We start from the raw sequence: 72,089 nt of genomic DNA on the forward strand, positions 1-72,089 counted from the left end.
AAACTTATACACAAATGTTTTAGCATCATTGATCATAATAACCAAAAAGTGGAACAATCTGAATGTCCATCAGCTGGTAACTGAATAAACAAAGTGTGGTCTACCCATCCAGTGGAATATATGGAGCAAGAAGGAGAGAAATATTATACATGCTATTTTATACATGCTAAAATTTTCAAAAAAGGCAAATTTCTAGAGACATTTGAAAGTAGATCAATGTTTGCCTGGGTACAGGATCAGGGATTGACCACCAACAGGTACCAGGAAACTTTTTTGAGTGAAGGAAATATTCTGAAACTGGATTGTGGGGTGGTTACAAAGATCTATTATTTTACTCCAAATTGCTGAACTGAACTCTTAAAATTGGTGACATTTTTGGTAATAAATTATACCTTGATCAAGTTATTTTCTGAAACAGGCAAAAAAGAGACTGCTGAAAAGGAAAAATCAATACACATTTGAGATGAGATATTTACTTTAAAAGAGGTCAAACATGAATTTGAAAACAAAGAAAGTCAAAGTATTTGTTCATTAGATCAAAGGGTAGTATGACATTGAAGATCTGTAAAGGTCATGATGGCTATCCAAGAGAGTATGACTTAGTCTCCTTTTGTTGAATTTTTAACTGAATACATGATATGAATTCTTTTGGTTATGGCAGGGCTAAATTTTTCCTTATAATCTTTTCTCTATAGTTATGAATATCTGTACATTTTTTCTCATATACTGATTAGGCTACAATTATTTCCCCAAGGATTGCAATTATTCCCCATCACTGTAACAGATCTGTGAAAGAGATGACTGGTGGAAAAGGAGAACTTTCCTGGTAATCTGCAGCAAATTAAAACTGCATGCCAAGGAAAGACTGTTGGGAATCATTAAGATAACATTAGCTTTGGGATGTTCCATTCACACTGGAAGTCTGTGCTGTTTCCATGTAATACTTTGGGACTTCCTTGTGGGCTTCTCTAAGTTAACCATAAATGCCACCATTATCATTTTAGACTAAGGTCACTATATGGCTTTTAAAACCTAGGGGTTTTCTTCTAAGCTTCTCAGTCTTAAGTGATAACTTGGAGATGTTTCAAGCTTATCATTTGTTTATTTTAGCTATTAAGATTAGTTATTTCAAAATTTTATAGTTCCATCCAGTATTTGAAGTATGTTGGGGGTCTGTGTTGGTCGGATACTGTGTCTGCTGGTTCCCACTGTTGGTGCATTGTTAACTTGTTTATTTTGGTTAGCTCTGATTGTGTGCTACTTATTGCCCTTGAAAATTATTTGCGGTGATACCCAAATCCTTGAGTGATATTGCCTTCCTTTAGAAAGGATTTGCATTTACTTCTGCAAGGTGCCTTAACCCAATTCCAAAGCTTGAGGTTCTTTGAACAACACTCCCTCCCCAACTGCCCACCTTCACCAAAAAAGAAAAGAAAAACACAAACCACTCTCCTCCTCCTGGCCCAGGCTGCAAATCAGAGGGAGAACTCATCTTTTTTTTTCTCTTCTCCCCTTTGCCACTTTTTCTTCTGCTTAACTCAGCACCTAGGATACCTTCTGTTAGTACTCTGGGGTGGCTGGAGTGAGGCTTTGCTTTGATTAACCTTTCCTCTGAGAATGTAGCTCTCTGATGTTCTAGTTTGATATGGGGGGAGGTCTTCCCTATGACTTTATGCCTTGATTGAGCCCAGGAGGACTTAGGTCCTCCTTACTATACAAGCCTACAGAACCAAACCTCAAGTTTGTTAAAGGTCAACAAACGCCCTCAGAGACAAGGCACCTTTGATGTGCTTATATTCCCCTTGTCTCTCCAGGTTTTGACTTTCCCCTGGAATTTTGATTGGCAACTCCCCAGTTCTTGTTGCCTTTATGATGATAGTATATTTTCACTCAGCACTTTTAACTATATTCAGGGAAGCGCTCATCCAAATAATCTAGCTTACCATTTCTAGAAAAAATGTCCTGGATTTGTTTCATTCTGTTGCCTTTCAGAACTTTCTTATCCCTAAGTGTTGTTGCCAAATATTTTATTTTTATACTACATTCCAGTTTGCTAATGCTGCCATTATGCAAAACACCAGAAATGGATTGGCTTTTATAAAGGGGTTTTATTTGATTACAAATTTACACTCTGAAGTCCATGAAAATGTCCAAATTAAGGCATCAACCACAAGTATACCTTAACCAAAGGAAGGCCATCTGCTCTCCTGTTTGAGCACAGTGGGGAAGAATTCACCACCTTTGCTTGGTAGCAATCCTCTCTTGCCCAGCCCTTTCCTCCAGAAGGGCAGGGTGCCAGCGAAGTGCAAGTCTTCTCATAGAAGGACATTTACTTACAACCTGAACACAGGTCAGTGCAGCCTGTAAGGTCCCTTTCAGCCAGTTGAGCTGGCTTACTGTTAGAAGAAAAATGCATCAGGCTCAGAAACCATCAAGGTGAAATCTTGAGTTTTCAAGAGGTTTCAGATAGATCTACACCATCTCCTGCACCTTTTGTCCCAATCATGATCTCATAAGAAGCCTGGAGGGCGATGGGTCCTCTCTGGGGGCAGCTGCCTGTGATAACCCAACTCCCTTGCTTTGGGCGTGTCCCAGGAAGAAGGTGAGGGGCCACGTCCCAGGAGCAGCTCCTGGTTGAGTAACTTCCACCAACAGAGGCACAGATGCTCAGCCCGCAGGCACAGAAGGCCCCCAGGGAGTGGACACTCCCATCTGGCATCTCCCCTAGGGAATCATGTGCTAGGCGTGTGGCGGTCTCCTGCAGCCATCTTCCAGCATCAGGCCCCCCCAGCCCCATGACCGGGCTAGGCCCTGTGGCAGCCACACAGCCCATGCTTCGCTGCCTGGCCTCAGTCCCCACAGCTGCTCCTGCACAGGGTGCCCCACGTTGCAGAGCTGTGAGACCCGCAGGCTACACCCCTCGAGCCAGGCGCAGGCAACCCAGGGGCCCTCCAAACACCCACAAATCTCTTGCTGAAACCTGCTTTTTTAAGACTTTGAAGAACTTTCCAGTCTAATCAGAAAACCTCCCTCTTCTCTATCTCTGTGGCTTGAGTATCCCCCCTTTGTCCATCATTTGAAGTTAGCTGGACAGATGGCAATTTTGGAAGAAGGAGGTGGATATACTTCACTCTTGGGCTGGAAAAATGTCTGTGCAAAGAGCTTATGGCTTTGCTCACCTTTTCTAAAAACAGATTTCAGTGTTTTGGATAAATTGGTTTCCTCCAACCTCAGTTTTCTCTTCTGTAGAAATGGCGCCAAGTGTCTCAGAAGGTTCTCAAAGAATTAAAATGAATCAGGTATGCAAAACAAAAATGAAAACAAAAACAAAAACAAAAAAAACTTACCAGAATCTGCTTCAGATTTATATTAACTTAATTCCAGTGAGATGTAGAAATGTTGCTTCTATATAGCTTTATTGCACTTTTCCCCTTTTGATGGTATTATTGTTATACATATTGTGTCCATATGCTACAAATCTTAAAAGTTTATTAGTATAATTATCATTGTATATTTGGCTTTTTAAAAATCTGAGAGAAGAAAGAGAGCAAGTATCTGTTTAGAGCTAGCTTATGTTTAGAGCTTGTCATGTCAGCCTTATTTGCCATATTCAGTTCTCCTCATTTGCTGGAGATTCAAGTTCTCATATGCTGTCATCACCACAGGAACAAATGAGACCTTAACCTTGGCAACAGGTAACAGATGGCAGAGGGAGACCACCCTGACTACCCTTTTCACCACCAGGAAGATACCCTATCCCTCTGCAGGGGTCTGTGGCCAGAGAGATCCCTGTGTTTTTGGCTCATCTCCATCTAGAGAAGTTTCCAACACAGTGAGCTGAGAGGAAGATGGGAGGGAGCAAGATGTGCTTCAAATGCCATATACTCTCACTGTTCTTACTGAGTTTTAGTAGATTATATTGGCCGAATGTCTCTTAATTTGCTGTATGCCTTTAGGGCCATTTCCAGAGATTTCAAATGGTTGTTATTCTCTCTCTCTCTCTCTCTCTCTCTCTCTCTCTCTCTTTCACTGGTCTCATTGGGGAGCAGGTCTGCACAACACCTAATGTTGCCACTCTAGAAGTAGAACCCACCTTAAATGATTTTCACAAATAGTCATTACTGGAGTCCTATCGCCTGCTCCAGAATTCATGCAACAGCCATCACTGGCTGTTCCAGTGCTGGACAATTTCTCCACTAGTTGTGTGTCCTTGGGCAAGTTACTTACCTTTCTGAGAATGCAAGTAGTCCCTGGCTTCTCAGATTACCATGAGCAGGCAGGAAGATGATGAGGGCTGATTGCTTAGCAAAGGGGCCACCAGATGCGGAAACAGGCTTTGTGACCATTGCAATTAGGGAGACATACGAGTTTGAGATTTCACTGGCTTATCTTCAGCTTTGCTCTTGGTTTTGCTTCCACTTGGCTGTGTAAAGTTAAGCTGGCAAGTTTTCTAGACTCCACGTGGAGCATGAGGCAAGTAGTAGACAGGACAGGAGAGATTGGAGGACTATGTGTTCTCCCCAATCCCTCTAACCCACACTGGATATCTCTGTCCTTGGTTGCCTTCCCACCAGCTACTTCCCGCTGTGTATACCCTTCAGCTTATTAAAAGTTTTCAACTCAAAGGTATGACTCAGACCAACATCCACCTCTCTGATATCTCTGCAATGTGCACTACAGAATGATAGTGAACACTCAGATAGGGCATAGGTGAAGCACACATGGAGACGCAAACAGGAATCCCTAAATTCTCATGTTAACCTTTTATACTGACTGACCTTCCCCCACTGCATTCAGACCTTTGGTCCCATAGCCTACTAAAATGGAGTCTTTCTGTAGCCTTATAATCAATCACACACCAATTAGCTTATTAGCTTATTAGGGACTTCTCTACTCAGATAACTGGGAGGAAGGCCTGAGGGAGAATGGATTTTGAAGACAAAATATAAGTTCAAATCTAGGAGAAGTGGCTGAAGGAGTACAGCCCAAGTGCAGAGTCAAAGGTAGGAATGAAGATGTGGGCCTCAAGGAGACTACCCAGCTGCCCGGTAGCTAATGACACTCATTGCTTCAGCCCTGAAGTGGCCCAGAGGCTCAGGATGTTTTATCCTGCTGCCATGACAATCTTACTGTCATAAACAGATTTTACTGGTTCAGAGTTTACTGTATGGTCTGGCACATACCAGACATAGGCTTCATATAGGGCTCAGTATACCAGGGATGGGCCTTGCAAGAAATTATTTAAGATATCTACCAACATGGGTTTTGATTACTGAGATGCTACAAATAGTGTAGAGCATGGGGCCTGATAAATAAAAAGACTTCAATAAATGCAGTGATTATTACTTCATGCTTGAGTTTGCTCATAATCTTCAAAGACTGTCCCCAGCTCCAAAATGCCCTGCTAGCATAGAAAACAAACATGGGGGGCAGGACAGGGTGGCAGCATAGAGATGTGTGGAATTTAGGTAGTCCTCTAGAGCAACTAGTACGTAGCCAGGAACAACTAGCATATAGTCCAAAACAACTGTTGGGGGACATCTGTAACTGGACACACAATGTACACCAGCCTGGGAAGGTGGAATGGCTGAGATTACAGCATAGAACTGAAAGTAAATCTCCCCAAACTGTTGAGCTGGCACCCTTCCCCCAACAGCACAGCAGAAACACTTTCCTGTTGAACAAAGAAGTAGGCTACCTGGAGCAAGGGAAAGTAACTCAACCAAGCTCCATCTGCAGTTTTAATTGACAAATTTGGACTACTGAATATAAGCTACAAGCACAGATAAACCTGGAGCTAGCAGGAAAGGAAACTTTAGGTCTCTCCCGGCAGAAAAGAGGTGGGACTGACAGAAAAACATAATAAACAAATAAATAAAAACAGAGGCTTTTGGAGATGGCTGTGCTCAGAATACTGGAAAATGGCTGTATTTCAAGAAAAGGCAATATACCTAAGCTAAATGTCCATAAGAGGGGGATATAAGTGAGAGGTGTGGGATTCTTGGTGTTGGTGTGGTTGTCTGATTTTTTTATTGTATTTTATTTTAATTTTATTTTTTCTTTGGTTGCTTTTTAGTTGTCTTTTTTTTTTCCTTTTTTTTCCTTTTTTTTTTTTTTTTTTTTTTTTTTTTGACTCTTCCTATTTCTTAGTGGAAGAAATGGAAATGTCCTCATATAGATAGTGGTGGTGAATGCATAACTGTGTGATTATACAAGGAACCATTGATTGTTTACTTAGGGTGGAATGTACAGTGTGTGAATAAAACCATCTAAAAAATAAACAGAGGGATACAAGTGCTGGAGAAAATGTGGAGAAAGGGATGTATCTAATCACTGTTGGTGGGGAAGCAGAATGGTGCAGCCCATCTGGAGGTCAGTGTGGTGGTTCCATAGGAAGCTAAGCATGGGGTTGCCATATGGCCCTGCAAGTCTGTTATTGGGCATATACTTGGAAGAACTGAAAAGAGGGACATGAATGGAAATTTGCAAAGTGGGGTTTACAGTGTCAGTATTCACGATTTGCAGCAGATGCAGGTGGCCTAAGGGTAAATCGACTGATGAATGGAATGGCGAACTGTGGTGTATACATACAATGGAATATTGAGCTGCTACAAGAAGGAGTGAAGTTGAGAGGTGAATGGACATTGAAGAGAGTATGTTGAATGAAATAAACCAGAAATGAAAAGAAAAACATAATGCCTCACTAATTTGGACTAAGCATAACATGCAATCTCTGAGAATTGAGTCTGAGAGTGTATGTAGGTTATCAGGGGAAGGCTTATTGTAAAGGCTCCTAGACAGTAAGCTCTTACAGTGGTTACATCTATTCCTGGGTTGTAATGGCTATTTCTAAATTCTGAGATGCTGAGCTCTTTGTATATAATCTGGTTGGTCCCTGAAACTTTGGGTATCTGTATGACATCTGAGACTCAGAGCCAGAGTCCAGCAGCTATGAATATCAGCCTTACCCAACACAGCAACTGTTAGAATCTAAAAAAGGAGGTCAGACTTCAATTAGAGATATGAACAGAATAGACTTAGTTAGGACTAAGGTAAATCAGACTAAAGGGTAAAGGATGATATTGACTTGTGCTTTTAAAACTTCAACTTCTGTGTGAGACCAAAGGAAGACATGTTTATTAGGTGCAAAATCTGTATTTTCTGGAGCTTGTATGATATTTTATTCAAACAACATAATTACATGGAACATTGTATAGGGAGGGAAATCTGGTTGGTTTGTACAGGTTAGTGTGGATCTCCAATACATCCCAGAGTAATTTGGACAGAGAATAAAAATGTATTTGTGCAGCCCCCTTGAGGGACTGGGGGAAAATGTGGCAATATTTAATTTCCCTGCCTGGGGGATTACTGATATTCTCACAAGCTTGGGGGCTACCAATTTAGAAGGCTGAGCCCTTGATCTTGGGGCTTGCCGTTATGAAGTTTGTTACTGCAAAGAAGAGACTAAGTCTACTTTAAATGGTGCCTAAGAGTCTCCCCCAGTGTACCTCTTTTGTTGCTCAGATGTGGCCTCTCTTGCTAAGCTAACTCTGTAGGTAAACTCACTGCCTTCCCACCTAGTGGGACATGACTCCCAGGGGTGTAAATTTCCCTGGCAATGTGGGACATGACTCATGAGGATGAGGTTGGACCTGGCATCATGGAATTGAGAAAGCCTTCTTGTATCAAAAGGGGGAAGAGAAATGAAACAAAATAAATTTTCAGTGGCTGAGAGATTTCAAATGGAGTCAAGAGGTCACTCTGGAGGTTATTCTTATGCTTTATATAGATATCCCTTTTTAGTTTTTAATGTATTGGAATAGCTAGAAGGAAATACCTGAAACTGCTGAACTGCAACCCAGTAGCCTTGATTCTTGACGATGATTATATAACTATATAGCTTACACTGTGTGACCATGTGATTGTGAAAAACTTGTGGCTCCCACTCCCTTTATATGGTTGTATGGACAGATGAAAAGAAAAATGAGGACAAAAAGTAAATGAATAAGAGGAAGGGATGGGAGGTATGAGATTTTTGGGGATGTTCATTTTTACTTTAACTTTATTCTTTTTTGTGCATGGTAATCAAAATGTTCAAAATTGTGGTGATGAATGCACAACTATATAATGGTACTGTGAACAATTGATTGTACACTATGGATGATTGTATGACACATGAATATATTTCAATAACACTGAATTAAAAAAAAGAAAACAAGCAGAGCCTTCTCATTTTATGTTGTGAATGGGTTGAAGCTATGCTGATATGGATTCCCATCAGTTCATTTAGGGATAAATGCAATAAAGAACCATATTTATTTTATCATGAATAGCAAACACACAACCTGCCCTTTTAATTCATTCATTCATTCATTCATTCATTTATGCTTGCTGATCCTGAGCTGGAAATCAGTATGAGTGCTCCCCAAAATCAGAGCAAGTTTTTTCTGTTCTTGCCCTATAGGTACAACCTCCCTCTTGAGGGTGTTTGACACATCCTTTCCCTCCTGCAATGTATCTTTTCCCAGATCCTGGGCCCTCCATCCAGGCTGGGCACTTCTCATTTCCACTTAAAATCTCTCTGGGGGAGTTAGGGTGGCAGAGTGAAGTGGCCCTAAGTATTCTCTGGTCTGTGGAGTATGACAGCTCAGAAAATGAATGTCACCATTGCAAAGTGTTGAAAAAGGTATGGTATAGGGAAAAAATACAATCAATGCAAACTAATGTCTACAGTTAACAGTAACAGTGTAATATTCTTCCATTAATTGTAACAAAGGCAATATTCCAAAGATAAATGTCAATAAGAGGGGGATATAATTGTGGGATATTGGATTCTTGTTGTTTGATGTGGTTGTCTCTCCTTTTTGTTTTATTTCTTATTATTCTTTTTTTATTTTTTTCCTCTTCTTTCTTGTGGAAGAAATTGAAATCTTCTCATATAGATTGTGGTGGTGAATGTATAATTATGTGATTATACCGAGAGCCATGGTTCACCTAGGATGGATTGTATGGTGTGTGAAAAAAACTGTTTAAAAAATAAACAAAAAGATATAAGTGATGGAGAAGATGTGGGGAGAGAGATATAGCTATTTACTGTTGGGGAGGAAGTAGAATGGTACAGCCCTTCTGGAGGACAGTGTGGTGGTTCCACAGGAGCCTGGGTGTAGGACTGCCATATGATCTTGCAACCCTGTTATATGGTGTATACTTGGAAGAACTGCAATCAGGGACACAAATAGACATTTGCACACTGATGTTCATGGTGGCATTATTCATGATTTGCAACAGACGGAGGTGGCCTAAGGGTACACCAATGGATGAACAGAGGGTCTATGTAATGTATACATACAATGGAATGTTGAGTGGTTGCAAGGATGGAAGTTGTGAGGCATGCAACTAGGTGAATTAATCTTGATGACATTATGTTGAGTGAAATAAGCAAAAAACAAAGGGACAAATATTATAAGTCTTCATGAATATAAACTAAGTATAATGAGCAAACACTGAGAATTCAATTTGAGAGTGTAGGTTACCTGGGGAGAGAACAGGGGCAGAGATTGAGCAATCAAAGATTAAGGAATACAGAATGTTCAATAAGGCTTATTGTAAAGGTTCCTAGATTGCAAGCTGTTACAGCAGGCACATTTATTCCAGGGTTTTAACCATTAAGCTAAATTCTGAGATGCTATGCTCTTTGTGTATATCCTGGTAGTTCCCTGGAAATCTGGGTATCTCTGTGACACTTGAGACTCAGAGCTAGAGTTCAGCACCTCTGTAAGTCAGTATTACTCCATATAGCAACTGTTAAAAGAAGCTGAGAAAGACATCAGATTCCACTTAAGGATATGAATGAAATGGATTTGATTAGGACTAACATCTAGACACTTGCCCTTATGAAACTTATCCCTCTAATGGTGAAGCTAAGCCTACTTATAACTATGCCTAAGAATTACCCCCAGAAAACCTCTTTCATTGCTCAGATGCGGACTGTATCTCTGTCAACTCTGCAAATTAACTACCCTCCCCTCTATGTGGGACATGACTCTCAGGGGTGTAAGTCTCCCTGGCAATGTGGGATATGACTCCCAGGGATGAGCCTGGACCTGGCATCATGGGATTGAGAATGCCTTCTGACCAAAAGGGGGAAAAGAAATGAAACAAAATAAAGTTTCAGTGGCTAAGACATTTCAAATAGAGTGGAGAGGTCATTTTGGAGGTTATTTTTATGCATTGTATAGGTATTCCTTTTTAGTTTCTGTTATATTAGAATAGCTAGAAGGAAATACTTGAAACTGTTGAATTGTAATGCAGTAGTCTTGATTCTTGATGATAATTGTATAACTATATAACTTTTATCGTGTGACTGTGTGATTGTGAAAACCTTGTGACTGACACTTCCAGATCCAGTGAATGGGCAGAGCAGTAATAAATAAAGACAAAAATATATAAATAATAGGGGAGGATGGATAATGGGTATGGGATTTCTGGGTGTTCTTTTTTATTTTTATTTTTTTGTTTTTATTTTTTTGGGGGAGAGTAATGAAAATGTTTTAAAATTATGGTAATGAATACACAAGTACATGATATCACTGTGAGCCACTGATTGTATACATTGGATGGATTATATGGTGTGTAAATATATTTCAATAAAATTACATTAAAAAATCTATGAAGCACAATGTGTTCTAAAATTAAATAGTCCAAGTGTGAAAGAGCAAAAGCAAAGAATGTAGATTAACTAAAAGAAAATAGATCCACTACAAAGAGAAATGCAAAAAAATAAGATTATTACAAAAGGATTATGATGAAATTCTCTTTAATCAATTGTAAAACTGCTGAACACTTTCCAGAAGATACATCCTCTTAGCCAACCTACCCAGGATTTGAAAAGTTGTATTTGAAATAAAATGTTGAGGTTTGCTAAGCTATTTTTTAAAAAACACATTTAAATGAGGCCATTTTCTGCCAAGAGAGGAAATGCTGCATAGGCATAAACATAGTGATTTCTTCTTACAGCCTTTTCACTAGGGTCATAGGAATCGCTCTCCAAAGATAGCACAACTGCATGCTCTCCACCATGACCACATTGATGATATCAGATCTTTGAGGTATGTATCCATCAGGAAGTTTCAGAGAATCCAAGGTGAAAAAGATACTATCACCTATCACCCTATTTCTTCCACAGAAACTAGTGATGAAGACCTGAAATATAAGAAATGAAAAATGTCTGTTTAGAAGCAAACACTGTAACAGGGTCTGCACATCCTCCCTTTGGCTCCCAACTGTAGATCACCCCAAATCAGTGATTCCCAGCCTGCCTGGCACATTTGAAACAACAGGGGTGCTTGGAAAATACCCATACCCAGGTGCTAGCCTAGACAAATTAGATCAGAACCTCCGGGAATGTGGCCTGGGTCTCAGATGAGAAAAACTGCTCTAAATATTGCCAAATGTACATTGACCTCGAGAGTTATGGTTGAGAGAATGGAAAGAGTTGAGTAAGAAAGGAATGTGGTGATAAGTTGACTATTATTTTCCCCCTACTTCCTTTGTCACATTCCAAGCTCATTCTCCCACCTCTACCTTTGTGCAAACTGAATTTCCAGTTCATTTTCCCCTCAGCCCCCACTTCCCAAATAATACCCAGCTTGTACTAGTAAGCTCAAGTCCCACTCCATTCTTTTCCAACAGTTCTCTGGTGCACAAACTTTGTCTTTTCTTGTTCTCAGAACATTCTAACACTTCCCAAATAAACTGCATAATTTAGAACATAATAACACGTAAGTTCAAACATTTTCTCTAATTATTTCCTTTCAGCAGTACAGCCTTTTCAATAAGAAATTTGGCCCCTCTTCAGCAAAGAATGTATTTTCCATTATTTTTCTAGATTTCCCAGAACACCCAATAGAATCCTGAGCAGCAAAAATTATCACTAATGGAAGAGTTAGCAGAAACAAATACAACGTCATCATGCAAACGAACGACCTCATGCACGTGCTTATGTCTCAGAGGCTTCATGGAGATTGCCTTTCTGCTGTAGGTGGATAGATGGATGGAAACCTCAGCTTCTATCCAGTCACTTGGGGAAGGTTCAAAACCTAAAGCCACCACGGAGAAAAAATCGAATTGTAGTTATCACTTATTTTTGGCGATGTTAAATTTCGCAAGTTATGTTGAAGCTGTAATACACTAATTTCTCTGAGATCTAAGGTACATTTTGAACATTTTGAAACAGGTACCCTCTAAGTGTTCCTGTAACATATTAGGCATTGATTCTCCTCTGCTGATTCCACAAAGTCAAATTGGGAAAAGGGTCGACTCGTGCATTCAGAGGCCAGTCTTTCTGGGAGCAGAGCACGGGGTTTATAAAACCTCTGGTCACATTCACAGCTCCTTTAGGAGAGGCAGTAAAGCACACAGATAGGAGTGCAAATCTGAACCTAGCTGCCTGTCTGCAAATCTTGATAGGTCCACATAGGTTGCAACCTTGGTCAAGACACTTCATGCTAATTGGCCTCAGGTTCGTCATCTAAAAATGAGGAGTGCAATATGGTACTCAGCACATAGAGCTGCGGGACAATTACCCTATATATGTAAAACTCACAAAATAGTGCTTAGCCCATAAAAAGCACCAAATAAACATTGACTGTTATTACTTGTAGCAGCACTAGGAAATACTGCTACAGTGAGAAGGAAGCAAACTTTCCAGGTTTTTAAGACAGATAGTAAATGATGATATAAATATATATATCTTATACTTTACATTTATGAACAAATAGTTACAGATTTTCACAATAAGGTAAAAGTAAGTCATAAGATACGAAGGGAAAATTTGGAATAACTGGAACTCTCAAACACTGCTGTTGGAAGTGTAAATTGGTACATCTTTTTAAGAAAACTGGCAATCTCTATTAAAGTTAAACATTCATTTACCTTCTGACTGAGCATTTCCTAGTTCCTTCACATTTCTCATTTTTATTATGAGTGTATTTTAGAATGACCTAAGACACAAGCCTTGGACCTCTTTCTCTCTCTCTCTCTCCACCCCCTCTTCTCATACACTTTTCTTTATATAATATTCACCGGCTTATAATTCCAACATGTATAGACCTCTAACTCTAACCAATCTCAAATTCATATATCCAATTGCCTACTAAATTTAACATGTTTAAAGATGAGCTCTTGCTATTCTTCTCATGGACCTGATTTCATGCCTCTCAGTTTTCCACATCTCAAAAATGGTCATCGCAATAAACATAAGGTTCTTAATAATTAAGAAACTGATTGAGTAGAACTGTACTGGGAACTGGAGTGTAGACATAATTTGTAACCATATCCAAACATGCTATGATATACAACCAACTGAAACCAAGTTGTTGGACTGAAAATTTACAAGCTATAGATCACATCTATTTATTAAAATTGACTGAACAACAAAATTTCTGGGACAAAGCTGATACTGAATACAAAAATATAATACTGAATCAGTATGGCCACATTGGTTTTCTCTCTTTGATGCCCCTATCAATCAAATTTTAGGTATGCCTGAGCCTTTAAGGAGCTGCTGTGTAAATCAACCTAACTGTCCTGATTTTTTTTGGAAATGAGTCCTTTAAATTTTGTTTACAATCAGTTAGGAATCTTCAATTGAAAAATTTAACATCATCCCCCAAATCTTCAGGGTTTGAAGTTTTGGGGAATTACAATTAATGAAAGGAAGCTTGTGAAGAGGAATACTTTGAAATTTATCCTTCTCAGAAGCAAACAAATTGAACCATTAGAGCTCAAATGGCATACAATAAATAATTTTGAAACTGGATGGTTGGACTTGGGAACATCTCAACTTGTGGTGAGGCTCTTTTAACATAGCTCTTATTTTTAATTGAATATATACATACTCTATAACAGAATGGAAGGAAATTGAGGTGATTTATGAATTTGCTGCTGTATCTCAATTTGATGAAACGTTCAAAAGTTTTCAAAATCCCCATTAATACACATGAATGTGTTTGTTTCCTTAAAATACTTCTATCTTTGAAAAATTCATGAACAATACTATTTCAAACATCCAACAATAAAACCAATATGTTAGTCAAATAAGTATTTCAAAAACTGATTTAATTTTAATTGTAACACCCCCTTTTAGTCTCAGAATTGTCCCAGGTTGGACAATAAAGCATACCCCAGATACAGCTGTATGCAGCCGGACAGAAGCTATGGCCCTTGTTCCCCTCCAGGCTCCTGCTTGTGCTTCCCATTGGTTACATCCAAGCAAAAGAATGACAGCCATCATAGGGCAGGGTCCTTTAATGAATTCAGGGTCACCAAAAAGGCATAATGAAACCGGGCAGCCACCTCCAGACTGGGTAAGAGGCTGGATTGTTGGCCAACTCAAGCCTGAGGGGAAAGTCTCAAAAGGGATAAGACTACATAGACTTCCTATTAATCCTGCAAGGGGGTACTCAAGCCAGTTTATTCTAAAAAATAAAGAAATAACCTTATCTAAGTTTCTAACTCAGGTCACACTGGTAACTAAGGAAATGCAGGATGTAACAGGACTCTACTAGTGCTTCAAGTGAAAAATAAAAAGGAAAGAAATAGCTACACTGTGCACTGGGTATAGCTCCCCACTCTTTAAGTGGAACGCCCAATTCCATTTTAGCATCCTCCACCAAAATGGTTAAAAATTTATTGTTTATTCACATGTAAGAAACAATCTGAGACCTATTACCGATGTTAACATTTCCCATGAGCCACACTGATGGAACTGACTTCAAATCTCCTTCCATCAATCATTCCTGACCATTTCTGCACCTTCAATCAATCCCTTGCCATTACAAACACAGTCAAGTCTCTCCCATCGTGAGAATTCTCTTAGCAAGGGCTACCACTGATTGCCTTCCTGTTGATGTGGTTATAGGAACTGAGAGATTCCTTTGGAGCCAAGCAATCACTGGGGCCTCTTCTCCCAGAATTGGGGATTGCTGACTAAATAGGTCTTAAAATCCCAGCTGGCCATCTGACAATGTCATTTTGGAGGACACCAGGGTTGGCAACTAAGTTCAAGTCCTGGCCTTTACATCCACAAAAAGTAAAACAGCAAGATTCCTGGTGGGGCTGAGCTAACTTCCTTTTGTCCCAAGTTAAATGGCAGCTGATTGGGCTACAACAGGCACCACGTTTCTGCTTCTATCCCTCCTTCAAAATTTAGCTCTGCAGGGGTAGCTGGGGGATGGGATCCAGCTCAGAGAGCGCTTCATTGACTCAGCCTTCCCCAATTCTCCTCATAGCCATCAACCATTCTCTCTGCTCTGCCCAGCAAGGCTGTTCTTACCATATTATATGACTATTTGAAAGGGCCAATGATAAAACCATCTGTTGGCTCTTTGCAGGCAGGGCTTGATCAAGTCTTACTCATCTTGGTCTCTCCAATATCTAGCACTCTATCGTGAACATAGCAGGTACCTCAATAACAGTTGCTGAATTCAACACAAATAGCATAGGCAAATGAACACACCATTGCTTTAGGGATAAAAAAAACAAAATGTTATATCTGTTAGTTACAAATAGCATTCAACAATGCACACACACACACACACTGAAAGGTACAATGCTAACTTCAAACCTCATTTTAAAAGTAATAGTACCCTGTATAATGGTAATATTTCTAGTTATATTAGAAATTCAATACCTGTATGAACAGAGAAATTACACAGATATTAATGGCTGTATTTGATAAAGGAACATGAAAAATTATAGCATATGTTTTTAAAAACATTACATATCTGACCTTATGCTTTACAGCATCTTCAACTCCAAAGGCCCAGCTCAAACATTCAAGAGCCCCATGGATTGGAAGTAAGTACAATGGAGAAGTAGTTCTAGTACTAAAACCCTCTCAACAAATTAAGCATGTTCCAAATTTGACTCTCAGAATGATTCCTGTAAGCATGTCTAAATCCAAGCTATAACATTTTAAAAAACAAGCAAAACCTAATTTTAAATAAAAAGTGTAGATCATACCATTACACACAACCTCTAGAGAGAAGTAACTTGTGTGATCAATGTAGCCAGCACCTTCCATTACAGAGGTAACACAACCAATTAAAACTCTGGAAGGGGTGTATGGCAGTCCATCACCATGGCAATTATCACAGAAGGAATACACCTGTACAACAAAGGAAAAGTTCAAACATAACAAAAGTTGAAAAATGGGAAACATATAATTAAATCATCATTGTTCAAGAAATGGTTTAAAAACTGTCATAAACACTGATAAATATATTCAGCTGACTAATATGTGAGACAGGAGATGGTAAAGGTAATAGCTTAGTTTTATATTTTCATGCATCTAAAATCACCATTTGCACACCCAACAAATTGAATGCATTATGCTCTGATAGTTTTAGATTCAAATATAAAAGATGCACTGTTCTTGCCCTCCAGGAATTCACAATCAAATGGGAGTAAAAGACAAAAATAACCACTTCAAAGCAAGTTGCAATAAATGATATAAAACAAGTTCAAAAACTGAATTCTGGGAAATCCTGGGAGTGGGAGGATTTCAGACTGGGCAAATAGAAGGCAGTTTTTTGGAGAAAGTGGGATTTGACCTGGTCTGTTAAAGAAGAGAAAAAATTCACCTGGCAAGTGGGGGTGGGGGAGTAGCTGGGAACAGGGCTGGGGAGACAGTAAAAGGAGCAGAAAAACATAAGAAGCCAAGTTTGGAAATATTGAGGAAAGCTGTAAGATTCAAGAGTGGGATACTGTGGGCACATTGCATGAGATAAAGATGGAAAAAGAACCTCAAAGTCTCAACAAAGGCTAAGTCAAACTAGGGCTTTAATCTATCTACAACAGGGAGGTATCCAAACCTTTTTGTTCACTGTAAGTGAAATGACCTTATTTTATATTTTGATTTTTTAATTACACAAGTAATTCATGTTCATCATATAAGAAGTAGAAAGTGCAGATGAGCCAAAAGCATCAATTACCCATAATCCATATTTTCACTACCTAACTAGAGAAAATCACTGACCACATTCTGGTATTTACTTTGCCCAAATGTTTTTACTATTTATAAATATATATACACTATTATGAAGGAAAATTTAACATTATAAATGTTATTCAAGTATCACCAAATGATCACAAAAATGTCAACAGATTGTTAAAATATTATTTTAATGGATAATATGGCAAATCATGGAATGGATGTGCTACAATTTATTGACCTGATTCCACATTGTCAGACATTTAGCTTGTATCCTGACCCACTGTCTATTTGCCTGATTTATTTCTGAAGGATAAACTCCTAGGAGTGGAATTTCTTGTACAAAAGTTCCTGATGTTTATTTTGTGAATAGCCGAGTTCATGAACACCCTAGTATTTTAATAGCTTACTTCATGAAATATTCTCATTTCTCTCAATGTCTTTCCAGCTTTCCACACCAATGTTGCTGTCATTTCACTTCACTGGGACTTCAGCCCCAGGCTCCCCTCTCTCCAGCACCACTTCTGTCATTATCCAGGTGGATGATCCACAAGACACTCTGACCTGTCTGTTTCCCGACTCCATCCCCTCTCACACTCACAGTGAAACTGAACCTTGCCCAAGTTCCATATGGAATCCTCCACTCTCCCACCTCTGATAATCCTTCCCAGTCTGGTCGACCAAAATGGTGGCATAAGATGCTCCAGTGTGCCCACCCCCCACCATGAATCTATGAGCTAGCAAAAACTGGCAGTGCCATTTCCCTCAAAACTCTGGAAAACAGTCAAAGGGTTGCAGTAACTGGTCAAGTGACAAATCAAAAAAACAAGCAGCTCGAAAACCTGTCTGCGAAGCTCCTGGAGCCCTTGCTAGCCCCTCCCCCATCTCTTCTCCAGTGAGGTTTGGAGCCAGCCTGCGCTTCCCCTTTGGGAACCTGGCCCTGATCCAGAGAGAACAGAGCAACCCCTGAGCACATACTGGGGTGCCTGTAAGTCAGTGCCAATCTCTGGTGGAAACTTGTCTCAGGCTCCCCCTGGGAGAATTTTCCCTTCAGGAGAGGTACCTTGCAGAAAGCTAAAGCAGTGAAAGGAACAATTAAGCTGAGGTGATCTGGGGCAAGGGACTACTTGCATTATGTCTTACAATAGAGCCCCCAGGAGGGGCAGAGGGAATATTCAAAGAAATAAGGGCAGAAAACTTCCCAAATTTAATGAAAGGCATGAATATGCATATTCAAGAAGCCCAAAGATTTCCAAACAGGGAAAACACCATCAACTCTTGACCTTCACCCTCTTTGTCATTCTCAGCTAGCAAAACCCAAACCCAGTAAGGCCCAACTATCCAGCTATTTTCCTCCTTTGCCCAAGCAACTGAACTCTCCAGCAAAGAAAACAAAACCAGTGGATTCAGCGGTCTAGGACAACTTACAATGATGGACACAATTCTCACATGAGCACACGACGCTATCTGATAACCTTACGCTATTCCCTAGTGAACATGCTTTTCCTCAATCTGAGATTATATATACCTCAATAGTATATAGCCATTTTATTTTTTTAATTACACAAATATTTTATGTTCATTGATGAAAGAGTAAACACAGATAAGAAGGCCTTGCCTCCTGCTTCTCTGAGAAAATAAAGGTCACTGGACAGGAGTCCTGTCCCAACCTCCTGGCACCTGTCGTGGCTTTCTCCACCCTCTTTCCTGACAGTGGAGGGATAGCCAAGCCCTTCCTCAGGCTGACCCCCAGCCGAGCACACAATACCATTTTCTCTTGACTCCAGGAGGTCTTGACTCCTATAGTTACTGCTTCTCTTCCTTCTACATCAATTCTCTCTCCAATGGCTCAGCATATTCTAGAAACTCCTAGCTTAAAAAAACACAAATACACTTCCCTTGGCTTCACTTGCTACCCCCTCAGCAAAAGAAAGTAAAGGAATCCTCTGGATTCACTTCCTCACTTCCCATTCCCTCCTCAACCCACTGTTATATAAATGAGCTAAAGAGGGCTCTGCATATTGGCCGTGTGTGTTGTATATTTATTCACATCAGCCTAGGCCTGTTAGCCCCCACCCACACTCCCCAAAGAAGGCTGCCAGTGAAAAACTCAAATTCTTACATATCCAATTGCTTTTAAAATAGTCCTATTAAGAGCTCTGCTCTGGAGTTTTCCCTTGCCCTGCTCCCCCTTTGGAGTGGTCCCCTTCCCCACAGTCTCTGAAAGGTCTCCTGCTGTGAGGGATTTCCCCTCTCACACAACCTGTCATAGCACAGCCCCAGTAAATAGTTTGTGTGGTACTCCCAACTAGTCGTCATGTCTTTTTCCTTGATTAGCTCTGAAATCCTCCAACACGAACTCTGCACCCACTACAATTAGGCTTTTATTCCAATGTGCCAATGACACTGCTCTTAAGTGCAACAGTAGCCTCCAGGTTGCCAAATCCAATGGCCAAGTTTTCATGCTTTCATCACTCAACCTCTTAGCATTTAAGACAATTGGTCACACCCTACTTCCAATATTTTGCCTGGCTTCTGTGTCACCACCCTCTCCTGGAGAGAACCCTTCTTAGCTTCCTTCACTAGATCCTTCTCTGGTCTGAGACTCTTCTTCATCTACACACCAGTCCCATGGGTCTAAATGCCATCTAAATGCTCATGACTCTGATTTCCACATGTACTGAGTTAGAATATGGCTGTCCTGTAGGCATCTCAAACTTAACATGTCCACAATTTAACATGTCCTGAACTTCTCATATACAAGAAAACTACTTTTTCCCCATCTTCTCCATCTCAGGAAATGGTAACTCAGTTCACCTAATGGCTTAACACCTAATGGCATAGCCTGCAATCCTCTCCCTTTCTTTTACACCCTCATCCAATCCATCAGCAAATCCTATCAATACCTTCCAAATATATCTTGTAGTCCAACCACTTGTCATCAACTTTATTCTTCTAGTTCAGGCCATTCCTATTTAACACCTACAATAGTGCAAACTTTCTCCTTTACCCACTTGCTTCCCACTTTGCTCACTACCATCCATTCTCTACACAGCAAACAATGGTTATTTTTACTGGTACATGAAATCTGTATTTTCTTTGTTTAAAATCTTCTAATAGACTTTCAACTAAACTTCAGGTAAAATCCAAACTCCTTATCCCAATCTACAATCTATGTGACCTCTTCCTCTCTGTCCTCAACTCCTGCCAGTATCCCTCTAACTCACCAAATTCAAGGATCTTGGACCATCTTTCTATCCCTCAAACATCCATCCTAAAACCTAAATCTAATGAAAAGTTACTTTCTGTGTTAGGGTTCTCTAGGGAAACAGAATCGATGAGAGGTGTCTCTGATTATCAAATTGTAAAAGTGACTCATGCAACTGTGGGTATGTACAAGTCCAAATTCTGCAGAGCCGTCAACAAACTGTCAACTCCAAGGAAGATGTCCGATGAACTCCTCTGGAAACGAACTGACAATTTCGATGAACTCCTCAGGAAACGAACCGGCAACTTCGACGAACTCCTCAGGAAATGAACTGGGATCTTTGAGGAACGTGCTCGATGAACTCCTCAGGAAACGAACCAGCAACTTCGATGAGCTCCCCAGGAAATGCTTCACCGGGCAGCCAAAGAAGTGAAGGTCCTCTAACCGTCCCGCTTATAAGCCTTCAACTGATCACCCGGACCAAATCCAGCCAATTGCATTCTCTCATTGTGGAAGGCACACCCCCTGATGAGTCATCAGTCAGCTGCAGTCAATTGACCGATGAGCCAACAAACTGGCTGATCACTTGGACCAAATCCAGCCAATTGCATTCTCTCATTGTGGAAGGCATGCTCCTTGATGAGTCATCAGTCAGCCGCAGTCAATTGACTGATGATCCAACAAACCAGTCCATTGGTTTATTAACTAGCCTCAAATATCCTCACAGCAATCGTCAGGCCAGTGCCTGCTTGACCAGACAGCTGGGTCACCTAGCCAAGTTGACACATGAACCCAACCGTCACACTTTCTCAGAGACTAAGAGTCTTGACTTGAAACAGTCAGACACAGTTGAACAAGACATCCAGGTGGACTGAGGAGAGTAGTTGGAGAGCTCCTCTGTGTAGGGAGCTACATTGGGGTAAAAACAGGCAAAGCCTGAAAACAAACTTCCATATTCTCTGACAAGTGATTTCTGCATATGAGAGGAAGGGTAGTCTGGGGTTCATGGAACATAGGTAGATCGGGAAATCAGACATCAGTGTGACAACACGTAACTGGAGGGAAGGCAATGGAGGCAGGGAACTAGTCAGCAAAAGAAAGGGGAAAGATAAAAGAAAAAGCAGTATTGAAGGCCAGAAGTTTTTTCTGAGCTAAGATTGGGGAATGTTTAAATGCTGATGGAGGTCCAGCGGCACCAGCAGCCAGGGTGGCTTGTACCAGCGTCTCCCTCCGGCCACGGCCAGCAGAGCACCGGGCTGGTCAGGAACCATAATGTCTCAGGCGGTGCAGACAAATGGCACTCAACCATTAAGCAAAACATGGGGACTCGGTTTATATGAATTAGAGTGAACACCACAGGAGGTAATAACGGATGGCTTGGAAATTGGGGTTTTACCTCGAAGTCTACACAGTGAATTAATGTGCCTAATTTGTTTGGATCTGTTGAAGAACACATGACAACAAAGGAATGTTTACATCCTTTTTGTGCAGACTGCATTTTCACAGCCCTCCGAAGTGGTAACAAAGAATGTCCTACGTGTCGGAAACAGCTAGCTTCCATTACTTGGTGTAGGACCTATATTTTCTGTAGCATACTAAAAAAGTTAACTTGTATGGTCAGATTGTTCCAACACCCTAATGATATGGAACTTTGAACAGGAAGTGAGATCTGGTAGGTTTGTACAGGTTAGTGTGAAATTTTGATACATCCCAAAGTAGTCTGGGCAGAGAATGAGGATATATTTGCAGGGAACCTGGGGAAATGGGGAAGACTGTGGAAATGTTGGACTTCCCCACCTGGGTTGTTACTGGTGTTCTCCCAAACGTTGAGGACTGGCAGTTTGGTAGGATGAGCCCTCAACCTTGGGAGATGCTGAGCCTAGTTATAATTGTGCCTAAGAGTCTCCCCCAGGGAGCCTCTTTGTTGCTCAGATGCAGCCCTCTCTCTCTAAGCCCATGCAGCAGGTGAACTCACTGCCCTCCCCTCTACATGGGACTTGACTCCCAGGGAGTAAAACCTCCATGGCAATGTGGGATATGACTCCTGGGATGAGTCTGGACATGGCATTGTGGGATTGAGAAAATCTTCTTGACTGAAAGAGGGAAGTGAAGTGAAACAAAACAAACTTTCGGTGGCTGCGAGATTTCAAATGGAGTCAGGAGGTCACTCTGCAGGGCATTCTTATGTACTATATAGATATCCATTTTTTGTTTTTAGCATGTTGGAATAGCTAGAGGAAAATCCTTGAAACTGTTGAACTGCAACCCAGTTGTCTTGATTCTTAAGGACAACTGCATAACTATGTATCTTACCTGGTGTGACTGTGTGATTGTGAGAACCTCAGTGGCTCACACTCCCTTTGTCCAGTGTGTGGACAGATAAGTAGCAAAATGCAGAAAAAAACTGGATGAAAAATGGAGTGGGATGGGGGTATGGAATGTTTTGGATGTTCTTTTTTACTTTTATTTTTATTTTTATTTTTTTTGGAGTAAGAAAAATTTTCAAAAGTTGATTCTGGAGATGAATGCACAACTATATGATGGTACTATGAATGACTGTACATGGTGGATGATGGTAGGTATGTAAATATATCTCAATAAAACTGTATTTTTTAAAAAAATGAGTTTCCAAAAGATCACTAAGACCAGACCCAAACTTTGATGCCCTCATCAGCAAAATTTATCCAAGTCATGATGAATATGAAGCTCATTAAGAGAGAGTATTAGCCAGGATCAACAAGCACAATATTCAGAAAGTTCTCAGTCACAGCATTGAGGAAGGACTGAAGATACAGGCCATGAACAGACTACAGTGAGGCAAGAAACAACAGATTGAAAATGGTGGTGGAGCAGAAGATAATGGTGACACTTCTCACTGTAGTAATGCATCCACACATAGCAAATGGGAAGCAGGACCCAGAAACAAATGGACCAAGACATCTGATGATTCTGGGCTTGAGCTTGATAATAACAATGTAACAGTGACAATTGATCCAGTGATGGATGGTGCTAGTGAAATTGAGTTAGTATTCAAGCCGCAACCCACACTTACGGAAAAAGATGACAGTGCACAGACAAGATACATAAAGACTTCAGGCAATGCCACTGTTGATCACTTATCCAAATATTTGGCTATGAAGTTAGCTTTAGAAGCACTTCAGAGCAAAGAGAATCAAACCAGATGAAACCTGATACAGCCAGTGAGAAGCAGTGTACTATTTACACAGCAACAGTCAATGGCCAGTTCACTTATTAAATGGCTCTTTTTCTTTGGAATTCATCAGTGAGAAATACTGGAAAGTGGACAAACCCATAGAACCTTATTACACATCCACAAAGGAGCACAAATAAGCATTTCCTAAAAACAATTCTGAGAATGAACATATTAATGCCCTATTTCTTTGATATTAAAGATGTACAGTCATTACTTTTATGGACAGAATTTTGGATATGCTGTTCAGTTTTCTTTCTGAGCCAGACTTGTTTACATTATTAGAGTCTTTTCCTTTCAATTTAAGATTTTCTTTTTGGAAGAGGCTGCACTTATTCTGTACTTTTTCTTTCCTCTAAAAAGTCTGAGTTATGTATATTCAGAGTGTGGTTCTATTTAGAACCTTCTTCTGACCTAGGAATTTTTCATAGTTCTTTATTCTTAAGTGAAAATTCAGTTTGCCATCCTTCTCCCTGTGCCCTTAAAAATAAGAATTTTAGGCCTGCAGAATGTTAAATAATATGTATTCTGACCTTTTTCCTCCAGAGTCTTGTACATTTATAGTTTTCTAAATAAACTATAGTATCTTCATGAACACCAAGGCTCAAATTTGCTGTGCTTAAAAACAATTCTTACAGGATTATTAATGTCATGGTATTTTCTTCCATAATATCTCATTTTAAAAAGAGGTTCTTTCTGAACTTATGTCCATTGTCATGCAATGTTACTTTTTTCCATTTTTTTCTTATCATAATTTTGAAATTTCTGGCCCTGTGGAAGAGCATCCACACATTCATTTACAGATTTCACTGAAGAAAAATTAAATTGGCTTTATGTAGTCTTCACGTGTGTATCCAAATAGGTTTTTTTTTTGTATTCTACTGTCACTTCAGTTCCTTAATTATGTGTGTTTGATGTTTTTGCCTCTTAAAATACCAGAGATATGGAGATTTGCACTTTAGCCTTGATGAAAAGTACAAGATGTATTCACAACTTCCTTATTTATTTCTTATTGGTAGCCAGATAACTTTCAAGAATAACATGGCACATAGAAGCAACAATGGGGAAAAAAAGTTCACTTCTGTCTGAAAAGTGTGTTCAGCATTTTGGGTTGCCATCCCAGTTTATAAATTTGATGCTCTGCTGGTCATACTCTAGAGAGAAGGAGGTTAACAGAATTTGACTCCTGCCTTGATATGGAGTGAAAGATAATCTGTAGAAGAATGCCAAGCAGTAGGGTAAAGACATTCAACTCTCCATAATTTAATTTTATATGGAGATGAAAGCCAGAGTGGGGCAGAGCGGGGACAGTTTCAGGTGTTTGGGAGCCAGAGGGCTTTATCCTGGCAGGTCAGATAAGATTGACTTGTGTATTATGTGTCATCTCTGTCCTGATTCTAATGGTATGTTTCCAAGTTTATATCACCACAGTATTTACAAAGATATGTTTGTATTGAAAATTAACCCCTAAAGGGTTTTTGATGGGAGGGACTAATCCTCCAGTATCATTGTAATTAAAGTCTATTTAGTCACTGTAAATATTTATCTGTCAATTTTGACAGATTGGGGACAGCTTGATGTTTTAAATCTTCAGCCCAGAATGAAAATTTCAAAGGCTTATTCAATTTTTTTAACATTTTAGTGAAAATGTTTAAAATCTGTTTTTAGGTTTTTTTGTAATCTGTACATGGTCTTTCAAAACCACCAAAAAGTAAGGGAAATTTTGTATTCAATTCCTTTTTTTTTTTGGTATGTTAAGATGTACAGCTTGTTAATGCATGTCCACTGAATATAGCCCTGGTTTTGTGCTATAACTGCTTAGATTTTATTGGTGGCATTAGATTAGTGGTTGCATTAAATAACTAAATTTCCATTGTGATCATTAATTGAAACTTTGTCTTTAAGCAAAAAGTTATTTGTGAATACAAGTTTTGTGCTTAGAGAATGTATGTGTGTTTATCTGTCAGTATGGAAGGATGTAAAGCCTTTGCATCATTAGTGAATTCATTGGATGTGTAATCCTTTGCAAAATATAATTATAGGTATTTGATAGGGCATTGAAAAAAAATGCTGATGGATACTGGTCCTTAAAGAGGGAGATCCTAAAAAATACCGGAGCAGAAACACTCAGTAGTATGAGAAAAGGTTCTGCAAAAGCAAAGGGAATGAGATCTGAATCACAGATGTTAAGAACTGGCCTTGGTGCAGGGACACTTTTTCAATTCTAATAGGTTGGGAGGAGGAGGGGATAGATGAAGACGTTGGTAGGTTTGCAGGTTATGTTGCTAAACAAATGACAAGAAAAGACCTAAAAAGCTACTAGCTTTCAAAGGAAAGGAAAAGCTACCTCAGCTTGAGAGGTGCCTTCTTATAAACTTCACGGACTATATAATCCTGATGTTAAATTGGGCAGAAACATAAAGAATGAAGGAATGCACCCAATTCTTTGTATAAACTCAATATAATATTGATTATATAAACTGATAAAACTAGCATAAAGAGACAAATACAGATCAATTTCATTTATGGAGATGCAAATATCTTTCAACAAAAAGTAAGCAAGTAAATTCAGTAGTACATTAGAAGAATTATACATCATAACCAAGGGGCACCATTCCCATAAAGTAAGTATGGCTCAATATTAGGAAAATAATTCATATTTTTCTCTGTATTAATAGCTCAAAGGAAAAAAACTATATGAAGACAAAGGAACCCACTCCAATAAAGATGGTGCAGGTAGAGAATTCAGGGCTCTGTCCCACCACAGAATCTTTGAACAAACAGCAAAAATAGGCAGAAACAACTTTCCCAAAGCTCCAGAAAACAGTTAAAGAACTGCAGATGCTATCTAAATAATAGAAATAAAGTAAATCTCAAGCATATAAGAAAAGAAAACAGAAGAATTCAGTAAGTTTATCATCCACCAAGTTATGTAACAAAAGTCAATACTTTCCTATACAGGAAGAAAAATGTGGTTTGAAAATACAATATAAAATACAGTAATAATTGAAAATGTATTGAAAATACATTGAAATATTTTAAATTAGAAATTTATTTTAAAAACTTAAATAATGTAAAGAAAATATAAATTGATAATGAAACAAAATATTTAAAATTTTGGAAAAAAAACAGCAGGAAACCTGCAGAATCTATTCAGTGAAAACTATAAAAGAGTTCAGAAGCATATAAAAGGAGAGACATGCTTTGTTGGTGAAAAGGCCATTATCAATGTTTCAGTTCTTCCTGAATTAAATCTATAAACTCAGTGTCATCCTAAATAAAAATCTCAACAAGTTTTATTCTTGTTGTTTTTGTTATTGGGAGTGGGTGGGCTACAAAGTGATTTTTAAACTTATGCAGAAAAACTAACAGGTGGGAATGTCCAGGAAAATTCCAAAAAAAATTAATAAAAGTTTTAAGAGAGAAACTAGGCTACCAAACATCAAAATGCTTTGGTAATTCAAATCATTTTATCATACCATGAGACTAAGATAAAATCAAATGAACACAACAGGATGTCTCAATGGTTTCAAATGCCTGTGGGAATGTTGTATATGATAGAAGTGGCATTTCAACTCCATAGGGAAATTAATTATTTAGTTACTTAAATTTAAATATTAGTTAGTAAAATAAAGGTATGGGGACTACAGGGTAAACATTAGCAAACAAGATCTGGATCCTTCTTTTACTTTCTATGACTAAATCAATTCCAGGCAAGAATGGATGTTTAGATATCAATAAATAAACTTTCAGAGGAAAACCTATGTGAATACTTGTGTGAATTATGAAGTGAAATAAGCCTCTGTGAGCATTTTCCAAAAACAAAAGATAGACAAGATGGACACATTTACAGTACTAGAATTTCAACTTCATAAAACAAAGTTAATGGAAAGTCTTAGAGGAAATGGTTGCAAAACCTTCATGTGACAATTTTCCTAACAAAGTTTTGATTTCCCTAACATAAAAACTTTCTAATGTCCCTAATATATAAATAGCTCTAAGGAAAGAAAAGTTGCTCTACTCTCACTAATACTTAAAGAAACACAAATAAATTTGAGGCTGCTGCTTTTCACACCCCAAATGGGCCAATATTTCAAAGACGATAATATTTCCATCCTTGACAATACTGACAGTGTCACACTGTGCTGCTGACCATGTAAATTAGTACAATAGAGCTGAAGGATAATTTGATGAAACCCATTAAAATGGTAAATGTCTGAACTGAAGCTATGGTTGCATGACTACAAATTTATTTTTAAATTTCACTGAATTGTACTCTTAAAAAGGGAAAAATTTAGAGCATGGAAATAATACCCCTATAAAGTTGTGTAAAAATTGCACATCCTTTGACCTAGCAATTCTACTTCTATGAATGCATACTACAGAAAATGGCTTCTTACCTGACAAACAGAACTTGTAGGATGGCATAGAGTCCAATAATTATCATCATTAATCACATTTTTAAATAATCACATTTTTAAATACTAGAAGGATATACAATTTATAATTTTATAAATAGAAGCCTCTACACCAAAATCCCTTCACAGTCATGTGATGGGGACTTCAAATCACACAAATTAGCACATCCACTATACCAGGTCAACTCAGGCAGGTTGAATAATTAGAAGCAAGTTTGGAAGCCCACCAGGAAGAGTTTGTCCCCAAATTCATGCAAATCTTACTTTGACTGCTTTCAATTCATGGGATGTTTTGTCATCATCCACAAGTGCAGTCACTTTCTGTCCAACTTTCAGAAGCACATTGCCAGACACAGCATCATTACTGAAGTAGATCCACTCATTAATGAAGCCAGAAGCACCACAGAACCTTGTCACAGCACTGTGCACAGTTTTCAACCTGGTGTCACCTATGAGATGCGTAAACAAAAAGTTACATTATTGAGTCTCAAAAGCAAACACAAACTACAAATGAGCCCCATCAGAGGAAAATATGGTACACAATAATCCAAATCTAGAAATATAATGGAAATGATTTGATGTACAGATGACAGTGCCAGTAGAGCATAGTGGTTAAGTGTGCAGGATACGGGAGGCAGAAGACTCGGGTTCGAATCCTGTATCCATGTTTCTCTGTGTAGTGCAGTGGCCACAGGGAGTGGAGTGCCTTGGTTAAGAGTACTGATCCTGGAGCCAGGATGCCTGGTTTTGACTCACAGCTCTTCCACTTACCAAATGTGTAACCACACCCACCATGTTTCTTCACCTTCTGACCCCACTGTCATCTGTAAAACCAGGACAATAACAATGTCTGCCCAATAAGGTTGTTATGAGTATTAACTAAGACACACATGTAACTGCATAGCATTGCAAGTGCCTCACACAGGTCCGGGATTAAATGTTAGTTGTTCTTGCATCTGCACCTTGAGAGCCTTTAAGCATCCATCATTCTCACACAACTTCATCAAGGTCATCAACAGAAGTTTTAGTGGAGAGGTTTTGCACAAAACAGAGAAGAGCTCTGAGGACATAAGCAGCAGCATCCTTTTAAAATTCCATATAGTTAATCATGCCAGAATCATTTATTAGATAAATCAGTCTTATCAGTTTGCTTCTACAGAATTGAAATGCTACTTTGATTGCATATCTATTTAATATGTATGTTTGTTTATAATACATTATGTGTATATGTACATAATATACATATATAATTATCCTCAATGTATTTATCCATTTCTTCATAAACATTATCTGTTTTTATGAACAGGTACTTCATGGACTTAATGGCAAATTTTAATTTCTGGTTAGTTACATCCCTCCAAACACACACACACACACAAATACACCATTGCAAAAACACTATTCTTTTCCATAATATCCTTGGCAATTATTGGAACATTAAAAATATTTAATCCTTTCCTCCCTTCCTCTCCACTCACTGGAATTTTTGTTGGAATGCATTCAATTTATCTATTTGTATTTTTATAAAATTCAATATTCTAATCCAGAACAATGGACTATCCCTACATATATATATTCAGATTTTGTATTTCACATTTAGCAAGATTTATAATTTTCTGTATATAAGTTCTAAATATTTCTTATTAATTTCTTATTAAATGTATTTCTATGCATTAATCATTTTCAGCACTTAGTTCATTTTTTTCTTTTCTTTTATAGAGTATTATCACTTCAGAGAAAAGGCCTACTGATTTGTAAGTTTAACTTGTATTGATGTTGTTTAATGTGACAAAATTTACTTAATTATAGTTTTTATTATTAGCCTTCAAATGGCCTACAAACACAAATAAGTTTGTCTCATGTGCCGGGTTGGCTATATTATGTCCCCCAGAAAAGCCATGTTCTTTAATGCAATCTTGTGGGGTCACTGACAGTCCATGGCATGAGGTGGCAAAGGAGATATGCAAAATAGCACCATTTGATTCTCCTAATCATACTCCAGTATGAAGCAAGGCTCTGGGTGACAATGTTTTCAACACCTTCACAGAGTTTTGCAGAATTAAGAGGTATAATGAGGTTGGCTGGCTGCTCTTAGATACTTTGGATAAAGTTGCAAGAGAAAGGGATGAGCTAAAGGCTTCAAATTCAAAACTTATATGCTGTATGATAGATGTAAAAGTTTCTATGTGTGCCCTGAAAGAAAATCTTATTTCCTGTGCCTGCAGACTGGAAGTTTCTGAAAACCAGATGCAGGCTCTCATTGTGTGAGTAGCAGATTTACACATACTCTGGATATGGGTTTGCCTTCCCTGAATGACATGCTTCTACCAAAACTACCATCTGTGGACCTACAGAATGTCTTATCAACCATCATGGTATTCCACACAGCATTGCTTCAGACCAAGGAACCCACTTCACAGCAAATGAAGTGAGGGATGGGCACATGCTCATGGAATTCTGTGGCCTTACCATGTTCCCCATCATCCAGAGGCAGCTGGGTTGATAGAACAGTGGAATGGCCTGTTGAAGACTCAATTATGGTGCCAACTAGGTGGCAATACCTTGCAGGGTTGGGGTAGTGTTCTCCAGGAGGCTGTGTATGCACTGAATCAGCATCCACTCTATGGTGCTCTTTCTCCCATAGCCAGGATTCATGGGTCCAGGAATCAAGGGGTGGAAACAGGAGTGGCACCACTCACTATCACTCCTAGTGATCCACTAGGCAAATTTTTGCTTCCTGTCCCTGCAAGCTTAAACTCTGCTGGTCTACAGGTCTTGGTTCCAAAAGGAGAAGTGCTTCCACCAGGAAACACAACAATAATCCCATTGAACTGGAAGTTAAGACTGCCACCTGGCCACTTTGGTCTTCTTATGCCTCTGAATCAACAGGCAAGGAAGGGGATTACTGTACTGGCTGGGGTGATTGATCCTGACTATCAAGGGGCAATAGCACTGCAACTACATGATGGAAGTAAAGAAGAGTTTTCCTGGAATACAGGAGATCCCCTAGGGCGTCTCTTAGTACTACCATGCCCCGTGATTCAAGTCAATGGAAAACTGCAACAACCCAATCCAGGCAGGACTACCAAGGGCCAAGAAACTTCAGGAATGAAGGTTTGGGTCACCCCACCAGGCAAAGAACCATGGCCAGCTGAAGTGCTTGCTGAGGGTAAAGGGAAGATGGAATGGGTAGTGGAAGAAGGTAGTGATAAATATGAACTACGGCCACGTGACCAGTTACAGAAATGAGGACTATGATGACATGAATATTTCCTCCTTGTTTTGCTATGATTATGTTTGTATTTGTCTGTAAAGCAAATATCTTTGCTTTCTTCTCTGTCTTATCATATGGCATAAGCTGTAATGTTCATTTTGCTGTATTTAAGCTAAAGGAAATCAATTTTAAGAGCTAATGTCACCCAAGGACTTGCACCCTATTCTGGAGGGATTTAGTGTGTTTCCAGTTGTATGCTGCACAGTGGAGTATTGTTAGGCAAAATATATGTCTGTTATTGTTATCTATGTAGAGATAAAGTATGGTTTTAGGTGATGTGTCTAACTGCCAAGTTGACAAGAGGTGGACTGTGATGGTTAGGTTCATGTGTCAACTTGGCCAGGTGATAGCACCCAGCTGTCTGGTCAAACAAACACTGGCCTAACAATTGCTGTGAAGATGTTTGAGGCTGGTTAATAAACCAACAGGCTGGTTTATTAAATCATCAGTCAATTGACTGCAGCTGTGACTGATGACTCACCAAAGGGCATGCCTTCCACAATGAGGGAATGCAATTGGCTGGATTTAATCCAATTAATCAGTTGAAGACTTATAAGTGAAACAGATAGAGGACCTTCATTTCTTCTTTGGCTTCCCAGTGAAGCATTTCCTGAGGAGTTCATCAAAGTTGCTGGTTCATTTCCTGAGGCGTTCATTGAACACGTTCGTCGAAGATCCCAGTTCATTTCCTGAGGAGTTTGTCGAAGTTGCTGGTTCGTTTCCTGAGGAGTTCATTGGACATCTTCCTTGGAGTTGACAGTTTGCTGAACAGCTCTACAGAATTTGGACTCATGCATACCCACAGTTGCATGAGTCACTTTTACAATTTGATAGTCAGAGACACCCCTCATTGATTCTGTTTCCCTAGAGAACCCTAACTTATACAGGGTGTAAATTTTTGATTGATTGTTTCTATGGAGACATGACCCACCCAACTATGGGTGAGAACTTTTGATCAGATTATTTCCATGGAGGTGTGGCCCCACCCATTCAGGGTAGGTCTTGATTAGTACACTGGACTCTTTAAGAGAGCTCAGGAAGAGAGACAGGAGCTGGCCTGACAGAGATGCTTAGAGATGTTTGGAGATGTGGACAGAAGGATGTTTGGAGATGCTAAGCTAAGAGATGAAGCCCAGAGTTTGCCCTGGAGAAACTAAGAGAGGACCCCCAGATGCTTAGAGAGAAACACCCCGGGAAAACCAAGCAGAGAACTGAGAGAGAGGAGCTAGATAGAAGCCCAGAGACATTTTGGAGAAAGCCATTTTGAAACACAACCCAGGAGCAAAGGACCAGCAGACACCAGCCATGTGACCTCCCAGCTAACAGAGGTGTTCCAGACACCAGTGGCCTTTCTTCAGTGAAGGTATCCTCTTGTTGGGGCCTTAGTTTGGACACTTTTATGGCCCTAGGACTGTAAATTTGTAACCAAATAACCCTCCTTTATAAAACCAATCCATTTCTGGTATTTTGCATAATGGCAGCTTTAGCAAATTGGAATATCTCATGTTCTAATATCCAAATAAATTTTATCACCCTCTTTCATGTTTTATTATCCACATTAAACAAAATGATGTTAATAAGAGTGATGAAAAGTAAGATTGCAGTTCTGTATCTATCTAATAAAATGTTTCCAGCATCTCACCATTATTTTGATGGTTGTTTTCTGGAGTAAATAATTTTCTCTATAGTTAAGCAGTTTTTTCCTATATTAATTTTTCATCTGAAAGGGCTGTTTTCTTTTATGAAATGCCTATGTGGTATTCATTGATGCCATATAAAGTTACATGGTTTTTCTCTTTCAATTTTTAATATAATTAATTATATTGATATAGTTCCTGATGTTGAGTCTTCTTCCATTTCTGGAATAAATTTTATGTGATCATTTTGGGTTTGAGCTGGATAATATCTGCTAATATTTTATTTAGAATTTTGCATCTGGGTTCATAAATGAAATTGTTTTACTAACATCTTTTTTAATTTCATCATTCATTTTTATTACTTATACTCATTTATAAGTTTAATTTGGACAATTGACATATTTTCTACTGTTGAGAATGCTTTAAATTGTTCCTTCTCCAACTTTCCAGTCCTTGCTTGAGATTTGAAATTCCTTGAAAAAGAGAACAACCATATTTTACATACCTCTCTGTCATCATATAGTCATACGGTAAATGCAAAGGTGGGTGCTTAAAAAGTTTGGAATCAAAATAGAATATTAGGAGGTTATTTTTTTCAGGGTGTATTTCTGTTTCTCTAAGACCCTCATTATATAGACTGTAAGCTTTGTATCAATGTTAAATTTTCTGACTTTGATAATTGCACTAAGGTGGTTACATGAATGAATATCCTTGGTCTCTGGCAGTGTACATGCTGTACTAAGTATTCAAAGAGCATGACGTATACACCCTCCACTCCAGTGTTCATAAATGGACTGACAGATAGAGAGAAAGATGGATAGATCAGGAGGTGGATTGACAGGATGATGCATAGATAGAATGATATGAGAAATGTGGCAAAATATTACAATTGGATCTGGATATCTGGAGGGACAGGGATACATTGGAGTTCTCTGTATAGGGTTTGCTTTACTTTTCTAACTGTCCTGCAAGTTTGAAACTTTCAAAATAGAAAGTTAAAAAAAAAGAAGAAATGGTGACTTTTAAGCTGTACTCTGTATGTTTTTAAATTGAAGAGACAGCTTGTTGTTTAGTTAAAACTAGTTTGGTAAATAAGAACATTTGTGTTTTATGCCTGACTGAATAAACTGAGTGTGGACTAAAAAAACAAAAAAGAAAGAAAAAGGAAAGAAAAAAAAAAAGCATTTAAAATTCTGAGCATTGGCTCCAAGCAACATAATTCCAATCCCACAAAAACGTCATAAACCCAAGAAAATGATTTCCCCTGTTGAAAAGACAACCTAGCAACCAAATCTCCTGAAAGAACAGAACATGATCCCCAAACATTTATGGGCACTTCCTTTTTTTTTACTGGTAAATCTAAGCAGGTGTACAAAACATAAATTGGAATTTAGTTTGTGATTAAAACATCCTTGATTAAGAACACATCTTTACTTTGATTATGAAAGTTGATCACATTCAGAGTCTACACTGAGTTTAATAGGATTCATTTTCTTAATGATACTTCACATTAATATAAGATATATGTGGAAAATAACTATATTTTATAAAACAAAAGAGAGGAGAGTGCTATTGTTTTTTACATTCTTGCAAAACTCTTTAATGTCTGGCTTCAGAGAAGATGGCTGGGTACAAATGTCTGATTCTGCAATCTGTTGCCATATGTTGTTTTGGTGGGAACCTATGAAGAAATTCTACCCTTGCACAGTAATGTAGTTGGAAACTGGAGGAGTGTGGCAATTGTGATTCAGATAATTGTGGATACTCTTCTTTGAGAGTGCACCCAAACAATACAAATAACTGTTGGTTAAAGATGGCTTGGAATTTGGAATCTGTAATCAGTACTAATGAACAGAGTATGCCTATCTTGTAATTTGAATGGATATTTTAGCCATGCATGATTTTGTAGTACAATACATTAGTCATTTAGAAAATGTGCTGCTTCAGTGACTTATGCAGGTCTTCCAAATATCCACACATTTCATTATATAGTATCAAAATATATCCTTTGTTAATTTTGCCACTAACCTCATCAAAAAAATCTTTAAATATTGGGACACTTTTGAGTTCATGGTGGCAAATACACATTTCTCAAATTTCCAGTATTTGCTTAAACACTCAAGCATTATCATTAGCAACAATTACTGTCAGTTGTTATCATTGGAGTGACCAGCTCATTTTGGCCACTTCCAAGAAAATGCCTGCCAATTCCACAAGTCTGAAGGAAAATAGTTTATCTGACAGTCATTCTTTCAAGTGAAAATGGTATTCTATGACAAAGGAGGGCAGTTCAGCACACAAACTAAAAAATTGCACAAGGGCTGTCCTCATGACAAGTGCAGCACTCTGATAGCAGGAGAACCACTTTGTGTTCACGTCCCTCATTGTCATACTGAATAGTGAGAAGACATATGTGCCAGGGCTTAGATTTAGTAAAATTAACAATGCCTCCTGCTTCATCAAGGATATCCTTGAGTGAAAAAGACAATACTAACATATTTTCATACCATCAAAACAGTTTTGTCTTAACACCCAAGAGGGACTTGGAGATGTCCAGGGTCTGTGACTCACACTTTAAGCACCCCCAATTTAAGGTCTTGGGAATACCTGGGTCCAACCAATATTTTTGACTATTTTTTTTCCCTTGTAAATTATCACATCATTAGTCTTGCATTTGGCAGATTTTTAACGGTCAACTTCTGATGTTTGGAAAGTTGTATTGACTTTGGTTGGTATTCTACAATGAATAAGTTATTTGAATTTGCAGAATGTGCTGTAATCCCTTAATGCCAGAAAGGCTCTTGGGAAAGTAGCACAGTAAGTGCAAACTCTTTGCAATGTATAATCATCTTCCAATATGCAAAATAAACAACTTTAAGCTCTTATGAATTATATGGTCATAATTTATAGCAAAATGACTGATCTGTAGGAAGTGCTAGGTAGAAAATTGCTTGCCTGGGGAAATTGAATGAAGTTGGGCACAGGAAAGAAACGAATGAAGAGAGGAAGAAAGCAGTGTTCATGCCAGTTCCTCATGGGATGTCTTCAGGAAGCCTAGAACCTCAGGAATGTATCTGTAGTATGGAGTACTAAAGAAGAATTCTAAAGGAAAGGGATCTAGCCCATGGAGAACAGATTCAGAAAAGAGAAAGAGCAAAAGTTTGACTAACTCCTTCTATAATCACCCTTTTACAAACTGATAGGTCAGCATAATGTACTGGAAGTCTTGGATAATCCAGAGATTTTTGCAAGTAGCAAAGATGCTGGTTACTAGTTGCCCAGTGTGGCATGAATGGGTGGCTAACTCCCATACTTTCAGTTTCCCACTCTCTTGACTTGAGTTTGCAGGCCCCAAGGAACCATTCTAGCCTTGAGCTTCAATGTCTGTGTTAAAGCTCAGTCTACCTGATGAACAGATGAGCTCCACTGTATACTCCTTAGAGAGCAAACCTACTCCAAGGGGGCCCTTGGTGCCAGCCCATGACACATGGTGAGATTCTCTTTACCTCTAGAATCAGCCTGGAGAACACACAGGTTTCTTTGGAGCCAGGATGGGTCCTTTCTTCTGTACATTCAGGAAGCAAACCCCTTTGAGAAATTGATGATGTGCACAGCTCCTGTAACCCAAGACATGTACATATGCACAGGCATAATTCTGTGCACTATCAGAGAACTAACAGATGCTCTGAAGTCCATCCATGGATGTCAGGTTAAGAAGGCCTGTATAACACAGTTAAGGGTGTAAGACTGCTGTATATTTCAAAGTTGGGGGCCCCTAGAATGTTTTCCTAGCCTTCTGCAATTGACTGTTTTAGGATAATGTAGCCCTGACTGTGTGTATTAGGATATTATTATAAAGTCTTCACATGACAATGCACATTGGTTCTTTCCCCAAAATTTTAACTTTGGGGTATTTTGATTTAGTTAATGTGGACTGTACTTTACATGAATAAAGTGGCAGCCAGAGCAGTGCTGAAGTAGCCCTGCACCTCATTTCACCTGTGAATCTTCAGCTTATAATTATGCAGATGAGACCTTCCCTTTTGCTAGAACTCATAATTTACACCCTAAGGGCCATCAGTTGACAACTGTTTATTGAAGAGCTGCCACATAACCAGGCCTCTGCCAGGCACTCTGAATCCACAGCATGTGTCACTATCAAGGAACATGCAATCAGAATGAAAAGTCAAGGCTCCTAATAGAAGGGATCAGTGAAAAGTAAAAGAGTAGATGTATTCAAGTGCTGAGTTGTGAGATATCAATAAGATATGCTTTGGAGATCAGTTAAAGGAGATTTTTGAGGAAGGAGCATTACTCCCTCTAAGAAAATAATTCTAAGCTAAGCGGCTTGGGGTAGAGTGAGATAACTGGCTAATTTCTAGGTCTGTTTCTTTCAGGACAGTCTGTACTATTGCTTCAAGTCTGAAGGCACACAACATCTGAAGTCTGCAGGATGTCAGCTTGATAGATCAAGGAGGGTTGGCACTTCTTTCCAAGCAAGTAGAATTTTATGGAAGGTGGCAGGAAATTCAAGAGGAGAAATGCAATAAAATACATCCTGTAAATAGAATGGCAATGAGTTTGTCTTTGAGCTAAGGAATTATCTTCCAGATAGTTCTTTCTCTCTGACATCTTTTCTATAGCCTTCCCAGAATAAGCAAGAGGTAAGGCATATTTACATACCTATTGATGTGCTATTGTCTACTAATCATATCAAGTAATAAACAGCAGGAGAAAGGGGCTATTCTGATCTTAGTGTTGCTATTCAATTCATTCAAAAAAAGGTTGTTTGGTGGCTTCTATGCAATACTCGGGCAATGAGATATGTCTGATGTATGGATTTGTAAATGGGGAAGGTTGATGGGAGGAGACAGACAAAAGAATATATATGATATGATTCCTACCCACACAGAGTCCACAATTAGTCAAGAGCAAGCTGCAGAGATGAATATCCATAAAATAATGCAATAATGCTACAGTGGAGGTATCTCTGAAATGCTGAAGGAATGCAGAAAGGCTTTGTTGACATGCCAAGTGCCTTACTGACACTCCATAAATGAGAACTGAATGAAAAAGGAGTGAAAATTAAGAACACGGATCTTTTCTGCACTGCACAAATTACCACATCAAGTAGAAATCAATCTGGAAGACAGTATTGACAGTTGATGGTGATCTAACGCTAAACTCACACTTAGAGAAGTTCAGCTGCTAATTAATGTGAGGCAAGTTCCAGGAAAACAGAAAGGTGCTTTTTCTTATTTTATGCTTTGTGTAATTTGGGGGGGGTAGGATATGTCAGTAAATAATTAAAAAGTAAGCTAAAAATTTTATTTGTAAAAAAAAAAAGTATACTATATGTAAAGCTTTCATCTGAGAACCACAAAGACTGAGACTAATAAATTTATGAAATAAGTAAAATAGTAACTTCATTTAAAGGCAAAGTAAGCTATAGTAGAGTAAAGTGACAGAAAGAAATTTTTAAATTCACTGTGGTGGTTTGGAACTGTCTGTACCCCAGAAAATCAAGTCCTTAAAGCTAATCCATTCCTATAGGGTGAACCTATTGTAAGTAGGACATTTTGATGAGGTTACTCAGTTAAGGCATCAACCTCTTACTGGAGTTGTTTATAAATGGGATGAATATGGGGAAAGAGAGAGAGAGCAACAGACAGAGACAGAGAAACAGAGAGAGAGAGAGAACACCACAGAAGCAAGAAGCTGAAAGCAATGAAACCTGAAAGAGAAGAAAGACGCCTGCCATATGCCTTGCCATGTGGCAGAGGAGCTTGGGATCACTGGAAACCGGTCTTCAGGGAGAAGGCATCACCCAAATATGCCTTGATTTGGACATTTTTCTCAGCCTTGAAACTGTAATAAATTTCCACCATTAAAAGCCAACCCATTTTATGATATCTGCTTTTGGAAGCTTTAGCAAACTAAAACACTCACTACTGTAATATATATGATAAAAACATTCCATTCCATAGCAATAACCATTATGTCAGACTTGGTTTTTCTTCTGAGTTATTCCATGTATATGGGTTCCATTTTGTTGATTCTATTTCTATGTTTTTTTGGTGGAAATAAATTCAATATTTTTAGTACTTTTGTTAGTTATTATCCCACTGGAGAAAAATGACCAATATTTGTGTAACTGTATTGAACAGCTGAGTTCTATTTCTCATCTTGTATATGTTAATGATGATTTTAATGGAATGGTCTCAAATAAATGGAACATCAAAATGTTCCTACTACAGAAGCATGTGCATTTGCTAGTGGCTCTAAGAATTTCATTCTTGGAGCAACCAAAGTGCTGACTTAGTAGGAAATCGCCCTGTTTTCACTCCACTGTGTAGCCCACAGAAGATGCATGCAGGGAAGTTGACATACCTTGCACACCCTGTAAACAAAAGGAGGCAGAAGTTGGTGAATAAGTGCCCTAAACTCCCATACCTTTTTATCAAAAATGTTTACCAAATCATCTTGATGGGTTTCTATAAGATTTTGAGCAGTGCCTCTTCTTTCTGATCAACCTTTAGAGTTAAATAGCAAGATGCTCCAAAAGGTGGATCTAGTCATAAGGTCCTACTAATATTTCTTTTGTAAGGAGATACAAGATGAGTCTGTTTTGGAGCTGACTTTTCTGTAAACAGTATTTCAAAGACAATCAATAGCTGAAGATTTGGGGCAATTTTGCATCCAGAGACTGGTTAAAAAGGAAGGTACACTCAACTGTGATTTTATCTGAAGAAGTGGTTGAAACAGAATTGGAAGTTGCCATCAAATGTAGAAGATTGCTTTTGTGCAATTTCTCTATTTTATGTTCAAAAGCCTTTACTTTCAGAAATATTGCCCACCTTTTCCTTTCCTAGGGATCAAATTCACTACTCATTCTTTAGTCTCTTTGCTTAAATTGCCTTAGAATTAAAGTGTACCATGTCTTGTTTCTTCAAAGCACCCACATCCTGTTCCAGCAAAATTCCTGGAGAGACCAAGGGTTGTTGCTTGGATAGCAGCACCAAAGGGCTGTCATTTATCTCTCAGTGAAACTTTGGCAGCACAGCAACATCACACACGTCTAATCCAAGTTTCCTAATTCATTGCCTTTTCTGACAAATAGGGAAGAAACCCACGTTACAAGGGAGCAGGCCTTTAGAGGATCATATGATGCAGCAGGATAAAAACCCAGACAAAATAGCCCCACACAAGGACCTCCTGGAGTTAACTACTTTGCTTCCTGAGTTAGCTCCACTTAGTTGTGGCAAAGTGCAGAGAAAACTTGCTATTCAGCTGTACATACTTTTTCAGAATCTCATCCTTTCTTCAAAACCATTTGACAAAGTGCCTCCCAATTGCTAAAATTTCTTCTGTGAAGGTATTACAGTTCACCCCCAGAGTTTGTTTCTTTACAAAGTCAACTCTGAAAATGTTGACCATTTGCTTCATGCATCTCCCCCATAAATGCAGAATCCTGAGTTCCACACATCATGCTCTCTGCCTTGTTGACAAGCATTTTGTCTGCAGTTGTTCAGATACACCAAAGCAAAATGACAAAAACACTTAGTTTTTTGGAAAAGTGGTGCTTAATTATTAAGAATGAGGAACAAGAATAGTCATTCATTCCATCCTTGATAAGAAGTTTACAGTGAATATTCACTATTTTACCAAAATAAAACATTTATAGAGCAAAATGGAAATTAACCGGTGTGTTGGTTTGGATGTTATGTATCCCAGTAAAGCCTATGGTGTTTTAATCCACTCTTGTGGGTGCAGACCTATGGTGGGTGGGACCTTTGGATTAGGTTGTTTCCATGGAGATGTGACCCAGCTCATTCAAGTGGGTCTTAATCCTTTACTAGAGTCCTTTAGAGAAGCTAAAATATGTAATCCAGAGTTTGCCTCTAGAAGAAACTAAGAGAAGCTAAGACAGAAGCCCAGAGACTTTTTGAAAGCTATGGAAACCAGAAGCTAACCCTGGGAGAGGCCCAGCAGACTCCAGCCATTTGCCTTCCCACGTGACAGAGGAACCCCAGATGCCATCAGCCTTTCTTCAGAGGAAGTATTGTCCTGTTGATGCTTTAAATGGGACATTTTTATGGCCTTCAAACTGTAAGTCTGTGAACTCTTGAACCCCCACTGTAAAAGCCAATTGATTTCTGGTACTTTGAATTCTGGCAGATTTAGCAAACCAAAACAACCGGTATACAAAAGAAAAAGAAAAGGCAATAAAGACAATGTGCTTAGAAACTATCTCAAGTTTGTGTAAATAAATGGAGACCCTTACTCTCAAATGAGAACAAACAGAAGCCACTATCACTTGTTTAAGTCTGAGAATCTTAGGCAGACAGAGGAGTGGGAAGGCTTTATGGTGAAAATGACTTCTGGTGTGCACTCACAGGAGGGTGCTGGGGTGGAGAAGCTAGAAGTGGCCCAACTAGAAGTCAGGAATCTTTTGCAATTGGTTTGGGGAGGGCATTTGGCTTTTTCTGGCTGGTCCTGAATTGGAAGATGGGACAAAAAAATCATGAACTTGGCAGCCATTGACCAGATACTGAGAATTCTGGGACAAGTACTTAGAGATTGTGGTTTGGCTTCCTGAACAGGCAGCTGCAGGGTTGATGAGCCAAAATTCCATTGTCACATGTGGTCATTGTGCCCTTGTGTGTTTAGTCTCTTGAGTGTAACCATTCTAATACTGGAGGGAGTAAGTCAAAGCACAAACAAAAAATGGCAAAACTAATATAAATTATGTGAAAATGCAAAATTTATATAAAAGCATGAAATACACAATGCTCAATTGATGACAATTACCTCATAAACCAGAAAAACTTAAGAAAATATTGATCACATTACATAAATTTTCAGCTTCATAAAATTATATAAAAAGTACTGCTTTTGTTTAACAGGCTTTTCATCTAGTTATTGTTCTAATCAAGTTAGTCAAAAGAGTTATGAATTATTTCTTTACCAATCAGCAGAGGAAATTAAATTTTTTAGTCCAAAATGATGAAATAGGTGAAAAATCAGCACAGTTCCAAAAATATTTTGAGTCAACTTTGTTTATATATATATATGTATATATATAAAATTTGTTTAAATGGTAAAATTATTGCACAGAATTGTAATCTGCCCTATATAGACAAATATTGCAATTCTGTTTCAGTTTTAGCAAGATAATATTTTAGAACTAATTTTTTCTATTGATAAATATTTTCCAACTCCTTTCTATGATTTTAATAAAGTTTTCCTCCACTTCAGGTTAGCAATTTTCCTATTGAATATATTGAAACAACACAGTGATAAGATAAACAGATAAAAGTGTTCAACAATATTTGTGGAATGAAAAGGAAAATTTAGCAAAACAAACAAGCAAAACTAGGTTTTTTGTTTTTGTTTCTCTCTTTGTAAGTTTTTTCCCCCATCATAACCAAAGTTGTAATTGAAATTTTTCTACCACAGGTATTAAAAATAGAAATAAAAATTTAGGCCTTGTTCCTGTTTGCTAAAGCTGCCATTATGCCAAATACCAGAAATGGATTGGCTTTTTTTTTTTTTTTAAATCATTTTATTGAGATATATTCACATACCACGCAGTCATACAAAACAAATCGTACTTTCGATTGTTTACAGTACCATTACATAGTTGTACATTCATCACCAAAATCAATCCCTGACACCTTCATCAGCACACACACAAAAATAACACGAATAATAATTAGAGTGAAAAAGAGCAATTGAAGTAAAAAAGAACACTGGGTACCTTTGTCTGTTTGTTTCCTTCCCCTATTTTTCTACTCATCCATCCATAAACTAGACAAAGTGGAGTGTGGTCCTTATGGCTTTCCCAATCCCCTTGTCACCCCTCATAAGCTACATTTTTATACATCTGTCTTCGAGATTCATGGGTTCTGGGTTGTAGTTTGATAGTTTCAGGTATCCACCACCAGCTACCCCAATTGTTTAGAACCTAAAAAGGGTTGTCTAAAGTGTGCATAAGAATGCCCACCAGAGTGACCTCTCGGCTCCTTTTGGAATCTCTCTGCCACTGAAGCTTATTTCATTTCCTTTCACATCCCCCTTTTGGTCAAGAAGATGTTCTCCGTCCCACGATGCCGGGTCTACATTCCTCCCTGGGAGTCATATTCCACGTTGGGATTGGCTTTTATAAAGGGGGTTTATTTGGTTACAAAGTTACAGTCTGAAGGCCATGAAAATGTCCTAATTAAGGCATCAACAGACAATATCTTCACCAAAGGATGGCCAATGGCATCCAGAAAACCTCTCTTAGTTCAGAAGGCATGTGGCTGGCATCTGCTTGCTTCCAGGTTGTGTTTCAAAATGGCCTTCTCCAAAATGTCAGCATCAGCTTTCAATGGCCATCTTAAAAATGTCTCTTTCAGCTGCAGCTTGTTTGTTGACTCTTTTATATGGCTCCAGTGATCCAATTAACACCCACCCTGAATGGGTGGGGTAACACCTCCATGGAAATTATCCAATCAAAGGTCTTGCCCACAGATGATTGAGTCACATCTCCATGGAAACACTCATCAAAATGTTCTTACCTAATCAACACTAAAACTTCTGTCCCCACAAGATTGCATCAAAGAACATGGCACATTGGGGTACATAATACATCAAAATTGGCACAGGTCTTGTGGATGTATTAAGGTTTCTAGTAGCCAATTTTTTGGCATGTGAACCCACTTCATTTTTGAGGCTAATATGTAAAAAACAAAAATCTACCCATTGAGATTAATATAAAAGCTTGATATTCCAATGGCCTGGTCCAAATATACAAAATTGTATCTGTTTATAATTGTGCATTATATATGGGAAAATATTAATAAAACAGCATGACATTCCAAATATTTAGATTTAATAATGTCCCTTTGACTTTGGCAGTATTTTCAAGATCAGTTGACCCATGAAGAAGGCTGAGTTATGTTGGGACTCAGTGTTTCATTTACCATCAGAGCCTGAGTCAGGACTGGAAGCAAAAAATTAGCTTTTAGAGGAAGCAAGTAGTATTCAAAGGAGCCATTTATCTTAGGGTTGGGGTGCAAGTCGCCTGAACCAACTGCTGTGAGGTCCATCCCACAAATAATGACTACAAACAAATTAACCAGATGAAAAGATCAGGCAGACTTAGCCCTCCATACCGATCTCTTATTTCGTGGTAGAAAATTTCATATGTCACACAGCACATAAAATTAAGGGACCTTGTCTAAATCATTATTAAGTAAACAAATGCAACCATTTTCTGCATATCATATTATACAGAATGTTCAAGGTCAAAGAGGACATAAGCATCCAGGAAAATATATCAAACTGTCATGCCTATAATGTCACCTTTGAAAAACCATAATACATTTCTTGGAAGATGAGACTTACTTATTTCCATGACAGTAATTCTGAGAGTTTCCTGGATCAATAAGAAACTGTGCTGTCTAGTCTTGTCTTCTGGAAACTCATACTTTTAGAGCTTTGCCAAAAAGACCTATATTATGACAAGTGGCTGGCAGGGGCAAGTAAACCTGCAAAGAAATTAAGGTGAATCATAATTTATTCTGATTAAAAAGCATATTTTGGGGATATATAATATGAAGGAAAGGGTGGAAGGGAGTAAGAATAAAAATGCATAAGAATACATGTCCATCTCAACATCGTGGGATTGAGAACATCTTTTTGACCAAAAGGAGGAGTGAAATGAAATGAAATAAAGTTTCAGTGGCTGAGAAATTTCAAATGGAGTCAAGAAGTCACTCTGGAGGGCATTCTTATGCACTACATAGATATCCCTTTTTAGGTTTTAGTGTATTGGAATAGCTAGAAGGAAATACCTGAAACTATCAAACTGCAACCCAGTAGCCTGGATTCTTGAAGATGATTGTATAGCAATGTAGCTTACGAGGGGTGATAGTGTGATTTGAAAACCTTGTGGCTTGCACTCCCTTTATCCAGTATATAGATGAATAGAAAAATGAGGACAAAAAAACTGAATGAAAAATAGGGTGGGGAGTGATTTGGGTATTTTTTACTTTTATTTTTTTATCCTTATTTTTACTTTTTCTGGTACAAGGAAAATGTTCAAAAGTAGTTTGGAGTGAGAAATACACAACTATATGATCTACTGTGAACAATTGATTGTACATGTTGGATGGTTATATGGTATGTGACTATATCCTGATAAAACTGAATTAAAAAAAGAAAGGAAGGTGAAAAAAATACATGTCCATTGTAGTCACAATGATAACATCTTGGTGCTTATTTTTCTTTTACCTTTTTTCTATGCATTAGGCAATTTATAGGAAAACATATTTATATAGGATGAATAAACATACATCTATTTCAAGTAAATAATACTGTGCAAAATATGTTTTACCTGGTTTTTCACAAAACAGTGTTGTAAATTCTGTCCTAGTTCTTGGTGATTTCAGCATATACACTGATGGTCATTCTAAAACATGGCATTTGACATCCTGGAATCGTTCTGTGTGAATGAAGTGCCCCTGACTATCCACTCCAGTCTGTTTTACAGTTGCTCCATCAGGGCCCATAAGGGCAAGGCCGACACTCTCAGTGTCAGGTATCTCATTGTTAGGGGTTGAACTGTGGTCTCCAAAAACATATGTTGAAATCATAATCCCCAGTACTTGAAAATTTAACTTTAATTGGAAACAGGTCATTACAGATGGAATTAGGCAAGTTGAAATGAAGTCACTGTAGAGTGTGATGGCACTTTAATCTAATACCACTTTAACCCAATAACCACTTTAAAATATGTAATTCAGTGGTGTTAATTACATTCACAATTTCATGCTACCATCACCACCATCCATGACCAAAACATTTCCATCACCCCAAACAGAAACTCTGTACCAATTAAGCATTAACTCACTATTCCCTTTCCCACCCCAGTCCCTGGTAATCTATGTTCTAGTTTCTGACTCTATCTATTAGATTATTATTTTTTCATATTAGAGTGATCATGCAATATTTGTCCTTTTGTGTCTGGCTTATTTCACTCTACTTGGTGTCTTCAAGGTTATTCCAGGCTGTCACATCATTCAGAATTTCATTTTTTATGCCTGAATAATATTCCACTGTTTGTACATACCATGTTTTGCCTATCCATTCATCTGCTGATGGACACTTGGGTTGTTCACTTGTTCTGGTTATTGTGAATCAAGCCTGTATGAAACATAGGTATACAAATACCTGTTCAAAGCCATGCTTTCAATTCTTTTGGGTATACACCTAGTAATAGGATTGTCTGGCCATGCAGTAACTTTATACTTTCCTTTCTGAGGAATTGCCAAACTGATTTCCACAGTGGCTGCACCAATTTACATTCCCACCAACAATGAGTAAGGGTTTCTACTGATCTACATCTTTTCATCCAACACTTGTTATTTTCCTTTTTTTTTTCTTCCAATAGTAGCAACTCTGATGGGTATGAAATGGCATATCATTGTGGTTTTTATTGCATTTCCCTAATGGCTAATGATGTGGAGCATCTTTTCATGTGCTTTTTACTTATTTGCATATCTTCTTTGGGGAAATATCTGTTCAAATCTTCTGCCCATTTTTAAACTGGATTGTTTGTCTTTTTTGTGTGGAATTGTAGGATTTCTTTATATACTCTTGATATTAAATCTTTATAGGATATGTAGTTTCCAAATATTTTCTCCTATTCTGTAGGTTGTTTTCTACTTTCATGATGAAGTCCTTTGATGCAAAATGATCTTTATTTTTGGTGAAACCCCATTATCTATTTTTTTCTTTTATTGCTTGTTCTTTGGTATAAAGTCTAAGAAACCATTACCCAACCCAATGTTGTGTAGATGCTTCCCTATGTTTGATTCTAGGAGTTTTAGAGTTTGAGTTCAATTTGAATCAATTTTTATTTCGACTCAGTTTTTATATATGGTGTGACATAGGGCTCCCCCATTATTATTTTGTGTATGGCTATCTTGTTTTTGCATCACAATTTGTTGAAGAGACTATTCTTTCCCCATGGGCAAAACTTGACACCCTTGTCAAAAAGCAATTCCCCATATATGTGAAGGTTGATTTCTTTGATTTTTTTCATTTTTTTATTAGAGAAGTTGTGGGTTTACAGAGCAATCATGCATAAAATACAGGATTCCAATGCACCACCCACCACCAACACCTTACATTTGTTGGGAACATTTTTATTATTGATGATAGCATTTTTTAATAATTGTACTTTTTTTAAAGAGTAGTAGCCAGCATTTATTAAGAGATTCTGTGTTATAGGCACTGTGTGAAGAAACTTACATGGATTACCTCATTTAAAATACCCACTGCACAGGTCTGTGAAATATTTTATTTTCAACTTTTTTAAATTAGAGAAGTTGTAGGTTTACAGAAAAATTATGTAAAAAATACAGCATTCCTGTATACCCACCTATTGTTGATACTTTAAATTAGTGTGGTAACTTTGTTACAGTTGATGAAAGATTATTAAAATATGACTATTAACTATCATCTGTAGTTTACATTAGGTGTATGTTTTCCCATATACCACCCTATTATTAACACCTTGTAGTAGTGCCCTCCATTTGTTATAATTTATGAAAGAACATTCTAATAATTGTACTATTAACTATAGTCTGTGATCTATAATAGGGTTCACTGTGTTATGCAGTCCTATGTTTTATCTTTTAATTTTTATTCTAGTAACATATGTGACCTCGAGTTTCCCCTTTTACCACATTCACCTATTTAATTCAGCACTGTTAATTACACTCACAAAAATGTGCTACCATTACCACCATCCACTTCCAAACATTTACAATCAACCTAAATAGAAATGATGTACAAATTAAGTATCAGACCCCATTCTCCTTACCTAATCTATCCCCTGGTAACTATATTCTAGATTCTAACTCTATGAGTTTGCTTATTATAATTATTTCACATCAGTGAGATCATACAATATTTTACCCTTTGTGTCTGGCTTATTTCACTCACCATAATGTCTTCAGGGTTCACCCATGTTGTCATATGCACCAGGACTTCATTCCTTTTTGCAGCTGAATAAAACTCTGTGGTCTGTATATACCACATTTTGTTTATCCATTCATCTGGAGGTAGATACTTGAGTTGCTTCCACAATTTGTTACCATTAACAACATCAAATACCAAAACTTTTCAATCACCCCAAACAGAAATAGTATATCAATTAAGAAATAATTTTCTATTCCCTATCCCTACCCTGTCCTCTGGAAACCTATATTCTAGTTTCTGACTATGCATTTTCTTACTCTATTTCACATCAGTGAGATCATATAACATTTGTCCTTTTGTGTCTGCCTTATTTCACTCTACAAGATGTCTTCAAGGTTTATTCATGTTGTTACATGTAACAGAACTTCACTCCTTTTTATGGTTGAATAATATTCCATCGTGTGTATATGCATTTAGTTTATCCATTCATCAGTTGGTGGGCACTTGGGCTGCTTCCATCTTTTGCAATTGTGAAGAATGCTGCTATGAATATTGGTGTGCAAATATCTGTTTTTGAGTCCCTGTTTTCAATTCTTCTGGGTAAAGGGGTTGCTGGTAATTCTACACTTAATTTTCTGAGGAACTTCTCACTGTCTTCCACAGTGGCTGCACCATTTTACATTCCCACCAGCAGTGAATGAGTATCCCTATTTCACCATAGCTGGTTGACTTCTACATCAAGACTAAGTGCAAGCTGATGGAGCTCCAGTTATTATACTGCAAGAGTCAGAGGGGTTGGTTATGAAAACCAAAGTTGGAAGAAGGGAAGACTGGGGATTCTACAAGATGAGGAAATGCTATAAAGTCTTCCTAAAATACATGGACAGTGAAAATATTTTTGAGTAATTTTACTACCAAGTTTATATCTTTTCATTATTTTAATTTTTAAAATTAAATTCTAAATTCTTCTAAATTCTTTTTAGAAGAAATGTGATCAGTTATAAATATGTACATATCACATACAAATGCTGCATGTATTACAAGAAATTTTATGACTACCTAGAAGACAGTGATTGACTTAGTGTAATTTAAATGAAAAAATATAATGTGGGGAAAACCTTTTTTTAATTACCTCTTTGAAGTTAGTCACAAAAGCAAATCACTAGTAAAAAAGTATCATGAGAAAGGTGGGGATAGAGTTCCATGAAAGTAGGTGTTTTATAAATGATGAGTCAGAAAAAAAAGATTTAAACACTGAATTAAAAAAGTATTTATTGTATCCCTCTATTGATAAGCACTGTATCTGTAACTATCAATTAACTAACAATCAAAGAAACAAAATGAAATATATTCACAAGTACAATAGCACAGCCATTATAGAATAAATTTGATATGGGTGTTACAAAATGGTATGCAACCACAGAGAAGATAAAACTGTATTAAGTTGGGAGGTAATCAAAGGCTATGGGCAGAGCTAATCCTTAACATGTACTTTGAAGTACAGTGGGATTTTGATGGTCAGAAATGAGGTAAAGGGACTTCTCTGATGCAGAATTTTTAGGAGCAAAGAGGAAGCAACACATAAGTGAATTTATTCAACAAATGGTGAACTCTCAATCACTTCAAGTCTTTAATTTAGTAACTTAAATTTTCTGTGTCTCCTTTTATACTTAATCATAAAATTGAGAAAATAATTGCCTCTAAAGTACATGCTTATTTTGAAAATGAAAGAACTGGGCATAAATCCTGGAAATATCTATAGTAATCATGAGAAAAGAGAGCACAAAATTGAAGTGGAAGACTGAGCAGTGGTAGATTTAACTGGTTTGGGGATGGGCAAGAAGAAGTATAAAAGTGAGTGTTCCAGAGAATAACTGCGGGGGGACAAACGAGACCATCCACTCATCATACACCAACCTGAATTGGGAGGAATGCCCGAGAACACAGCATAAAACCTGTAAGTAAAACCTGCAGAACCAGGTCGGGAGACCCCCTCCCCCATAGCCTGAGCTGCAGAGCCGCGTGGTGCCAGAGAGAAGCTCTCTCCCAGCAAGCGAATACAGCTCAGCTGAGCTCCAACTGGGGTTTTAAGTAGCGAGTGTGAACTGCTCACTACAGGTACGCAGCCCCAAAAAAACAGACAGAGGCTTTGGGTGACAACTGACCTGGGAGAGCCGGAGGGTTGCCTTGGACTGGGTCTGAAGGGGACTATCTATTTCTTTTTCGGCTCAGTGGAGAAAGATCCAGTCATTTTCAGTTTCCAGGGCTGTGACTCAGGGAAGGGCGGAGACAGCACAAGCAGAGAGAGAGAGACCATTGAAATGCTAATGACCTCCACCTGGGGGCTCTGTCTTCTCTAGAAGGAAAGGGGAGGGGCCCTTTCCATTCAGAACCAGACCCCAGAGCCTGGGGGAACAGGGCCATACCTCCTCACACCAGTCAAGAATTATAGGCTAACAGGCGTCACCTGCTGGGCAGAAAAGCACAGTGACCCGAGGCATCAAAGGGTGGAGCAATTTTCTAAGACACACCTGCAGGGAAACCAGATACTGAATATTTCTTCCCTCTGTTCTGGTCTGGGAAAACCTGATTTGGATAACCAAGGAAACCATACCTAGACAACAGAAAATTACAACCTACACTAAGAAAAACAAAGTTATGACCCAGTCAAAGGAACAAACGTACCCTTCAACTGAGATACAGGAATTTAAACAAGTAATGCTAAATCAAATCAAAAAGTTTAGAGAAGATATTGCAAAAGAGATAGAGGCTGTGAAGGAAGAACTGGACATGTATACGGCAGAAATCAAAAGTTCAAAAAACCTGCTAGCAGAATCTATGGAAATGAAAGGCACAACACAAGAGATGAAAGACACAATGGAAACATACAACAGTAGATCTCAAGAGGCAGAAGAAAACACTCAGGAACTGGAGAACAAAACACCTGAAAGCCTACACGCAAAGGAGCAGATGGAGAAAAGATTGAAAAAATATGAGCAACGTCTCTGGGAACTCAAGGATGAAACAAAATACAATAATGTACGTATCACTGGTGTCCCAGAAGGAGAAGAGAAGGGAAAGGGGGCAGAAGCAATAATAGAGGAAATAATTAATGAAAACTTCCCATCTCTTATGAAAGATATAAAATTACAGATCCAAGAAGCGCAGCGTACTCCAAACAGAAGAGATATGAATAGGTCTACGCCAAGACACTTAATAATCAGATTATCAAATGTCAAAGACAAAGAGAGAATCCTGAAAGCAGCAAGAGAAAAGCAATCCATTACATACAAAGGAAGCTTAATAAGACTATGTGCGGATCTCTCAGCAGAAACCATGGAGGCAAGAAGGAAGTGGTGTGATATATTTAAGATACTGAAAGAGAAAAACCACCAACCAAGAATCCTGTATCCAGCAAAGCTGTCCTTCAAATATGAGGGAGAGCTCAAAATATTTTCTGACAAACAGACAATGACAGACTTTGTGAACAAGACACCTGCCCTACAGGAAATACTCAAGGGAGCACTACAGGGTGATAGAAGACAGGAGTGTGTGATTTGGAACACAATTTTGGGAGATGGTAGCACAACAATGTAAGTACACTGAACAAAGGTAACTATGAATACGGTTGAGAGAGAAAGATGGGGAGCATGTGAGACACCACAAGAAAGAAGGAAAGATAACGACTGAGACTGTGTAACTTGGTGAAATCTAGAGTATTCAACAATTGTGATAAAATGTACAAATATGTTCTTTTACGAGGGAGAACAAGCAAATGTCAACCTTGCAAGGTGTTAAAAATGGGGAGGCATTGGGGGAGGGATGCAATCAGCATAAACTAGAGACTGTAACTAATAAAATCATTGTATTATGCTTCCTTTAATGTAACAAAGGTGATATACCAAGGTGAATGCAGATAAGAGGGGGGGATAGGGGAGGCATGTTAGACACTTGACATTGGTGGTATTGTCTGATTCTTTATTCTACTTTGATTTAAGGTTATTTTTCCTTTTGCTGCTTCCTAGCTGTCATTTTTTTTGTTTCCTCTTTCTTTTGCCTCTCTACCTTCTTTGACTCTCCCTCCTGCCTTGTGGAAGGAATGTAGATGCTCTTGCTTAGTATGAGCAGAATGTTCAATTAGGATGAACTTAAATGTTTGGAAATGAACAGGGGTGTTGGTAGCAAGATGTGAGAATAACTAACAGCGCCGAATGGTGTGTGAATGAGGTGGAAAGGGGAAGCTCAGAGTTATATATGGCACCAGAAGGAAAGTTGGAGGTCAAAAGATGGAAATGTATAAAACTGAATCCTATGGTGGGCAATGTCCATGATCAACTGTACAAATACTAGAAATCACTTTATGAACCAGAACAAATGTATGACAATACAATTAGAAGTTAATAATAGAGGGGCATATAGGGAAGAACTATATACCTATTACAAACTGTATACTACAGTTAGTAGTATTTCAACATTTTTTCATAAACAGTAACAAATGTACTATATCAATACTAGGAGTCAACAATTGAGGGGGGTTGGTTAGGGATATGGGAGGATTAGAGTTTCCTTTTCTTTTTTTCTTTTTTCATCTTTCACTTTATTTCTTGTCTGGAGTAATGACAAGTTTCTAAAAATTGAACAAAAATTAAGTGTGATGGATGCACAGCTGTATGAGGGTACCCAGGGGCAAGTGATTGTACACTTTGGATCTTTGGATAATTGTATGGTATCTGAACAATCTCAATAAAAATGAAAAAAAATAAAAAAGGGAGTGTTCCAGAAATTCTTTTACTATTTTTTTAATTATGGAAAATATATAAAACAAAATGTTCCTTTCTTTTTTTTAACCATTTTCAAGTGTACAATTCAGCAGCATTAATTATGTTCACAATGTTGTGCAACCATCACCACAATTAGACTCTCTATGCAATTAGGCAGTAGCTCATCATTCCCTCTTTCTCCAGCCCCAAGCAACCTCAAATCTACTTCCTTTCTCTGTGAACTTGTCTACCCCAGATTTTGAAATGTGTTTTTGATATGCTAATGAAATCGTCAGTGTGGTCTGGTTAGTGAGAAGCTGAGAATAGATGTGAAAAATTCACCCAAACATTTGTCCAGGAAGACAATAGATAGTTAAAGCCTCAGGATGAGAGACAAAAGAATAAGGCTGTGGATAGATTCTTGGGTCATGACCAAGGAAGAAGAAATAATGAAGAAAAGTTGGAAGTGATCTTCAGAAGGGTTCAGGGTGATTAATAGTCATGGAAACTGAGTTAAATTAAAGTGATGCAAAGGGGTTTTGTAGATGCTCCATGAGAGCTAGTAGAATGTAGGGGGATGGCATGAGTGAAAGCAGCAGTTGTTTAAGGGGAAGCTGGATTTTAAATGTACAACAGGTGGCATGGAAAGGAGCAATTAACATTACCTAAGTGGATGGAACTCACATCTAATGAAATATATACAGGGGCCAAGAAAACTCATGAGATCCAGTGAAGACATGTGGCTTTGGAAGCTGACAGTCTTACAGGGACTGAGCCCAAAGGTAGCTCTGCAATGAAATGAAAAGTGAATGGAGAGAGCGTTCAAGTAATGTTAGCTAAAGACCAAACTGAGAACGTGAAGCTGGGCATCTGGGCAAGGAGGGCCGGGATATGGGATTGTTGAACCATCTATGGATGGGTGAGTTGTCAGCATTTGGTAGGAGATGGGCAGCAAGCAGTAGGATGAAGGTTTGGAATTGCCATGGATGGGGTGCAGGGATCAAGATTCTGAGGTGGAAGATCATAGAAACCTGTGGCGAGGACATAGTTATGGGAAACTAGGCATCCAACCTCATGGACTCATGATATAGGGGCAGGCTTATTCCCAAGGTATGGTAAAGATCAACTCTTGATTGAATGGTTCATGTGCCAGCAATTTGAGTACTCAGGGTGTCTAAGGACAGCAAAAGATGCATTTTTGTACCATAGGTATAAGCCATTAGTCTACAAACTACAGGTGACAGATTAAATCTGCCCCCCATCTTCTTCTTACAAATAAAGTTTTATTGGGACACTGCCTCAGTCATTTGTTTTTGTATTATCCAAGGTTGCTTTTGTGCTACAACCATGGAGTTAAGTAGTAGCCACAGAGACACACAAAGCATAAAATATCATCTGGCCCTTTATAAAAAAAAAGTTTGCTGACCTTGATATAATCTATTCTGTCACATTTTCCTTTAAATATAATTAGGTTCTATTCAATTTTTCTTCCACCCAAACCCCTTTCAAGGTGATTTGAGGTGAATGCAATTTATTCATGATCCATAGTAAAATCTTAATATCAATTTTAATGTGCATGTCTTTTTATTCCAAATGAAGGGAAATACATTCTATTTTCTCCTGTTTTTGTCTTTTTATAACACCATAGTAATTGCACATTAATGTTGTCACTACGGAATCTTATAACATTTCATGTTTGACCAAAATCCACTCACTAAAACCACTCAGTTAACTTCAAAAGAACACACATGCTATACCAAATTAAGGTTACAAAAAAAGAGAAAGAACTCTACAGCATTTGGTGTGTGTTGCTTATAATGAGGACTGCTACATATCCCTTGAGTTTCAATTAGTACTAATTTAGTACTGGTATTAGGGGGAAAATGTCCATCTACCTTGGTACAAAACTGCAAGACTTGCAGGATGAGATTTCACTTCAAGTATGCCCCAAGGAAGAAATCTTCTATTCCTTTTTAAGTCTTTAGTCCCAACATGATTAAAGTTGAAAAGCTCTGGAAATAGCCCTTTTTATGTCAGTTTGTTGTATTCTTTAATCTAACATTCTAACTACAGTGAAAGACTAAAGTTTTTGATGCATAGCTTATGAAGAATGCAATTCTATAGCTTGCAATGAGCTTCCCATAGTTCCTTAATTTAAAACAAACAAAAATAGCTTCCTATCAGAAGAATCATATAACTGGGCACTGAAGTAAATGTGTAAATTATGGTGCATCCCCTCCCAAAAAACAATATTGGAAAATAATAAGTTTAATAAATTTAGCTCAAATAGGAACCCATGCCAACAATTTGAAGCTGACTCTTTCCCTCCATAGTTATATCAGCAATTAGAATGGGTATGTTTTCTATATTATCATACTTCCCAATTTGAGTACTACTAAAATTTTCTGGGAAAGAAAAAATAATATTTTTGGAATTCATTGCTCATAAATACATTCAAAAGCAGGTTGTGCTTCCTCTATTTAACAAGAGAAAAAGAATAAAAGGAGATGATTTTCTGAGCATACTGTCTTCTTGTTAAATCAAACATATTGATCAACATTGCTAAATAATTGATGATAAAGATATTGCATGACTATAAAATTTAACTTGAGAAACACACTCTCTGACACTATGGGGGAAATATAGTTTAAGAAAAACAATTATGGTTTTAATATAAATATTTATGAATTCCTCTTAAGATTTCCATGTAAGATGTGATTTTTAAAGTTTTCTGTATGTCTCATAATTGGTAATTATCAATAGTGTCATATTGCCTATTAAGCTAAAATACATTTGAGGATTATTAATTCTATGGAAGAGTATTAGTGCATGTTAGAACTAACTCCAGGATTGATCTCTCTCTCTCTCTCTCTCTCTCTCTCTCTCTCTCTGTCAGTCTCAATCTGATATAGCTAATTTTGAAGAAAGGCTGAGGATGTGAACTGTATTTAAAATTTTAAGGATAAAATTTTTTCCCCATCAGATCTAATTTAGTACTCATACTTAAATTTTTAATGTATAGTTAGAGATGATGAATTCTAATAATCTAACAAATGCACATTCTTGTGATTAATAATCGTGTTCTCAAATTTTACAAAGGAGTTGCTTTCTTTCTTCATTCCCTAATTTCTTTGCCTCTCTTCAGAACAATGGTTGCAAGTCAAATAGAATTTACTATTGAATTAAGGTATGGTTTATTCTTCAAGACAGTTAGAAAGAATATACCCAATATAATCTAAGAAGGAACAAACAAATAACATCATCTGCAATCTTAGCTGCATTGATTCAAAATATCAGAAACAAGTTCTGTGGTAGGAAATTAATGACCCTCTAAAGATGTCTATATCCTCTGGAACTTGGGAATGTTACCTTACATGGCAAAATGGACTCTGCAGATGTGATTTCAAGGGTTTAGGCTTTGAGATGGGAAGGATATACCAACTTAATAACACAAGACTTTAAAAGCAGAGACCCACCCCCCAACTGTGGTCAGAGAGAGAGAGAGAAGTGACTGCTTTTTCCTGCTATGGTCACAGATATGCACATCAATGGCTTTGGAGTGGAAGAACTGGTGATGAGCCAAAGAATGTGGTCAGTCTCTACAGTCCAGAAAAGGCAACCAAATGAATTCTCCCCTAGATACTCCAGAAGGAACACAGCCAGGACAGCACATCCATTTTATTCCCTAGAGATCCATTTCAAACTTCTGACCTGCAGAACTGTGAGATAATGCATTTGGGTTGCTTTAAGCCACTGACTTTTTGGTCATTTGTTACAGCAGAAAGAGGAAACTAACATGCACTCTCATTATCTTTCTCTTGTACCAAGGTGTCATACATTTAACTCTGGAGCAATCACCCATGCTTGTTGGAATAATCTTCCTAAATGGTATATTTGAATATGTCATTTCCTTCTTGAAACATTTCAGTACTTCTGAATTACCTCATAGACTGAGACCATGCTGATGTGCTCAAAAGAATCCCTTTGCCCATACTTCATCGCATTCTGTGCTCCTCTATCATGAAAACCCACCTATCTTCATACACTTTAACTCATAATTACTCCTTTCCTTACCTTTCTCATTGCAAGTAGAGTTGCATGTCCCCTCATCTGTGATGTGCTTAAAATATTGCACACATCCACAGCACTGTGATGCTTTATTTGCTGGCTTGTTTGCAAGTGTTTGTCCATCATGATTCCTAACATTAAATATAAAGCAAACAATAAAACAGAAATGTTCTCATGCAAGACTTGGTTAAGTAAGAAACAGATCAGCAAACATTTATTAAACCATCTCTATGAGCCTGGTGGGCAGTGCCATTGGTGCTGGGTATAAAAATTAAGAAAACCACATACATCTCCTTGCCCTCATGCAGCTCCCATCTGGTAGGGTGATGGGCATGGGTCATAAATAAATAAGCTTATAATTGCAACTGTGACAAGTGATTCAAAGGAGAGAGAAGATGCTTTGAGTGTGAATACGGGGATGGGAGGATTATTCACGTATGGCAGTGAGTATAGGTTCGGTTGTAGAAGAGATGCTTCATCTGCAATCTGAAGGATGAATAGTTAATATGGTAAAGAGATGTAAAGGAGAACTAGGGAGAGGCTGATATCCACCATGTTCCTTGGCAGATGTACTTGGTGCTGTGTAGGAACTCAAGGATGGCCAGTAGAGACCCTAAACCAAAGAAGGATCAAGTAGCTTCCCAAGAAATGGTCCTGGGATCCTGTGTTATGGAATGATAGTATCGGCTGCACAGGTAGAACACGGTGGAAATTTGAAAGAGTCAGGGAAGCCGAGATCAGAGAGCAAAGTAAAAATGAGAGAGTTTGGAATCTTTAAAGCCAAGAGAAGTGATTATTTCCAGTTGGCAGGTGTGGTTAATTCTGTGCAGTAATCACCAGGAGGCAAAGCCAAGAAGGACTGGAATATTTCTGTTGGGTTTACCAATGTAGAGGTCAAGGGAACTTGTGCCAAGTCTACTGCAATTTGCAGGAAAATGCCACAAAGCAAGTGAATAAAACAAGTTGGTTTTTCTTCTTAATGTCTGGGTCTTAGATGCACCCCATACAGGATTCATTTCTCCAGTCAAATCTTTCTTTATCCAAAGAGACATAGGACCAGTCCTCTTGAAGACCCATGATCAGCCTGGGCTTTTCTCTCCAGCTAGAATTCGGTCAGCCTGAGCCATGCCTCCAGTTTCTAAAGTCCATGCAGCATGGCTACCCATGTGCACAATACAGATAAAATAGATGCTTTCAAGTCAGCAGAGTGTCTGGACACTTGAAGGTGACCCTAGGAATTTCAAATGAGATCACAGATGGGGAAGAGTCTCTCTTTACTGATAATTACTCAACAAGCCTTCTCCTATCTTTGACCATGAGAAAAAAAAAGGCGGGGGACCATACCTGAAGGTGTCTCAAATTTCAAAACAATGAGTATGAGACCACATTTTTAACACATGGCATAAGGAACCAGCATCTGCTGGGTATTCCCTAAGGTAAGGAGATGTGATGGTAAAGAAATTGACCATTAGGAAAATGATGAAGTAGTACAAGTTTAGTCCAAATTACACATATGCCTCTTTGCATCTCAAATGAACTCCCAGTTAGAAAAAAAACACATGTTGACTCTCTATTTCTTTCCAACATCCTCTTTCCAGCCAATTGTCTGAAACAGAATCACTCATATTTTAATACAACTATTTTTGAAACACATGATAAGGGCAAAAATTATAGGAGCAGAGGCATAACAGAAAAATATTGAAAAAATGGAAAATACACTTTTAATGTAAATAATTCTTAAAGTCAATGAAGTAAATGTCATAAAGTCAATTCACATTTTTGAAAATTCAAATGTTAATTTACATGCTTATGTATGTGTGCCAGTTTGAATGTATTATGTCCCCCAAAACACCATTATCTTTGATGCAATCTTGTGTGGGCAGATGTATTAGTGTTGATTAGATTGCCATTCTTTGATTGAGTGTTTCCTTGGAGATGTGACCCACCCAAATGTAAGTGATAACTCTGATTGGATCATTTCCATGGAGGTGTGGCCCTGCCCATACAGCTTTGTCCTTGATTAGCTTACTGGAGCACTACATAAGCTCTGACAGAAGGAGTGAGCTTGCTACAGCCAAGAGGGACACTTTGAAGAACATGCAGATACTGAGAGAGGAGCTGCAACTCACAGAGACATTTTGAAGATGGTCATTGAAAGCAGAGTTTTCCTGATGTTTTGGAGGTACCATCCCAGAGTTTGCCCTGAGAAGCTGACACAGAGACATTCTGGAGAACACCATTTTGAAACGCAACCCAGGAGCAAGCAGACACCAGCCACATGCCTTCCCAGCTAACAGAGGTTTCCCAGATGCCAATGGCCTTCCTCCTACTGTTGATGGACACTTTATGGCCTTAAGGCTGCAACTGTGTAACCAAATAAACCCCCTTTATAAAAGCCAATCCATTTCTGGTGTTTTGGAATTGGAATAGGAAACTGGAACAGTATGCTATGAGAGAAACTTATTATAAGGCCAGGTAGTAGATTCATAGAGCTATAGGAATTGTTGCTTATGCTAGAAAATAAGTCATAAAGATGAGATTATAGAAAAAATTCAGATGTCTGCATAATCCCACCACTTCAAAAAGATGCACCCTGTGGTCTGCTGAATAATATATTTCCAAGGACTTTTCAATGGAAAAAGGAGTTTTCAATTGAATGTAAGTTAATGGTCTTGAAATGGAGACATTGTCCTGGATTATCTGGATGTGCCCAATGTAATTTTGAGGCTCTTTGTAAGAGGGAGACAGTAGGTTCAGTGTTGGTTGTAGGAGATTTGACAGTGGAAGGACACAGTTGAAATTATGGGAGCAATTAAGGGTTGGAATTAGGAGGTCCTCAGCCAAGGAATGAGGGAGACCTCTAAAAGCTGGACACTTGATTTTGGAGTTATGACACTGAAAACTGTAAGAGAATAAATTTGCATTGTTTTAAACCATTGAGATGATGGTAATTTGTTGTAGCAGCAATAGGAACTCATACAAATGCTAATGATATACTATAGGCTGTGTTTCCCAAATGTGAGAGTATATGTGCCATATTAATTCAAAATATACATTATGCATGTCTGGATACATTACACATTGGTATTTGCATGTACTTAAACCCAGGTATAGGTGTACTATGAGATGAATGAATATGATACTGGTCAAAATTTCAGCCAGAATTTTCTTTTAGTATATATTAACAAGTTGATTCTAAAATATCTGTAAAAAGACAAAGGAACTAGATTAGTAAAAGCAATTGGTGAGAACAAAGTTGGAGGATGCAGAGTATCTGATTTTACTATAAAGTGACACTAATCAAAACAGTGTAGTATTGACAAAAAGAGATGAGACTCTGGCTGAAATTTTGGCCAAGTCTTTGTTCATTCCTCTCATATTTTTAATTCATTAGTTTGCCTCCAAGCAAATCTGGAGGATTTGTTTTTGGGTACAAGGAATTGAAATACATATATCCATAATTTATTATTTAAATATTGTACCCATTGTTTATGTCCATCATAGTACTTGATAAGGGGAATTTTGCTCATAATTATCAGTTTTAAGAAAGGGATCTACCATCTTCAAAACTGAATGCAATTTTTCCTTGGTTAGTTGTCTGGTAAAGTAACTAAAAACTCAGAAATCCCACAGGCATAATTGAGATTATTTTTAATATTGTCTTTTATTCTATTATATTCCTACCATATCAAAATGCAAAATTATCAATTTTATAATATATACAAAAATTCACTTTGCAGGGAGTGGGGTCCCCACAAGTAAAGGCTGTTCAACTTGTCAAAGATGAACCTTGATTTTTTAAAAATTGTGAGCTTCCTTATCTCACTTTTACAGAGTCTTTACAAACTGAGGATGGAAGGCTATATGAAATTATACTTAAAGTAGGGTGTACCAGGTGAACTCCATCAATCAAAAATTAATATAAAACAATTTTGAAACAAGGAAGTATAGCTATAGGAAACTTTGATTTATTCACAGATTTAAAAATTTGTATTGCTTAAAGAAAGGCATGCCTGCAGAGACATATGCATATTTGTTCCCCATTCTCTCTTCCCTTCAAACTAGTTAAACCAAGGAAAATTCAGGCTACTGCAAAATATTTTACCTTTAAATTTTTTTATGAATGTATTAATCATTATGTTTTCCAGTGCAATAACACTATTAATTTTCCTATAGCATTTTCCCTTCAAAAGTAATACATTTCTCTCATTTTCATGAAGATAAATTAAGAATTTTCAGATACCACTGTGATATGTGCCAGAAGCCTGTTACATTCTTTTTCCTTTGACCAAGTAATCCTAATTCTTGCAATCTATTCTGAAATACTGGCAGGAGTTTTGGAAAAAAATAATTGAAAAAGAAATTTTTTTCATAATGCTTTCAGGAAGGTTGGATGATAGTTAATAGGGAAAAAAAAAGGAAAACTCTAAATGTTGAATAAGGGAATTGGTATGTAAAGTATGGTATGAATAATTCATGAAATTGTATTTAGAACCATTAAGTGGATGCAAAATACCATAGAAAATATATTTTTTTCTTTTTTATATAAAGAGGATAAAATCAGGGTATAAATTTATCTGGACAAAATGAATACACATGTATAAATGTTAAGAAGCATAGACAAATAGCAATGAAAAAAGAGACCAGGGGAATGCAGCAATACTTTAATAAGTTCTTTTGATTGATGACATTTGAAGTAATAAGCCCACTTCTCTCCATTCCCACTCTCTCTGCTTTAAGCCCCAGGCCCACTTCCCCTGGCATTTAAGCCTGGGATATTCTCCTTGAGGTTTTCCACTTTTCTATCTGTCCTCCATGGTCCATTCTTCAGAGAACCCATAGAATGCTCTTTGAGTATAAAAACAGATGGCTGCCTGGCTCTTATTCAACCAAGAATTTCATTGCACTGAGAATGGAAATGGAGAGTTTGACCAGGCTTTCTGTACTGTGATCCCTACCAAAATCAAGCTATTGGCAGAACCATGTGCCCTTCAAAGGCTCTGGGGAAAACTCTTTCCTTGTTGCCTCTTTCCCTTGGCTTGTGGCTACATCCCTCCCATCTATGTCTCCATCACATATCTGTCCTCTGTCTTCACATGGAATTTTGTACAATGGCACCAGCCATTGGATTGAGGGCTCAAGCTAACTCAGTCTGACCCCATCCTAACTCAGCCTCATCTGCAAAAACCCTATTTCCAAGGAAAGTCACATTCTGAGGTTGCAGGTAGACATGAATTTTGTTGGACACCATTCAACTCACTATACAATTCCTGGAACACCACAAGTTCAACCCAATTTCTGGAAACTTCCTTCTCTTTAGAACTTTCTCCTTCAGAATTCATGTGACCAACCTTCTCATTTTTCAGGTGTGTGATCGTAAGCAATGGCCTGGACTTCTTTGCTGTTCAGATATAGAACACCCCTCCCTCGTCTGACCCTGTTTTGTTTTACCTGTGGCATCACACACTAACTAAAGTTTTATAACCTATTTCTTCTGCTACTCATTTTGTTTTGGTCCAGAATTCCCCGATTAGTAAATAAGACCTATAGGTCAGGATTTATAGCTGTCCTAATCAAGCCTCCTAAATTCTCATTTCTTAGTTCCTTACATGATACAGAGAGGGTGCTTTATAAATATATTTTTTAAAGTGTGAATTAATAATGACTACACATACTTTTACAATAAAAAAACTTGCCTTATTTCAAGAATTATGTCCAAAATTAGGTAATGTGCACATTTATAAACCATGCCTTTGTTTAGAAGCTTTTTGTTTGTTTCACATTTTATAACTGTACTATAACTATAGCCTATGGTATAACTTCAGGTTCACTGTGTCATGCACTTCCATCAATTATTTTTAATTTTTATTCTAGTAATGTAAGTTATTATGCAACCTAAAATTCCTGCTTCTAACCACATTCAAATATATAATTCAGCATAGTTAATTATGTTCACAATGTTGTGCTACTATCACCAACATCCATTACCTAAACTCTTTCCCATTAGAAGTTTAAATTACTTTTTAATAAAAAGAAAAAAAATATGAAGCATATAGCAATGGAGTAGAGTGTGTAACTTGTTTAAATTAATTACACATTTTTACCCAAATTAATTAAAACAAGTATATCAAAAAGAAACCCTGCCTTCTCAGTATGAAATAACATGGATTGAAAAAAAAGGACCTCTGGGCCTTTCTTAAGTTTCCCTGCTCAGATCCAGAATCAGTACAATTTCTTTTCTGTAAAGGGCTGGATAGCAAATATTTTTGGCTTTGTAAGCCACTCTCACAACTTGAGCACTTAACTGTACTATCGTAGAATTAGAACAGAGAAAAACAGTAAGTGAAGGGTGTTCCAATAAAACTTTATATATAAAATAGGTGGAAGCTGGATTTGGCTTACCAGCTTTTGTTTGCCAACTCTTGGCTTAGAATATTTTTCTCATCAATAGATTTTCAAATGAATATAATATTTGAAACAATAAGATGCCTAGCAGTAATGATAGTCTTCAAAATAAAATAAAGACAAAATATTTGCTTTAGCACCATCAACAAAGATGAAACGTGAAGTGTTTATGGTAGCCATATAAAGTGAGCAAATGATGGGATTGAATGTACTGCATTTTCATCATTACTATCATCACATATGTCCTAAACTTATCCTTGTCTTGGAATTCATTTGAACACTTCAATTAGGATTTTGTGTCTTTAGATTTTAAATCTGACTTACAATGTAAACCTCAGCCTCCTCGTGGAAAAGATAAACACATTCACCCTTTGATAATGCCATGGGAATGTTGTCTAAAACTGAGTTATAGGGTTCCAAAGAAAGTGATCATTCAGGATGGAGACAATTAAGTGGTTTTGAGTTATCACTTGAGTGAATTGTATCTTTCATGTCTAAATGGTGAGGGTAAGGTAACATACTGAAGCTCTCAGCATGCATATTGCCAAAATGATAGAAGTGACTCATTTTAGCAACCTTGATAGAACTCATTAAGGACATTCAAAGTTATTTTTAAAATTATACATAAATATGAAATCCACTAGTTTTCCATGTTTGGTGAGCATTATACTCACTGAGTATAATGACTTTTTAAAGACTGGTTGTGCTGGTTTGAATGTATTATGTCCCCTAAAACACCATTTTCTTTGATGTAATCTTGTGTGGGCAGAGTATCAGTGTTGATTAGATTGCAATTCTTTGAGTGTTTCCATGGAGATGTGCCCCACCCAACTGTGGGTGATGACTCTGACTGGATAATTTCCATGGAGATGTTACCCCACCCATTCAGATGGGTCTAAATTAAATCACTGGAGCCATATAAATGAGCTGACAAACAGAAGGAACTCAGTGCAGCTGTGAGTGACATTTTGAAAAGCAACTGAGAGTGACATTTTGAAGAGGAGCTACAGGCAAGAGGGATACTTTGAAGAAAGCACAGGAGCTGCAGATGAGAGACAGTTTGAAGATGGCCATTGAAAGCAGACTGTTACTCTGGAGAAGCTGAGAGAGGACAGATATCCCAAGTGCAACTAAGAGTGGCATTTTTGAGGAACTGCAGCCTAGAGAGGAACATCCTGGGAGAAAGACATTTTGAAACCCAAACTTTGGAGCAGATGCCAGCCACATGCCTTCCCAGCTAACAGAGATTTTCTGGACACCATTGGCCATCCGTCAGTGAAGGTACACTTTGTTGATGGACACTTTATGGCCTTAAGACTGTAACTGTGTAACCAAATAACCCCCCTTTTATAAAAGCCAATCCATTTCTGGTGTTTTGCATTCTGGAAGCATTAGCAAACTAGAACACCGGTGTCCCCAAATTTCCAATTTGCTAGGTGTGTGGAGGGCTCATGGTTTCCTGTGCTAAAATTTCTAAAGGGTGAGAAACTCTGCTACAAACAGCCACCCAAAGGCTCCTTCCATGTCCGTAAATCTACACACTTCCTCTAGTACATGATTTCCATTGTTTAGTACTTTGCCGTTGTTTCCTAACTGGAAACACAGTTTCCATGACAGCAAACATAAAGAAGACAAACACCACTGATAGATCCTGTAAATGGCAGGGTGAGGGAGTGCTCTCACACAGATTGGGACACTTTCATAGTGGAACATCCTAATTTAAAGAACCCCTGCAAAATCTGTACGGTGGGGTGAGTAGGATACATATATCCTGTTAATTTTGTTTGGTTGCTTGTTTTCATTGCCTAGGAAACTCAAGGTTGTGCTGATGAATCACGCCAGCCTTGCATCCTGTAAATTTCATTAGCAGAATAACTGATTCTGGGGGCTAATTTCTATTAAAAGGTTTGGAGTTGATTGCATGCATAAAGCCTAAAAGGGCATAGTTCCTATTCATAATCAGTAGACACTCAAGGTAAGTGTATATACATGGGGGATGGTCACAAGTTACCATTAGTTGCATCCTATGATGACACAGCATGGTTATGTCATTAGGACGAGATGACGTAGTGTGGGATGTCACACCTTTTCAGACGTTCCTCTCCGTGAGGTTGCATGATGCATAAAATGCAACTTGGATTAAAAACAATGTGTATGGTTTTCCATCAGTGGCTCATCAGATGCTATATTGGGGTGTTAAAATATAATTAGGAGGTTTTTAGTAACCAACAACTTCTAAAAACTGCTAAGGAAACATAAGCTCAGCATCTTTACCAGCACCAGATTGCACAAGTGACATGAACCAGCACCATACTTGTTGGTGCAATTGGAGAAAATGTCTTTCCATGTGCCCCTTTTCCTCTCTGCCATGGTTTAACTGCCATAATCTAGCACATCCCTCCATTTGCCACTGCAGGACCTAAACTATGCAATGAATATACTAGAATCAAACTAGAAAGGAAATGTGCAACATAGAAATACATAAATGCTGAATGATATGTCTGGGAAATAAATTATGCCAAAACTACACATTAATAAATTCAGATTCATAAAAATATCACCACATTTAAAAGAATGTAATAGATTTTCCTCAGTGTGCAGCCATTCCCAAATAAGCCTGAATGCCCCAAGTAGTTATACCCAAACTTAAGGGAATTGTTTACAGGTAGGCAAATGCTGCCCAATAAAAGTTATAATTGTTTTCAAAATGTTTAGAGTATTTATGGGTTTTATAAAGATTATTGTTAAGTTTATACTTCTGTCTATTCATTATCATATAATATTATCATCACAGAGTTTTAAAGTTGTAATTACACTTTGATTACATAATGATCCAAACAGGGCCAACATTTTTTACCTGAATGTGGACTTCAAGGTTAAACCCTGGGTAGTGCTATTTGTTTTCCCATTAGAGAATTTATGAAATTGCTTTAGCACCTACAGAAGCACTCCAACATAAAGACATTTGCCACCATGAAGAAAGGAAGGTGTCATGTAGACCTACAAATTAAAAATACACAATATATCATATTTCTAATATAGCTTCTAATATAGCTTCTTATATACTGCCTATTTCAAAATAGTTTTACCAAATATTATGATTCAGACCTTCTGAAATGGTACTCAGGAATTTGTCATTGACAAGTTACCCAAGGGATTTTGTTATATTTATAATCTAGGGAACGACTTTTGAGAAACACCAGCCTAGAGTCTGAATGGCTGAAATGTCAAGAGAGAACAGGGAAACCTTGAGGTGATTGGAGAGATAGTAAGACAATAGAAATGGTAAGATCTGAATATTCCTTGGTATGAGGGAAAAGTAGGTGGGGAATTTAAGATGAGAGGCTAAGAGGTTTCACCTGGGTGTGGTGGGGGTGATGTGGTGACCAGGTAGGTTAAATTATGTGCCCCAATTTAGACAGGATCTTCATCTTAATTTGTATTCCCATGGGTGGGCACTCAGTAAATAGGGCCTTTTGAAGACGTTGTTTTTAGTTAAGGTGTGGCTCAACCAAATGAGGGTGGGCTTTAAGCCAGATTTCCTTGAGGGCTGATAAAAGGAAACTCACAAGGACTAACCAGAAATAAGAAGTAAGTAGAACCCTGAAGAGAAAGGAAAGGACATGGCCGTGTGATGGGGAAGTAGAGACACACGTCAGGGATCCTCAAGGATTGCGGCAGCCAGTGCCAGAGTCTTACCAACCCTGGGAGGAGGCTAGCTTGCTATGCTCTGAAATTTTAAGACTATAAATTCCTGTTGTTTAAGCCAACCCACTGTGTGGGATTTTTCATAAGAGCTCTGTCAAACCAGGACAGGTGTGATTTTGGGAACATGTTAAGTTTGTGATATTCATGGGGTATTGAGAGGGAAATTTCATTAAGCAGTTGGAGAAACTGATAAGGATCTTGGGTTGGAGGACTTGGGAAGAATATTTAGATTTGAGGCTCATCAGTGTAGAAAAATTAGTTGAATCTTTTCCAAGCACCATGGACTAGTTGATGTTAGAGTCAATAAGAGAAACCTTGGGAACAGCAGGACAGGAGAAGAAATTTTTAAAAAAAAAAATAGGGAAAGAGATTGGGATAGGTAGGAAGAAATTATGTAGAGAAAGCTGTGGGGACCCCCTGAGCTGAAAGGACACCATACTCTACTTCCTTTTTGAACTCCCTCTTGAGTATCTTCCCTTATTCTTTTGAAATTTGAGCTCCCCACCAACACAGCTGACCAAGATAGTCAATTGAGCCCCTAGACCATGATGTTTGACCCAATACTAATCATGCCCACTTGCCCTAAACCCATCCCTACAGGACAAACCCTCGGCTGATCAATAGAAGTCAAGCTAACTTCCTTTTTATGTCCATAAACATCATTTGCCATCCTAGAAGTCTGAAGCTACTTTAGTTTTCTCAAGTTATCTGGCTTCCTGCTGCAACAAAACTTTGGTGTCCAGAGAAAATGCTGTAATCTGCAAACTCAATGCTGAATGTGTCTTTCAACAGGTAAGACTGGAGAGTCTTGTCTTGGAAGTGTTGGAAAAAGCAAATATCGAGAGGGAGCACATATTTAGTAGTGTGAAATGGTGCAGGAACATGGAGAAAGGTATGGAAATGTGTCCTCAGGATTTCAGGCAAAGTATTTATTGGTTTCCATTCCCACTAATGCTTTACTGGAGTTGAGGAAGTGAAAGGCAGAAGGTAAAGGGAAAGCAGGAGATGAGGAGGTGGAAGACTAGATGTGATCCAGTCTTAAAAGGAACCTGAAATTAGTGCAAGTGCAGGAGCTAGGAATGGTCTGTTTACCTTGTTGTTGATTGGGAAAATTTTCCTCCTGGGTGCTAGAGCCAAGCAGTTCTTCCTGGAGTCACCAAAGGGGCAGTTAATAAAAGAGAGAATAGATCAAATCCACATAGTCAGACAGATATCCCCATTTCCCTAAACAATAATCCCCAAACCTCCAAGAGTAAGCAACAGAAACAAGATGTACCAGAAAGGAGACTTTTTATAATGCCTCTATAATCAAAACAGAGTGGTGCTGCATTACTTGAGGAAATAAGCTGGTAGAATAAAAAAGAAATCCCAGAAAGAGGCACAAAATACACATGGAAATTTAACATGATAAATATGGTAAAAATGAAATCATAAATGTGTGAGAAGAAGGGACTTTACCATTTTGAATCTTGGTGTGGTATTATAATTAATACTCAAAGAACAGTAGTCATACAACTGCCAATACATTTTACTATATGTGTGTGTGTGTGTGTGTGTGTGTGTGTGTGTGTGTGTGTATGCCTTTAACAGCAAGGTTCAAATAAGCTGGGAGAATTTTTGTAACTCATATCACAAAGGGCAGATCTCCAAATAGATCACCTAGAAATATATCTTAACAAGACCAGCAAGGTAATATAAAACAGGGATAAAGAAAATTAACAAGGAGCTCATAGAAAGTGAAATACAAATTATTAGTCATATAAAAAAGGTGCATGATGCCATTCTTAAACATAAAATTTTTGAATAAAAAGTACATTAAGATACATTTCTTCACCTATCAGCTTAGCAAAACTCTGAAAGTTTAAGTCTCTATTAGTGAGTCTGAAGACATGCCAGTGTGAGTACAATTTGCTGCAACTCAATTCCTACAGAGGATGATTTGTAAATATTTATGAATATTACAAGTACATCTGCATTTGATACAGCAACCCCATTGCTGGTAATTTATCCTACAGATACAGCCTCACTTTTATGAAAAGACATCCACAACATTCTTTACTGCAGCATTTTTAATATGGAATTGCATTCTAACATAAATCATTCTCTGTACATATGAAGGAATTCTATGTGGTTATAAAAACAAATTTAGGAATTGCTCTATGTAATATTATGGTCAGGATAGAATGCTAAGTAAAAATGATAAATAATTGTAATAAAAGCATAGGAGAGTGTAGGAATAATATGGTTTTTTTTTCTTTAAAGAAATGTGAGGAATTGGTACTTGTGTTGCTTGTATTTGCACAGGAAACTGTGGATGGAATCATAAGATGCTAATTAAGTTGAAGAGGAACCCATGTGACCTCGTGTGGATGATTGAGGAGAACAAAGTGAAAGATGCTTGTATTAGGGTTCTCTAGGGAAATATGTAGAGATAACCTATATACTATGAAGATATTATGAGATTTTTGTAGGAATTGGCTCATGTGATTGTGGGAATGTGCAAGTCCAAATTCCATAGGGCAGGCTGCAAGCTGGGAACTCTGGTGAATGTTTTTGGTGAATTCCCCAGGTGAAACTGGCTGCCTGAAGTAGAGATGGGAATTCTGTCTTCTGACTACTAAGGTCATGAGTTCTCTTTTTTAATGCCTTCTACTGATTGGATGAGACTTCTTTCATGGCTGAAGGTGGTCTCCTCAGTTGATTATAGATGCAATCAGCCATAGAGTCAACCAACTTGCTGATGATTTCAGTCCATGAAATGTCCTCAGGCTGGTGTTTGCTTGACCAGACAACTGGACACCAACCCCTGGATAGGTTGACACCTGAACTTCATTACAAACTTCATTACAAATCTATACATGAGGCGATATCACCAGGGAAGAGTTCCAGTTAGGGGCTTCAGGACTAGAAACAACAGAAAACCAGAAGGGACAAAGGGAATCTGGAGACAGGCTGTAGCTGAGATAGAAGTCTGCTGGAAAGGATTTGTCTTTCTGTAGAGGAAAGAGGAAACTCTATCTCACCAAGAAGAGAGAGAGCTGCAGGGCAGAAATGCCCCAAATTCATGCTCCCCTGATCTGAGTGTCCCCTGACCTGAACCAGTTTAGAAGACCTTTGAGGAAGTTCCTAAAGATGAGGCTCCAGCAGCATGCAATAGGGTGGGAAAGGAAGGAAAGTAGATCTAGAAGGAGCAGCAGATATTTCGGTACCCTCTGGGCTAAGCAGAGAGGACTCATCTTTGTTTCCTCATCACATTGCCCAGTAATATGCTCAGTAAATTATGAGCACTCTTAATTATGTTAGACATGCAGGATATGGAGTTAGATGTAGCAGCTAGATTTTTCACTGTACAACATTTCAACCCACTTTGATTTTTTTCCTGTATTTATTTATTTTTGTAGCAACATATATGCAATGCAACATTTCCCCTTTTAACCACTTTCAAGTGTAATTAAGTGGTATTAATGAGGCTGAGAATGCTGTGCTACCATCACCAACATCCCTTACCCCAACTTTTTCATCTTCTCCATCCAAAGCTGCATCCATTAAACAATAACTCCCCTCACCCCTGGTAATGTATGATCTACTATCTGTCTCTATGAAGTTTGCTTTTTCTAGGTATTTTGTATAAGAGAGATCATACAATATTTGTCCTTTTGCATCTGGTTTATTTTACTCATCATATTGTCTTCTAGGTTCATCTATCTTGTTGCATGTATTGGAACTTCATTCCTTTTTACAGCTGAATAATATTCTGTATGTATGGTTAAACCATATTTTGCTTATCCATTCTTCTGTGGATGGACACTTGTATTGTTTCCACCTTTTGGTTATTGTGAATGATGCTGCTAAGAATACTGGTTTACAAACATCTGTTTGAGTCACCACGTTAACTTTTGAACTGTAAGCATCTGTTCATCTGTTGTTTTAGTGATTTTCATATTGTCACGATCCTTTTATTCCATTTTTAAAACAAGCATATTCTCAACATTTAGCAAAGTTCTCATGGAAACTATTTTCCCTTAAAGAAATACTACCAGATTAACATACTTCATGTTAAGACACTTCACATTCTCTTAACACAGTGGTCACAGCTCATTTTTCTACAAATACATTTGCTTTCTTGTAAACACGTAAAAATGCCTGCAGGTAATCACTTTGGAAATCATGTATTTTTTCTTTATAGAGTTTCATTCTTGTTTTAGATTCATATTCAGAATTCAATATAAAAATTATTCTGTTTTACTAACAGCAAATTTATGGTAAAATTGCATTATGTATTATGATTTACAGCTGTTAAAAGCTGCTCCTACAAATATTAGGATTTTATATTTCACTCATTATAGTTCATAAAAGCTCATGATATTAATGCTTTCCTTGACCATGCATAAATCTCACTGTGCTTGTTGAAGAGGGCTTGTTTTTGATTGGGACTGTATCTTGCTGGGTTGTCCATGATGTCAAAACTTCAGTGGTAAATAAACACTAGAGAATTTTTACTTGGAGTAAAAATACTAGATGTGAAGTCTTCTCTTCTCTCTTTTGCTTTAGATTGTTAAAATATGTATGCAGTAATAAATTTGGTGCACATAAAACCATAAAAACTCAAAGAATACAGTAAACACTTAATAAAAAGGGGTGCAGTGTAGTCAATCAATCTCCGAGATTATCCTGGCTCAAAACATGTGTAGCTCCATCTCATAGGGGAATATTTGACTAATTAAGGACTTCTAATAAATATTAAGTATTTACCTTCTGTTCACTAAGAGAGAGCAGTCTATAATATAATTTAGAATGGGATTATTTCAGTAGTGATTTACTAAGCACAGCAATGTGATAAGGAAACAAAGATTAACAAAATGAACAAATATCCATGTTTTGCAGCAAATATTTGAGGACAGTAATCATAAAGTGTGTGAAAATGCTATAAAGAATACTTTTTATTCCACACTTTGAGCATCTATGACTATAAATCTGTAAAATGAATTCATTTATAGTTGTATTAGTTAGGGTTCTCTAGGGAGACAGAATCAATGAGAGATGTAACAAACTGTCAACTCCAAGGAAAATGTCCGATGAACTCCTTGGGAAACGAACTGACAACTTCGATGAACTCCTCAGGAAACGAACCAGCAACTTCGACGAACTCCTCAGGAAATGAACTGGGATTTTCGACGAACGTGCTCGATGATCTCCTCAGGAAACGAACCGGCAACTTCCACGAGCTCCCCAGGAAATGCTTCACTGGGCAGCCAAAGAAGAAGTGATGGTTCTGTAACAGTCCGTCTTATAAGCCTTCAACTGATCACCCGGACCAAATCCAGCCAATTGCATTCTCTCATTGTGGAAGGCACGCCCCTTGATGAATCATCAGTCAGCTGCAGTCAATTGACTGATGATCCAACAAACCAGCTCTTTGGTTTATTAACCAGCC

General features: G+C 37.9%; 1 protein-coding gene and 1 pseudogene across 4 annotated transcripts; one reads left to right on the forward strand and one right to left on the reverse strand.

Annotated features, from left to right (window-relative positions):
* Positions 1-10,799: 10,799 nt before the first annotated feature.
* On the reverse strand, positions 10,800-44,370 carry CT55 (cancer/testis antigen 55). 4 transcript variants are annotated; one of them, XR_005214823.1, is made up of 6 exons: positions 44,133-44,370; positions 28,095-28,279; positions 16,024-16,168; positions 14,183-15,522; positions 11,986-12,098; positions 10,800-11,202 (listed from the first exon to the last, which is right to left on the reverse strand). XR_005214823.1 is itself a non-coding variant. In XM_037823159.1 (5 exons), the coding sequence occupies exons 1-5, from the start codon at positions 44,140-44,142 to the stop codon at positions 11,011-11,013; spliced, it is 645 nt and encodes a 214-aa protein (XP_037679087.1). In that variant the 5' UTR covers positions 44,143-44,361; the 3' UTR covers positions 10,800-11,010. The 4 variants fall into 4 exon arrangements, 1 of the variants encoding a protein (XP_037679087.1); XR_005214822.1 differs by having other exon boundaries at positions 15,335-16,168; XR_005214821.1 differs by having other exon boundaries at positions 14,183-16,168.
* Positions 21,474-23,552, forward strand: LOC119524468 (annotated as a pseudogene).
* Positions 44,371-72,089: the final 27,719 nt, after the last annotated feature.

Source organism: Choloepus didactylus, assembly GCF_015220235.1.
Source record: "Choloepus didactylus isolate mChoDid1 chromosome 11 unlocalized genomic scaffold, mChoDid1.pri SUPER_11_unloc1, whole genome shotgun sequence".
Lineage (NCBI taxonomy): Eukaryota > Metazoa > Chordata > Mammalia > Pilosa > Megalonychidae > Choloepus > Choloepus didactylus.

Coding starts and splice junctions, on each gene's coding strand:
- CT55 (XM_037823159.1), bottom strand. Junction 16,169..28,094: donor ATGAATTGAAAGCAGTCAAA/GTAAGATTTGCA, acceptor TTTGTTGTACAG/GTGTATTCCTTCTGTGATAA. Junction 11,203..11,985: donor GACATAAGCACGTGCATGAG/GTCGTTCGTTTG, acceptor CTTATATTTCAG/GTCTTCATCACTAGTTTCTG.